Source organism: Psammomys obesus, unplaced genomic scaffold (genome assembly GCF_907164565.1).
Source record: "Psammomys obesus unplaced genomic scaffold, mPsaObe1.curated_primary_1811, whole genome shotgun sequence".
Taxonomy (NCBI): domain Eukaryota; kingdom Metazoa; phylum Chordata; class Mammalia; order Rodentia; family Muridae; genus Psammomys; species Psammomys obesus.
In genome coordinates, this window is record NW_026595981.1 from 13,445,337 (window position 1) to 13,510,558 (window position 65,222).

A 65,222-nucleotide genomic window follows, 5' to 3' on the forward strand; every position below is an offset into this window, starting at 1 on the left:
GCAAGCATTTTGCCCACCTCCAACGCTCTCAGCTCCCACTTTTTGAGACAAGATCTGGCTGTCCTGAAACTTGCTATATACACCACAGAAATCCACCTGCCTCTGCCTCTGGAATACTGGGATTACTCACTCGGTGCTTGCACCATGCCTGGCCCCTATTTTTATTTTTATTTTTATTTACTTTTTTTTGTTTGTTTTGTTTTGAGACATGGTTTCTCAGTGTACCTTGGCTGTTCTAAACTCACTTTGTAGATCAGGCTGGCCTTGAACTGACAGAGATCCACCTGCCTCTACCTCCCCGAGTGCTGGGATTACAGGCGTGCATGCCTCCCCACACCCTGTCCCTGTTTTTATTTTTAACTGGCCTATTGTAATTGTAAATGTCTCTGGGTTCAGTGTGATATTTCCATGCGTGTGCCCCATGTAGTGATCAAATCAGAGTCACTGACATACTTACAATTTGGGCATTTATCATTTTCTTTGTGCCAAAGACATTCAAATTTGTCCCAGCTATTTTGAAATGCTTAATTGTTGTCAATCTGCTGCGCTACCCCACCGTGCCATAGAAGATTAGACCCTGAGCACTAACATTATTCCTCTCACTCAACGTCAGCCTTGCAGAACCATCCTTTCTCCACCTTCCCCTCCCCGACACTTCTCCCAGGTTTTTGGAACACAATGAAATTATAAATGCTAATAAAAACATTATTATGATGGGATTGAAATTTCCCCAAATCTTAAAAGTTTCAGCTTTGCTTAAATACTTTTGAAAATGGGCATCACTCATTCAACATCACTCAAGAAAGAGAAAACAGAATAAGAAGGCTGAGAGAAGAAAAAGCCTGAGTGACAAGAAGCCAAAAAAAAAGAAAAAACAAACCCAAACTGCTAACATTTCTAGAACCTGGAAACAGTGAGAGTCGCTAACAGGGTCTTCTAAATTCTTTAATAAAGTTCTAATTACCGGTCCTATGAAAACTAACAACAGCAAAATCTTCAAACCTGTACTTCGAAAAGGTCAGATGAAATCTAGACAGAATCCTACACTCTTCACTAAATGGGAACTTAAACACTGAACAAAACAATGAGAACAATAAAAAGAGAAATATTTATAAGAAATTTGTAACACAGAAAGGCAAGGGCAGCCCTGACCTGTCCATTAGCATATGAACAAAATCGCATTAATAAAAGCTGCAGTTAAATGTGAAAATCGAGTTAACGATTCGTGTTAGATAGTGAGCCTGAAAAATGGTTATACAGACTTCCGACAGAATAAATGCATTTCTCAAAAAATGCAATTCAATTCAGATTAACGATTGCAATTTTCCATCGCATCAACATGGCAGAAAATTTAGCATTTAATTTTACACTGACATTATTTTGGAAAGAGAAAGAAATTATTTCTTAAAAATAGCGTTTATGCTTGCATATCTTAAGAGTAAAATATGCATCCGTTTTGTTCTCCCAAATGAGAATTTTACAACCAGGCTTCAAGACTTGGCCTTGACCAAGTGATAGGTGTGAGTCTGGAAAGGCTGATGTTTTTTATTTTAAAACTTTTTTAATATAATTAATTATTATTGGGTGGGGGGGGGTGTGCCACACCACAAGTGTGTAAGTCTGAGGATAACCACGGAAGTTGGTTCTCACCTTCTGCCATGGTGTCTTGTGATTCCTCTCAGCTTGTCAGATTTGCAAGGCAATACATGGATCTTTCCTCCTGGCCTGACCTATATATGTTTTGGGGTTTTTTTTTTTTTTTTTTTTTTAAAGATTTATTTATTTATTACTTATCCAGCATTCAGCCTGCATGCGTGCCAGAAGAGGGCACCAGATCTCACTATAGATGGTGACTAGCCGCCATGTGGTTGCTGGGAATTGAACTCAGGACCTTTGGAAGAGCAGACAGCGCTCTTAACCTCTGAGCCGTCTCTCCAGCCCCCTATATATGTTTTGTAAGCAAAACATCATTTGCATACAAACAACACTTGTGCAACTTTTATAATTGATATGGTTCTGTTTGTGTGTCCGTTGAGCCGGTGTGTGGGTGTACACACCTGCGCTCTCCTGTGGAAGGCAGAGGACATTAGATGTTCTGTTCTGTGCTCATCAGCCTCATCCCTGTGAGGTAGGGTCTCTCGCTCAACCGGGATCTAGGCTGGCAGCCAGCGAACCCAGGTGATCCTCCAGTCTCCGCCTCCAGCCCAGAGCTCATGTTATAGGCACCTGGCTGGCCACACCCAGCTTTTTACCTAAGTATTGGTTTGACTTCAGGTCCTACGCTTAGAAGCAAGCCACTGAACTGTGTCCTCAGCACCTGATTTTTTTTTTTTTTTCTTTTTTTAAGACTGAGTATTTGTGGCTTTTTAGTGTAGCAGGCAGAAGGTCAGACTCATAAAAGATGGAATAAACAACAAAATAGAATAGTACTATATTGGGCTTCAGACCTGCATTAAGCAGCTGAGGTGCCTTTTTGACCAAGGTGGACCTAGCCTCCAGGTTCTCCCAGCATCCTTCAGTCCCTGATTGTTACAGGGCATGGCTGGCACACTCCGCCCTCCACCGTGAACTTTTCATCCCAGAGACTGGGCTTCCCGATATAACCCAGACTTTTGGATTCTCTCTCTCTTCCCTCTCTCCCCGTCTTTCCTCTCCATCCTCCTCCCCTCTCTCCTCTAGCTCTTTCACTCTCTCCCTGTGTGTGTACTTGCTCTCCCCTCCAAACCCTCCCCTCTCATGCTTTTCTGTCTCCCAATAAACCTGCATTTATATACTTACCTTGAATTGGCTCATTTCACTGCCAGAAGAATGCTTATCATACTGAACAAAGACAATGGCATTCTTTTTTTGTTTGTTTGTTTGTTTTTTTTTTTTTTTTTTTTCAAGAAAGTATTTCCATGTGTAACAACCCTGGCTGTCCTAGAACTCAGTCTTAGCTCAGGCTGGCCTGGATTCTGCCTGCCTCTGCCTCCAGAGTGCTGGGCTCAAAGATGTGTACCCACCACTGCCTGGCAAACAATGACATTCTTATTATGATGTTTTCATAAAAGAATTACTAGCAACCAGTATTAAAGACCATGACGACGCTTTTGTTGACAATGACAACTCAATATTTATAGAAAACAAAGAAAAAGGTCTATTTTTTTTTTCATAGAAATTATATGATGCAAGAATGTTCAACTCAAGCCAGGCATGATGGCACAAGCCTTTAGTCCCAGTACTCAGGGATGCAGGGACAGGTGGATCTCTGAGTTCGAGGCCAGCCAGGTCTACAAATCGAGTCCAGAGCTACACAGAGAAACCCTGTCTCCAAAAACCAAAACCAAACCAACCAACCAAACAAACAAACAAACAAACAAAACCCTTCAACTCATAATACAGGATTTTGTTTTGTTGGCTTCATAGTTTTTGAGACAGGGCCTGACTAGGTAATGCTGGCTGGCCTGGAACTTGCTATGGCGACTATGTTGGCCTCAAACTCACGGAGATCTGACTGAGTGCTATGAGTGGTTGTGAACAATCAGGCAGTTGCTCAAAAACCAAGCGGTAGGCTGGAAAGGTAGCTCAGCTTGTCCAGGGCTTGCCTGGCATGTGCCAAGCTTGTCCTGGCTTCCCTCTCCAGCACTGGAGAAAACCCAGCTCACCGGTACTTCCAGCCACAGAAGCTCAAGGTCATCTTTGTCCCAGGTTACACATGGTTCACGCCAGCCTGCACTACAGAAAAAGAGGGGCGGGTAGGACTGGGGTGGATCAATGATTAAAAGCACTTACTAATCTTGCAGGGGACCCTTGTCTGTTTTGCTGCACCCACATGGTAGCTCACAACCATCTGTAACTCCAGTTCTGAGGGGATCTGATCCTCTCTTCTTAACTTCTCACACACCAACACACAGTGCACATACAATATACAGGCAGAATACTCATCAAATAAGTAAGTCTTTATTTAAAAAAAAAAAAAAGTGCTGGCTGGGGATATAAGCTTACCTCCCACCGTAGCTTAAATAAACAAAACAAAAAGATCTTGATATTGGGGCGACAGAGAGTCCACTCTCTTGTGGAGGCTAAAAAAGTAATCCCGGAAGCAGGAAGTGAAAGGCTGGTTTCTGGGGTCCGGCTGGTCAAATGGGCCAATTCTGGGGTGGGCTTCAGTATGATGACTGCACTAAAGAATACAGTATTCTTTTCTTGGATTTTGTATTGTTTTCTTGAGACAAAGTTTCCCTACGTGTTCCCCACTGGTCTCTAACTCAAGATCCTGGAGCCTCAGCTTCCCAAGAGCTGGGATTATACAGACATGCCACCACACCCCGAGACAAGAGATTTAAAGGTATTCTCCACCCACATACATACACCCACAGAAAGGTACCGATGTATGGATGATGATGTGTTTATTATTGAATTGACTGACAGATGTGCTTGTAAATTTGATGGTGTTATTTTTGATACAACGTATGTGTGGAGGTAAAACAAACAAACAAAAAACCAGTTGTAAGTAGGCAGTGATTCACCTCTGTAATCCAGCACTTGGGAGACAGAAGTAGGAGAATCAGGAGTTCAAGGTAAACCAGCCAGGACTGTATGGCTCAACCCTCCTCCCCCCAATTGTATATGCATTGAATACATGCTGGCTTTGAGTGTCAATCCAGTCTTTTGTTACATTTTATTCACTGTATTGTTTGTGTACTTTTGTGGACGTGAGAGGGCAATTTGTGCGAGTTGGTTCTCTCTTTCCACTACGTGGGTCCCAGGGATCAAATTTAGGTCGTCAGGCTTGGCAATGTGACTTTGTCTGCTGAGCCTGTAAGTCAGTTATCACCTCATCCCCCTTTTTTTCCACCTTTCTCTCCTACAAAAATCGACTGCTTCAAACTCAAGAAACTAAAATGGAAAGAGGTAATTTGGAGTAATGGACTTTTCTTGGCTCCAGGTTCTCACCACTTAACTCACACCCTGCCTCTCCCCTAGGGTCCTTTGGTGGTCCATAGGCTCTAGAGAGTGACGAGCTGTTTGTCCTTCGATTCAGACAAAAACTTTCACTACCGAGTCTGGAGGGCCAAGAACTGGGTGTGTCTTCCTAGACACCTGACAGGAAGCAGGTTCCTAGGGATTAAGCACAATCCCCTCGAGGGGGTTGGTGAGGTTTCCTGCAGCTCAGATTCCAGCCCCATACAGGCAATTCCCAGACCTTGGATCAGTTTTCATTCTCCTCTCGCGCTCATTCCTGTCTCCCGACAGCCTCTCTGCACTCCGGTTTAGACCTGAGTCTTCTGTAGAGCCATAAAGCACAGGCAGCAGATACAGGAATACGGAAACTCTTAACTTGCAAACGCTGAAATAGCTAGATTGAAAGTTGCTTCGGCGGAGGGAAGTAAGTGCTAGATTTTTTGGTTTGGGTTTTGTTTTGTTTGCTGTTTTATTTCTGTTTTTATTTTATCTTGAAACAGGGTCATGCTATGTAACCCTAGCTGGTTTAGAACTCATTATGCAGACCAGGTTGGCCTAAAACTCACGAAAATTAAAGGCTGATGGATACCACGACACCTAGCCACCTTAACCACTTTTAGTACAGTGGCGTTAAATACACTCATGAGGTTTTGCTACCATCACAGGTATCCATCAGAACTCTTTTCATCTTATAAAACTGAAGCTTTATAGCCGTTCAGTAGTAAAATCCATTTCCCCTTTTCCAAGACCCTGACAGCCATCATTCTGTTTTCTTTTTGAAGATCTATTTATTTATTTTTTTATTTATTCATTTATGTATATGTGTCTGTTTGAGTGTATGTGCTCGTGTAGAGGCCAGCAGAGAATACTGGGATCTTCCTCTGCCCCTCACCACCTATTCCTTTGAGGCAAGGTCTCTCTCTCCCTGGACCTCGGGTTTGAGTTTTCCTAATGAGGCTAAGAAGCCAGACAAACCCCAGTGGTTTGTCACATCCTCACCTGGCTTGGAGCTGGGATTACAGGAATGTGCTGGACATCTGGTTTATTTTGTAGGTGCTCAGATCCAGACTCAAGTCTTCTAAACCGTGTAACAAGTGCTCTCAACCACCGAGCCATCTCTCCCGGCCCCTTCATTCTTCTTTCTGCCTTTATACCTTTGATTACTCTAAATAGTTCATGTAAGTAGAAGCACGTTTTGTTTATCCAGACTCTGGATGGGCACTTGGGTTATAGAGAATTGTACTGCAGCGAACACTGGTGGACACAGCTCTACCCTGCTCTAAGATAGGAGTGTGAACCCAGACGTGAACTTGCCAAATCATGTGGGAACCCTGTTTCGAATGTTTTGGGAAACTGACACTCTTTTTTACAGCCCCTACGACAACCCCATTTCTCCCGTCCTTAGGGACAGCTGCTACTTCCTGTTGGTTTTTCTTTGTCAGCAGTCTTGACTTAATGTCTCACTTCCCTCGGACTGTGCTGAGCATCCTTCTGTACTTCTTGACCGCTTAGGTGTGTATTTTGTTTTGTCTGGGGATTTAAAAATTACACTTATTTCTTTTGTGTGGGTGTGCATGTGTGCATACTTGCATAAGCCGAGTTTTTATGGAGGTCAGAGAGTAACTTGTAGGAGTTGGTTTTTCCTTCCACCATATGGGTTTTGGGACTCAAACTCAGGTCCATCCGGCTTGGTTGCAAACACCTTAATCCACTGAGAAATCTCACCAGCTCTATTTAGATGTCTTGTTTGGAGAAGTATCTGTTCAAATTCTTTTTTTTTCCCCACATAGGAATGTGTGTGTGTGTGTGTGTGTGTGTGTGTGTGTGTGTGTGTGTTTCAAATTCTTTGCCTATTTTTTTTAAGATTTAAGTATTTGTGTATATGAGCACTCAACTTGCATGTATGCCTGAATAACAGAAGAGGGCATCAGACAGAAGAGGGCATCAGATTCCATTATAGATGGTTGTGAGCCACTGTGTAGTTGCTAGAAATTTAACTCAGGACCTCTGTATGAGCAGCCAATGCTCTTAACTGCCAAGTACCACTTTGTCTATTTTTTACATTGGTTATTTGTTTTCATTGTCATTTGTGTTTTAGGAGTTCTGAATACCAACCCCTTACTAGATAATTTTTAATGTTTGTGGGTTATCTTTTTACTTTTTGATACTCTCTCTCTCCCTTCTTCTACTTAAGTGCATGGATGCGTCTCTGTGTGTGTGTGTTTTATTGGAAGCTTGGAAGCTTGAACCTTGCTTGGGTTTCATTGACACCAGACAGGAACTCTACAACAAAGGCACACAGAAAACTGATAATCTCTCTCTCTCTCTCTCTCTCTCTCTCTCTCTATATATATATATATATATATATATATATATATATATGTTTTTTTTTTGAGACAGAATTTCTTTGTGTAACCTTGGCTATCCAAGAAGTCACTCAGTAAACCAGGCTGAAACTCAAAAGATCCGCCTGCCTCTGACTCTGGGGTTCAGGGTGCCACCAGGGCCCAGCCTTGATAATATCCCTTGATGCACAGACTGTGTGTGTGTGTGTGTGTGTGTGTGTGTGTGTGTGTGTGTGTGTGTGGCAGCTTTATGATTTTCTATACTCTGCAGTTTCTTCTCATCCACATTAACTGTGTAGATTTTTGAACATGATAGCCAGGGCATAGGGTACCACAGACAGAGCTTGTTTGATCATGCCTCATCCTCATTACATTTTCTGGACAAATGCACGTGGATCCTATAACGAACATTCTTTATTCCTTTGACCCACATGACTTTTCTGAGCTGGCATCAGTGAGTGTATCTGAAGCCCCTATCTGCTCCACGCAAGTCCCCAGATTTCTTCTGAGTGGCCAAGGGCAGGCTTCTTGAAGCTTATAACATGGGTGCACTTGTGAATGTTGGTGTGATCTGGAGTCACCGCCTCACTGATGGCACAAGGGGCTTCTTATCACCCCGCTTTATTTTTGTGGTAGCTGTCCTGCTAGGCCCAGGTTGGAAAGGAAGGACTGGAGGGGTTGTGACAGGGCTCTCGATGCACAGGGTGGAAAACAGCGTGGTGCAAGGACAGCCATGATGAAGAGAAGGCAGACAAACTGGACATCACGAAAATTTACACCCTGTGGCCTCTCACCTCCTTCTTCTGCTCTTCTTCCTCCTAGCTCTCCTCTTCTTCCCCCACCTCAACCTCTTCTGTTTTATCTATCTGTTGCTTATTTCTTTATTTTAGTGTTTTTAGGTTTTTTCTTCTTCTTCGTTTTCTCAACAGAATCTACTTATATGTTGGTCACTGAGGTGGCTCAGTGACTAAAGACACTTGCTGCCAAGCCTAAAATCCTCAGTTTGATGTTGGAAGGAAAGAACTAATTCCTGAAAGTTGTCCTCTGATCTCCATACTACACGCACCTTTTCTTACACACAAATACACATGAAAAAAACAAGTAAGTAAATTCATTCATTCATTCATTCATTCATTCATTCATTCATTCAAATGCAGGGGAAATTTTTAGGATGATCTGACTAAGTAGCCCTGGCTGTCCTGAAACTTGTGGGCCAGGCTGGCCTTGAACTTGAACGATCCTCCTGTTGTAGCCTTCTGAGTGCTGGGGTTTCAGACTTGGGTCATTACACCTGACTAAGAAATTCTTAAAAAAAAAAAAAAAATGGAAGCAGAAGCTAGGAAAAAATGGCTCAGTGGTTAAGAGTACTGGCTGCTCTTGCAGAGGACCTGGCCTCAGTTCCCAGCACCCACACGGTGGATCGCAACCGTCTGTAACTCCATTTCCAGTGCTTCCTGTCGTTCCTGTGAAAACGTTTTTGTTTCAATCCCAGGTGTGCGATCCGAGGCTGAGTCAGAGGGTCCACAGCAGCAAGCTATCTGCTGTCGCTGCAGCTTGATGAGGAGAAGTTGGAGACTTCCTGAGACTGAAGATTGCCCTTGCATCAGGATCTGCGTCCCTAAACAGCAGGAAGCAACCAAAGAGAACTGTGCACTCTCTCCCCACTGACCTCCTTTCTCTCTTTTTACTCTTTTTGATGATCCCGGTATTGTGGTGTTGGAAGGGATTGAGGTGGAGAAGGGAGGAAGAGGCTTAAAGAATGGAAGTAAAACAGAGTTTAAAAATTAGCACCTAAAATGTTTTATTTGTTATTGTTTTGTCTTTTGAGATAGGGTCTTTCTACGTAGAAAGACAATCTTCTGGTTGTCCAGGAGATAGCTGTATAGACCTGGTTGGCCTTCAATTTACAGAGATCTTCCTCTTTCTTGCCTAGATTAAAGGTGTGCACCACCACACCTGGCAGAATTAAAAATTAAATTTTAAAGAAAAAAAATAGGTCTATCTGGGACATACATAGTAAGTGATTATTCGTTGCATTAAATTCAAATTTAGTACAGCTTGAGGTGTAGCTCAGCTGCAGAATGATGCTTAGCATAAGCACAACCCCGAGTTCGATCACCATCGAAAAAGGCAAACCACACGGGAGTTCCCATACTTTGTTAGCCTGCCTGCACCAACTCCATCTTTCCTCACAGCAGACGAATGCTTTCTTGGGCCCTAAAACACCCTTCACCTGCTCAGAGCCTTCACTGGCACCCAAGGAACCACTTGCTAAATGGAGACACAAAACACGGTGGTGTACTCTGTGGTCTGGAGAGGTGACTAGTGGTTAAGAGTGCTTGCCACAAAAGCCCGAGTGAGGACTGAAGTTTGTTCGGGGTCCTGTCCATACCACTCATAACCCCAGCACTGAGGTGGGCAGAGACCAGTAAACAGAAAGCTCTAGAATTAAAGATTGAGCCTGACCACAATTAGGAACAGGTCTTTACAGTTCACAATACTGAGGTTCACAACAGAATCAAATATCCTGCAACATGCCTCTGCCTCCCAAGCGCTGGGACTAAACCCAGCACTTGGGGTCACTGGGGACTGCTGGTGGCCAGCCTAGCCAAAAAGTGTGAGCTGCAGGTCCCTTGAGAGGCCCTGCCTCCAAGGACTAGGCAGGGAATGATAGAGCACATTCAGTGGCCTTGTGCATGTACAGGAACATTGCACCCACACATACAGTGGACATAGACCTCAAACAGGAAGAAAGGGGGTGGAGGGAACTCCCAAGAACATGGCATGGTCAGGAAGATAAATAAGAGGGCTTGAAGCTGGAGTATAATATAAAACAGCCAACTAGATAAGAGGAGAGATATGGCCCTGGGGGGGTGGGGGATGGTTTACAGCAAAACTAGTCTTGGCAGGCTAGCAGGCTCCTTCTGGCTCCTGAGGAGCACCTCGAGGGACTGTTGCCTTTTCCCCTAGTAAAGGTCTCAACTTTATGGATAGTTAAATTTTTATACACACTCTTCCATTTAAATGTAACAGGCTGAATTACGGGTAAGATGGCTTCTAAGAAAGCTTCCATATATTCCAAGAAGGTGACCACAGTCTACCCCAGGGGGTCAAGGGGAGGAGAAACGGTGGACCAGGAGTTAAGTCCAAATACTAAAATCGGCTCTTCTTGCTGCTGCTCACCACTCGGAAGGGTGAACAAGCTTTGAAGGGTGAACACTCTGCTTTTGCTTTCTCTCTTGCTAAAAATAAACCTCTGGCTGCTTGCTATTCCTATGTCCGACTGTGGTGAATCCTTCCCCCCCCACACACATACAAAGTTTAAGAACTAAGACTGCTGCCGCAGTTGGGGTTGGAGGGGATTTGGGGAAGAGCGGTTTCACCCTATATGACATCCGGAGATGGAGGCAGGGGGATTGCTGCAACGTCAATAACCAGTCATAGCCACATAGTGAGCTCCAGGACAGCCGAGATTATACATAATGAGTCTTTTCTCGGAAAAATAAATTAAAAAAAAAAAGCTCCATCTTGACCAGAGTGAGATGGAATAGAGCCAGCTAGGCACTCTAATTAAAAGAGTTAGCATGATGTAAGTAGCTACCTCCTGGCCCTGCTACCCCAACCTACCCTCACACCTCCCTAAGGACACTCTGGCTTCAAACCCTTTCCATTAACTCTGAGATTGGCTTAAATCCCCAAACAGAGCCTACTTTAACTGCCTTAAAAATTATTTCTTGCTGGGTTTAGTCCCAGCGCTTGGGAGGCAGAGGCATGTTGCAGGATATTTGATTCTGTTGTGAACCTCAGTATTGTGAACTGTAAAGACCTGTTCCTAACTGTGGTCAGGCTCAATCTTTAATCCTAGAGCTTTCTGTTTACTGTAAACAAGTACTTGTGTAGCTCAGCCCTAGCACACACCTTTACTCCAAGAGCTTTCCATAAACAGGATTAAATAAAGTTAACCCTAGGTCAAGAGGCAGGGCAAGCAACCAGATTGACAGGAAGTAAACATGGAAAAAAAAAAAAGACACAACATAGTGAGAGGAAGTTCAGAGGACGGTTAGAGAGACTCACAGGAAGTAGAAAGGAGGGATGTTGAGTTGAAAGGTATTTAAGACAGCATGGAGAAGGAGAAAAGGGTTTTTCCTTCTTGGACATGAGCTGAGTAGGAAGGACTTTTTCCTTTTGGGACATTGGCTGAGTAGTAAGATCTGCTGGGTGCTTTCTCTGCCTCTCTGAGCTACTAGGTTTTCATCCCAGCATCTGACTCCTGAGAGTCCTGATAGATAAAATCGAACATTTAAAACAACAGAGGCAAGCCTGGTCTACAGAGCTAGTTCCGGGATAGCTGAAAGGGCTATCTACACAAAGAAAACACTGTTTTCAACAAAAACCTGTCTCGAATGAATAACAACAACAACAACAAAAGCCAGGCAGTGGCATGGGCCTGTAATCCCAACACTCAGGAAAGCAGAAGCAGGCTGATCTCTGTGAGTTCGAGGCCAGCCTGGTCTACAAAGTGAGTCCGGGACAGCCACAGCTACACAGAGAAACCCTGTCTTGAAAAACCGAAAACAAACAAAATATATATATTTTTAAAGATATATTTTAAAAATAATTTATGTATCTTAATTATGTGGGCGTGTGTGTGGATATGTACACATGAGTACAGGTGCCCACAGAGGCCAGAAAAGGGCACCAGATCCCTGGGAACTGTAGTTACAGGCAGTTGTGAGCCTCCTGACTTGGATGCTGGGACCTGAACTCAGGTCATCTGGAAGAGCAGTATTTGTTCTTAACCACTGAGCTATCTCCTCAGTCTCCTCTCTGCTTGTTTTTCTTTGCCTTTTTTTCTTTTCTTTTCCTTTCTTTTTTTGGAACAGGGTTTCTCAAGGGAATCTGACAGTATAGTTCATCATCACAGTATCCTGGGAAGGAGCGTCTCTCATCTTTCAGTGCAGGCAGGTTCTTGTTCTGTAGCGATCCCCAGAGCAGCTGCTGCTACAGTGAGAATCAGATTTTCATTCTTCAGCAGCTCTTTTAGGGAGAGCCAAGTTCCACCTGCTCATGCTTGCTGTGTCAAACAGCAAAAACAATCAAACTCTGTCCAGCTCAGAGTTTATTTTAGGTCTGATTCATCAAGAACATGATGGTAAGCCAAGCTGGGGATCCACCTGTGTGGGAGATTTGCTGAACCACAAAATGCTTTATAGTCCTGCTTCTTGAAAAAGAGCTGTTGAGCTGGGGAGGAAACTCAGACTGTAGAGTGCTCACTTAGCAGGCATAAAGCCTATGCGGCTTCCCCAGCACCCTAGAAACCAGATGTGGGGACACAGACCTAGTATTTGGGAGGTGGAACCTAGAAGATGAGAAGACCAAGATCATCCTTGGTTACTTGGTGAGCTCCAGGCCACGCTGGGGTGTATAAGAACTAGGGCCCAAGTTTAATCTCCAGGCCCCAGCATCCATAATCCTCATTGTCAGAGGGCTGAAAATAGGAAAATCTCTGTCTTGCTGGGATGAGATGATTTTTTTTTCCTCCTTCTTTGATCCTGTGTGTGATACTGAATGACCAACCTGTTTACTTCCTTTTTATTCTTTGGTTTATTCCTTTTAGTTTGATTGCCTTTTTAAAGAAATATATATTCATTTATTTACTTACTTATTTATTTATTTAATGGCTGTACTTTGTGTGTGCCTGGTGCCCTTGGAGGCCAGAAGAAGGCATTGGGTCTCCTAAGAATGGAGTTACAGACAGTTGTGAGCCACCGTATGGATGCTAGGAATCAAACCTGGGTCCTCTTGAAGAGCAGCCAGTGTTCTTAACCGATGAGCCAGCCCCTCTAGCTTTTTACTCTTTGAACAGGGCCTCAGATGCTTTGGCTGGCCTTGACCTTACCATATAGCCCAGAGAGCCCTTGCAATGCTGAGACCACAGGCCTGGACATCACACCCGACTGAACATATGTTTCTCTTTCCAGCTGTCCTTAGATGAGGCCCTGTGGCCTTCCCCTTTGGTGCCAGTGCTACATTCAGAGCTTTCAGGCTTAGAAAGTATACCATCTTCTTTAAATGATGGGCAAAGTCACATTGATCAACGATGGGCCTCTTAGTTAAGGCATTTACTGTGTGAATACGAATAAATGAATAAATTATGCCCCTGGACACATGTACCCCAAGAACAAGAAGTTGTCTCCTTTGTCCTTCTGCTAGCATCTCACAGAGAATGAGCATGTACACACACATACACACTAATGTAAATAAAAATAAAAACTATGTTGAAGCCCTGGAGGCTTTTCATTAACATTTCCAGCCAGGCTCAGGCTATCATTACCAATGCTTTATTATTGTTGTTTGAGTCAGTTTTGTGTAGCCCAGGCTGTATAGCCGAGGCTAGCCTTGAACTCCTCTGATCCTCCTGCCTCCATGTCTGGGATGACAAGCCTGCATCACCACAGCCAGCTTAACCCAAGCCATCCTTCTTTTAACCTGAGAAAAGGCAGTGTGCTGGCTGCCTCCTGCTGCACAACAATTGGCCCCAAAAGACTCTGGCCTAAAGTGAACAATCATTTGTTACGTAATGGTTTTTCTAAGTCAGGAGTCCTGGTGTGGCTTAGTCTGGATTTTCATGATGTCATGGTCAAGCTGTCAGCTGAGGCTAGAAGCAAGAGAAAGGAAGGATTTATTTTGGCTCACGGTTTGAGGGGACAGTTCATCTTGGCAGGGAAAGAATGGTGGCCAACTTACATCCTCACAGATGAGAAATACAGATATTCCAGCTCAAAACAGAACTGGCCTGTAGCTTTAACATAAGCCCATTCCTATGGTCTCCTCATTTGTCATCAAGGCTACTTCTCCAAAAGGTATCAGGACCTCCCAGAATCTGCTTAAACCCAGTGTCTTTATCCCCTGTTCTCAGGTCTTCCTTTCAGGACCAGGAGCTAGCAGCCATTGGGCTTGAACCCAGCCATGCTAGAACCCAGAGCAGGAAGAAGGACAGATGATTAAGAACTGAGAGGCCTTGGGTCAGTGTGATGCACACCTTTAATCCAAGCCCTCAGGAGGCAGAGGCAGTGGAACTCTGTGAGTCTAAGGCCAGCCTGGTCTACAGAGTGAGTTCCAGGATAGCCAGGGCTTTTATATAGGAAAACTCTGTCTCAGAAAATGAAACAAAACAAACAAGCAAACAAAAAACTGAGGCAAGGCAAGATGGCTCAGTGAGAAAGGCAACCACCATGTATACTCAGGGATCTGAATTTGATCCTGGGAATCCAATCCGAATGGTGGAAGGACAGAATGGTTCCTGGAAGTTGTCCTCTGATCTCCAAGTGCAGTCTGTCACACACACACACACACACACACACACACAACACACATACACATCACGCCTATACTAATGGTAAATTAAGTTAAAAAAAAAAACACACAAAAAAACCTAACACTTGAGTTTTGGAGCCAAGCAGCCCTTCACTCAAACCTCTCCTAAGACCAGTCCTCAAGGGCTGCTCCTCAGCTCATCTTCAAACCTCCACTTTGCGCGCAAACAACTGTGGCTGCTTTCTCCTTGGGCCTGCCGGTTCCACTGGAGCACTCCTCCTCTGCGCTGCGGTACACGGGGCTTCCTCTTGTTTCCCACCCCACCTCAGCACAGAAGCCAGCACAGGGGCCCTGTTTGCTAGAGACAGTGCACTCACCCAAGCCATGGCAATGGAAAACAAGAAAAATGGTGCGAGGCATCCAAAGCTGACTTAGGGAAGGGCCAGGAAACAGCCATTTCAAGCCTGAAATGATACTGCATGCCTGGGTCTCCAGCCCTTGGGAGCTGTCTCAAGAGAAAAAGAAAGAACAGAAAAAGAAAAGAAAAGACAGTGGTGGAGCATGCCTTTAATCCCAGTGCTCAGGAGGCAGAGGCAGGGGTTATCTCTGTGAGTTTGAGGCCAGCCTGGTCTATAAAAAAGAAGAAAGCTCAATGGTAGAACACTTGCCCAATATACACTGGGCCCTGGGTTTGATCCTTAACATAATAAACAAATAAGAGAACACTTCAATATCGTGTTTGTGCCTTTAAAAAAAATATTTAATTTTTTTTTTATTCATGTATTTTATGTAATGAGCCCTCTGTCTTCATGTACATCAGAAGAGGGACTCAGATCCCATTACAGATAATTATGAGCCACCATGTGGTTGCTGGGAGTTGAACTCAGGACCTCTAGAAGAGCAGCCAAGTGTTCTTAACTGTTGAGCCATCTCACCAGGCCTGTACTTCTTTTCTTTATTTTTGAATATTTTCTTTTTTTCTTCCTTCCTTTTTTTTTTTTTTGAGATAGGCCTGTGTAGACCTGGCTATCCTGGAACTCACTCTGTAGACCAGGCTGGCTTTGAACTTACAGAGATCTGCCAGCCTCTGCCTCCCAAGTGCCAGGATAAAAAGCATGCATCACCATGCTTGGCCTCCTGTACTTCTTTTTAACCTGCTCCCCATCTCCATTAAAAATTTAAAATTATATATATTATATATTATAAATTATATATATATATATATATTTGTGTTTGGGTATGTGTGTGTGAATGAAGGTGCCCACAGAGGCCAGAAGAGGAGAAGAGGACATTTGGATTCTCCAGAACTGAGGTTACGACTGGAGTTGTAAACTCACCAGTGTGGGTGGGTGCTAGGAATATCACTCAGGTCCCCCAGAGCAGTGTATGCTCTTAACTGCTGAGCCATCTCCCTAGCACCCTGCCCCATCCCTCTTGGCCCCGTTCCCCCTGTGTGTGCTTGTATGTGTGTGGGTGTTTGTGTGGCTATATGTGTATGTGTAGGCAGATATCGATGAAGCTAAGAAGACATCAAATGTATATGCATATTGCATGTGGGTACATACGGATGCCAGAAGAGGGCATCAGCTCGCCTTGCATAGGTTTCTCATTGGTCTAGAGGGCAGCAAGCAGGGTAGGCTAGCTGGCCAGCAAGCCCCAGGGAGCTGCCTGCTGCTGCTACCTCCCCAGCAATGGGATTATAACTGTGTGCTGCCAGGTCTGATTTTTTTTTTTCTTTTTTAATGGTTCTGGGGTTTAACCAAGGTCCTCATGCTTGAATGGCAAGCATCTTATTGACTAAGCTATCTCCTCAGCAACCTCTAGGCCTCATGTCACTCCACCCCCAACACACACAACTGGGTGGGAGGGAGTGGCTCAGATGTGACTTCTGCCTCCTAGCTCTTATTCCCCCTTGCCCTGCCACCAACGAAAACACACACACCACCTCCCCCAGGAGCCATAACTTGTTAGCCACCAGCTTTCCTCTTCGCATACTCGCCTGGTTTTCCCAGGAAGCCCCAGGGTGGGTTTTTTGGTTTTGTTTGGGTTAGGTTTTTGTTTGTTTGTTTGTTTTTGTTTTTGCTTTTTCAAGGCAGGGTTTCTGTGTGTAGCCCTGGCCAACCTGGAACTCACCCTGTAGACCAGGCTGGCCTCACACTCACAGAAATCCACCTGCCTCTGCCTCTGGAGTGCTGGGATTAAAGGCGTGTGCCACCACCGCCCTGCCATGGTGGGGCTTTTACTCCACGTATTTCCTCCTCAGAAGTGTATTGCTTCAATACTCTTCCTTGGGACAGCTATGCCGATGGAAATAGCACAGCCCAGCGGTGCACAGGGGGGAAATGGTGGTTTAGCTGCCTTTGTCTGTACTGGCCTTTTCCCCATTTCCTCCTCTCCAGAGGTCACCAGTTTCAAAGGTCTCATCTCTGAGCTGTGTTTGCCCATCTGCGGGTTTCTCCCCTTCAGCAGCAAGAAGGATTTGTCCCAGAAGGCTGCAGAAGGCGGCAGTACGAACAAGCTCTGGGAGAGCAATTACCTTGAGGAGCCTTCCCCTGCAAACATTCTTTCTCTCCCAAGTTGGAAAATCCTCACCTTGTGCCAATTAGTCCACAGGGCACTTGAGTCTTAGCCAGCTGAACTGCTCTTACCCTTAAAGGGAAAGTGAGCCGGGGATAAAGGCAGCTCACAGGGGCGGCAGGCCGGTGGCTTCCAAACAAAGAACCCAGGCTGACAAAGAGCCATTAACCTGGTTGAACAAAATAGGATGTAATGTTGCATTGGCTTTAGAAAGAGCCATCTAGCGGGGCTGGGGTGGCACACGCCTTTGATCCCAGCACTTGGAAGGCAGAGGCAGGTGGACCTCTGTGAGTTCAAGGCCAGCCTGCTAAAAAGTGAGTTCCTGGATGGCCAGGGCTGTCACACAGAAAAACCCTGTCTCAAAAAAACCAACCAACCAACCAAACAAACAAACAAAAACAAAGCCCAAACCCAAAACAGAACAAAGCAAAATTCATGACTTCTCCCTCAAAGAGTGTGGATATTCTCTAACCACCAACTCTCTAACCTGAAAACCAATTAGCACATCAGAAACCTCTTTAGCCTACACCCAAGTGAATGTGGTGACCAGCCCAAGGTTCTTTTTTATGACACTAGCAGAGTAGCTGGCAGTGCTGGGCATGGCTTCCTTCCAGCCATGCTGGCTTCCAGAAGAATTGTGCTGCCCCTTCCCCCACGGTGGCCTGTGTTTGTGTGTGTGGGTGTTGTGACGCCTGTACCTGTGTGCATCTGGAGACTACAGTTCGACATTGGGTATCTTCCTTGATTGCTTTCCACCTTGCTTAAGATTTTTTTTTTTTTTCTGGTGTGCTTATCTGAGAGGCAAGTGTGTGCCCCAGCATGTATGTAAGGACATGGGACGGCTGGTGGGGGGAGCCAGTTCTCTGTTTCCACCCTGCAGGTTCTGGGGCTTGAACTTGGGTCTCACCGGTCTTGGTGGCAGATACCTTTACCCTCCGAGTCTTGTCACGGACTCATTTTTGTGGGCAAGGTCTCACACTGGACCTAGGGTTCGAAGATTCAGCTTGAGTGTCTGTTGTATCAAGCCTAAGGGGTCTTCCTGTGTCCGCTACCCTAGTAATGTAATTACAGACACATGCTGACCTGCCTTATTTCCATCATCATCATTTGTGTGTGTGTGTGTGTGTGTGTGTGTGTGCACATGTACCACAGCACACATGTGGAGATTACAGGACAATTCTGGGGTACCGTGTCCTGCACAGCTTGGTCCTGGTAACCTAGCTAGGGCGACAAGGGAATGAGGAAAGGACAGAGACACGGGCATGCACGGAAAGGCTGGAAGCAGTTGGCCTCTGCCTGCTCTGTTGGAGCAGCACCGACTTGGTAACAGCCCAGAACCTCAGTACATTTATCCTGTGCAGCCGGGGAGGGGCGGTAGCTAGTCTCCCTAGACAATCTTTATAGCAGAGCAGTCTCAGATTACCTCATGTGGCAGGAGGAAGCCCCAGTTGCCGGTGTCTGCGCACATCGCAAACATTCAAACTCAGACAAGAAAAAAAAAGCCTTGCCACCCCGCTGAGCCTCACATCCAAAAAGCTTTGCCAACCCCATGGGTCTGAGGCATTGGGGTCCTTGATAGGGCTGTGCCGTGACAGTCCACATTCACTCAGGACATCAGCTGCTCCTCACACCGAAGTCCGTTTTCTCCTTCCACCTCTGTGTGTATTCCAGTAATTGAGCTCAGGTTGTTAGGTTTATGTGGCAAAGGTCTTTACCCACTGAGCCTTCTTGCTGGACCATGTTGCCCAGTTTTGGATTTTGTTTTTTTGTCTTTTTTTTTTTTTTAAATGTTTTTGGGGCTTCCAAGCTCAACTCCTGAAGCTTAAGAGGCCAGCCTGGGATATATGAGACATGGTCTTAAAAATAAAATAAAGTGGGTTGGAGAGATGGCTCAGAGGTTAAGAGCACAGGCTGCTCTTCCAGAGGTCCTGAGTTCAATTCCCACATGGTGGCTCACAACCGTCTATAGTGAGATCTGGTGCCCTCTTCTGGGGAGCAGGTGTACATGCAGGCAGAATACTGCATAAATACATAAATCTTTAAAATGCCTGTTTATAATAAAATGAAATATAAGCCAGCACTCACTGTAAAAACAACAACAACAAAAAAAAAACAAACAAACAAGCAAACTAGAAACACCTGTAATCCCAGCACTTGGGAGGCAAGGGCAAGCAGATCTCTAAGTTCGAGGCCAACCTAGTCTGCAGAGTTCCAGGCCAGCCAGGCCTACATAAAGAATCCCTGTCTCGAAAAAACAAACCAAACCAAATCAAACCAAACAAACACTAGAAATGCAGCTGGGTGGTGGTGGCACACGCCTTTAATCCCAGCACTAAGGACACAGAGGCAGGTGAGCCTCTGTGAGTTCAAGACCAGTCAGGTCTGCAGTTCGAGTTCCAGGACAGCCGGGCATCACAGAGAAAGCCTGTCTTTAAAAACAAACAAACAAACAAACAAACAACAACAACAAAAAAAAACAAGCAAGCAGAAACTCTGAGGTAACCATCTGAGGTTACAGTTTACAAGCTTAGGGAGGTCTGTAGTACAAATTATAAAATTTATTATTTCCAAATTTGTCAGCAACATCAGATGCTAATAAGAAGGGAAACGAGGACTGAAGAATGCAGCTAGAGGTAAGAATGTTTGCCACCTAAGCATGATGCCCCAGACTCTATCCCCAACACCCCAAAACACCCCCAAAAGGGGAGAAAGAAGTCCCTATATCTAATCAAGTTGTTGCTTAAAACATATCAGATATCCAGATTTCAAATGTAAGGGATTTTTCAATACATTAAAATGATTAAGTTTAGGGCTGGAGAGATGGCTCAGAGGTTAAGAGCACTGTCTGAACTTCCAAAGGTCCTGAGTTCAATTCCCAGCAACCACATGGTGGCTCAAAACCATCTATAATGAGATCTAGTGCCCTCTTCTGGCCTGCAGGTGTACATGCAAACAGAGCACTGTATACATAGTAAATAAATTAATTAAAAAAAGATTAAGTTTAAATAAATATATAATCAGGACTGAAACAGAAGTATAACTTCGTGTGTGTGCGCATGTGTGTGTTCACATGACCACTGCAGGACTTGACCTAGCCATTATGGGAGATGGTCAGCCAATCTTGATAAGGCCGCTGTCTCAGACCCAGTCCCGGAGACTGAAGCACAGAGGGGAGGCAGTCAGGAAAGAACAGTGTGATACAAAGAGAGGAAAGCCAGAAAAGTGTATGTCTAAGCATGAAGTAGAATCCATGAGTTCCGTGCATGGAAAGAAGCCACAGACTATACACCAAACCTTACTGGCCTTACTCAGACAACACGGTCCAAAGACTCTTCTACATTCTTCATCCTTACCCGTGTTGTGTTACAGTATCCTAATTTCCCCGTGACCATCAGGACGGTCATGTCAGCCACCTCCACCAGGCACTTCACCTGCCGGTGCAGAGTTCAACGAGGCGACTTCAAGGATCAGTTCAGTGGTGAAAACATTTCTCCCACTGTAACCCAGACCTGCAGGCTTTTACAGCTGCAGCGGCAGAAACGGGATGCGAAAACGCGCACTGCTAAAAAGAGCAGCATGAGGGAAGCCTCTTTTATTTGCTCCTTTGATAGCTAGCCTCATGTATCCTGGCTGTGGGAGAACCAGGGATGCCCACAAGAGCACATACAAGACACTGGAGGACAACACCCCAGCTCTGCCAAGTATCTCCACACAGCCGGTGCTTCAAAGACCGTTCAGCCATCTGCCAACGAAGTCGCTTTAGGATGATGAAGAGACGGTGAGAATGGGTTCCCTGTGAAGAAACCGGTGGCCAATCTTGATTGCCAACTCCACGGGATTAGGAGTGACCATGGAAACACACTTTTGGGTATGTGTATTAGGGTATTGCCAGAGAGGTTTAACTGGGGAGGGAAGACCCACTCTGAATGCGAAAGCCACCTTCTACAGGCTGAGGTCCTGGGACCGAGGACAAAGAAGTGAGCCAGCTGGGCACCAGCATCCATCTCTCCCTCTGCTTCCCAACTGCGGATGCAGTGTGACCAGATGCCTCACGTTTCTCCTATCATACCCTCCCTGCCATGACAGACCGTACCTAACCTCAAGCTGTGAGCCAAAACAGAAAGTCCCTTCCTTAGGTTGCTTTTGTCATAGCAGTAGGAGATAATACTGCTAGAATCGGCTGCTGCAGGCCTTCTGCCTTGGGTGGCGGGGCTGGGCATGAGCACTCACTGGGTTCCCGGACGGTGGCTTTGGCAGAAGTGGTGTGAGCAGGGAAGGCAGGTGTTCATCCAGGCCAAGTGTTAACTCCAGAAAGAATAAAGTATCTCCTCTTCCATAATGGAAGCGGTCCAAGGTGATCAACCTCACCCTAGGGTGCTGGCTGCACCCCAGACGACGGTGCAAAATGAGAAGCTTCTGGCAGCTGAGGTTGCCCAGCAGCGGCTGTCATCAGGTCAGATTTGCTGAGTGGCCAGTCCATACAGGTGAGCCCAAGAACAGCCCTCACTGTCACCACATCAACGTGAACCACCCACGTGCAGGAGAGGCTGGCTGTTGTTCATGGTGTGGGTGTGGTCCGAGCATGGGTCATCCCACACACTTGATTATTACAGTCTTCCTTTCCCCTTGGGTGGGAATTCACAGGGAGCACGGGACATTTACGCTCATGCCAGCCTCCTACCTCTTCTGATTTTGTCTTTTGTTAGTGTTGCAGGTACGTTTCTGCCAGATCCGGTCAAGCAAGGATTTGGTACTGGTCCGTTCTTCTATCGAGGGCCTTTCAAGTGAGGGGAAACTGGCACACAGTTCTAGGTTCTCCCGCCGGGAGAATGGCCGGCCGTTTTTCAGGGCTGCCACAGAGCAAGGTTTATGGCTTACAACTTCAGGCGATGTCTGCACAGGGTCAAGAATGTGTAAACTAAGCTGGAGAGAAGCCTTCTTTGGTTCACGGGTCTTCCCTCTGAAGGCATGCTTTGGAGCAGGGGCCAATGTAATAGAGCAGTGTCTTAACGCTGTAACAGAACCCCACAGGTTGGGACGTTTACAAGCAAGTTTCTTCTTGTATTCACAACAAAGATGCTCCTGTGATACCTAAGCCGTGAGTGATGTTGACACACTCATCGCCTCTTAAAGGCCCCCTCCCGCCAAGACTGTCACAGAGGGATTGCTTTGCGACCTGAGCTCTAAAGGGGGACATTCAGACCACAGCAAGCAGGAATGGGGGTCTTGAACAACCCCAGGAATTCAGTATAGGACCTCTGGGGCAAGAGAATCACTGTCTTAGGCAAGAGTGGAATTACCAGACAGGTTTGAAGTTCATTAGCTCCTACCTGTACGACCTTTCTCAGTAATGTGTCTTCCCATCAATGTACTTTTATTATTGTTTTTTGTTTTTGTTTTTGGTTATGTAGAGGCTTGAGCCCAGGTCTCACCTATATTGAACGCACACTTGTGTGCTAAAGTGCATCCCCAGGAAACACACTAACCTTTAACATAAAAGGTCCCACGCATCCAGTACGTTTGTCTGTGACTCACCAGAGAATAAGACTCAACAGAGGGTTACATGTGTTTCTGTTTGTTTTTCCTTTCCCTCCCTTCTTTCTTTCAGCAGAGCAGAAGTTTAATTTTGTTGTTGTTTTTCGAGACAGGGTTTCTCTGTCCTGGACTCACTCTGTAGGCCAGATTGGCCTCAGACTCACAGCAGTCTGCCTGCCTGTCTCCCTGAGTGCTGGGATTATAGGTGTGTGTCACTGTGCCCAGTTTAAATTAAAAAACAAACAAACAAAACCATGTTTTTTTTAAAAAAAGACTTATTTTAGCCAGGTAGTGGTGGTGCATACCTTTAATCCTGGCACTTGGAAGGCAGACCTCTGTGAGTTCAAGGCCTACCTAGTCTACAGAGCTGGTTCCAGGACAGCCAGAGCTACAGAGAAACCCAAAGGAAAATAGGGGTTTCAAGACAGGGTTTCTTTGTGTAGCCCTTGCTGTCCTGGAACTCACTCTGTAGACAAGGCTGACCTTGAGCTCACAGAGAGCTCACATCTGCCTCTGCCTCCCAAGTGCTGGTATTAAAGACATGCTCCACCACCGATCGGTGACTTATTTTTAATCATGTGTATATGTATGTGTGTGCCACGTGTGTGGGTGTACACAGAGGAGGTGGGTGCCCTGGAGCTAGAGTTACAGGCAGTTGAGGGCAGTCTTGACATAGACTGGGAATTGAACTCTGGTCCTTCTGGGAGAGTAATACACGTTCTTGACTGCTGAGCCATCTCTCCAACCTGATGTTTTGTTTTAAACAAAGATTTAAGCACAGGATAGGCCCTTGGGGAAGAAATATGATACAACAAGGGCCTAAGTGAGGGATTCTCTTTCCTTCAACAACATATACAAAGCCAATTTGGCAGAAGAAAAGGAACACACACAGCACTGGGTTCTTTCTAAGGGCTTCTCCAAGGGGCACGAGAGAACAGTAAGCCCAAGAGAGGCGAGCATCTGGCCGGGAACTTGGATAATGCTGCTGTGTTCTGTGAGGAAGCCCTCACCTTCTGCAGGAAGAGCTGGGGTTTGCTGTCCAGGATTGCCTTGGAATCTACTGGATCACATATTCAGACCTCAAGCTGTGGTTTAAACATTAAGCCTGGAGCTTATCATCTTCATTTTCAAGAAATGTGGAGATCTTTTGACTAAACATTTATCCTTCCACGAGCTTACCAGAGGGAAATGAAGTGTGCATAAAACTATTAGCTGGTAGGATGACTCGACAGAGTGCTGTCTACTATAGGGAGAAAGTAGAAACACTGGAGGGAAACCATTGGGAATTTGATAAATAAACGGTGCAACGATCTTAAAACAGAATTTTCAACAGTCATTAAAAATATCACAGTACATTTATTGACGGGAAAAGAAGTGTGGGTCATGTTGATATGTGATCAAAGTAGAGAGCAAAATAGCATACAGTAATATGGACTCCATTTTTGTAAAAATATATATGTATATGTAGCAAATAAAAGACCCGTAGTTGGCAGTTCAGTGGTGTTTATTATTTTGTGTCTCACTCACTGTTTTTTATCAACTATGAGTCATGTCATTAACGTTTGCCCTTTTTTTGGAGACAGGGACTCCCATTTCGTGCAGGCTGGTTTTGAACTTGCAATGTAGCTGAGAATGCTCTTGAACGTCCAATCCTCTCGCTTCTACCTCTCAAGTGCTGGAATGTGCATGGGTCATCATTTGCTTTGGTAACAAGAGACCAGTCCGTTACAATCCTTTCCTTTGGCTGAAAATGCTCTTTATGAAGCAGGACTGATCTCTAAGTAGATGAGGAAGCCACAGTATTCTGGTGTCCTGAAGATGGCAGGGGCTCCCACAGTCAGGTCCCACGCTGGAGTCTCGGAAGAAGAGTGCCTGCGTCTTGGGCTCTGCTCCAGTGTTTCCGGGTCCAGCCAGATCAGCCCAGATCAGGCATCCTACTCCTGCTGAGTGACCAGCCTCATCATCTTCAGAGCCATGTCCCCTTGGTCAGAAGGAACCTACAATCAAGAAGCATTTCATTAGTGTTCCTGATGGAACCGCTGGGTCAGGGGCAAGGGGGACTGGCACGCTCCATTCAAAGCAAGATCTAGAAAGATCCGTGACAGCTGCCTGTAAAGAAAGGGCTTTTTTGTTGGCCCCGAGTTCTTCTGGGTTCCTGGGTTCCTTTGGGGCCTGAAGACATCGGCATTTAGGGAAGTCTTCTCTTCCACTAGGGAGTGATCTGTTGCTTTCTCCCTCCCCTCTTTCCCTGCGTGCTCCCCCTTTTCTTAACTCCTTCCTCTCTTTTTTAGCAGTGCTGGGAATTAAACCTAGGGCCTCATGCAGGCTAGGCCAAGTGCTTTACCACCAAATCACACAACCCCAGTCCTTCCTTATGAAGGCTGTGTTTATAGTATCGGGACCCAGCCTATTTATTTATTTATTGTTTTTTTATCGAGACAGGGTCTCTCTGTGTAGCCTTGGCTGTCCTGGACTTGCTTTGTAGACCAGGCTGGCCTCAAACTCACAGGGATCCGCCTGCCTCTGCCTCCCTCAGTGCTGGGAACACGGGCGTGCTCCACCATGCCCAGCTATACCCAGCCAGTTTAAAAAAGAAGGAAGCAGAAAGAAGGGCTAAGGATGTGGCTCAGCTGGTAGCGCCTTTGCCTGGCACTCATAAAGTCCTGCATTCCATCCCCAGTACCATTTACAACAGGATGTGAGGGCACATGCCTGTAAGACCAGCAGTGGAAGCAGGAGGACCACAAACTCAAGACCAGCCTTGGCTATGGAAAGTCGGAAACCAGCTTAAAAAAAAAAAAAAAAAAAGAAAAAAAAAAAGGACATCAATTAAAAACTTTGGGGGGGGGTTGCTGGGTATGCTAGTGCACGCCTTTAATCCTAGCACTTGGGAGGCAGAAGCAGGCTGATCTCTGTGAGTTCGAGGCCAGCCTGATCTACAAAGAGAGTTCCACATCAGGCAAGACTACACAGAGAAACCCTGTCTCATAAAACAAAAACCAAAACAAAAAAATTTTGGGGTGGGGGTGGGGTTGGAGAGATGGCTCACTGGGTAAGAACAGTGGATGCTCTTCCAGAGGACTCGGGTTCAATTCCTAGCATCTACAAGGCGGGCTTACAACTGTCTGTAACTCCAGTTCCGGGGCATCTTACACATGCAGGCAAAACACTGATGCACATAAAATAAAAATAAATAACTTAAAAAAAAATCTCCTTTCTAATTAAAAAGCCAGATGTGGAGGTGTGCATGCCGAACCTCAGCACCCCTATGACAAGGTGAACAGCAGAGACAGCAGAGTCGCCCAGAAACTCGTGGGCCTGCACAGCTGGTATAAGACCCTGCCTCTGAAAGTCATTCTCTGACGTCCCCCCATACTCTGTGGCATGTGTGTCCCCACCCACTCACACACGCACATTAGCAAATAAAATAAATAACGGAGAAGGAGGGAAGCTGTTAAACATTTGAAAGTGTTTTTAGGGGGGGGCAGGAATCTCCTTGTCCAGGCTGGGGATGGAGAAGAGAGAAGGGAGAGATGCAGTCTAATTAGAGAGCCTATGACCAACAGGAACGCACCCCCGCTGGGCAGGCAGCCCGAGGCTTCCACTGTTTCTTTTCTCTAAGATTTTTTAGAATTAATCTTTAATCTTTGAAGAAATTTGACCCCTTGGGAAAGGAGCTGCTGAGAGCTGGAAACTGTGCCTTGCCTGTATGTGTATTTCTTCAGCAATAGAACATGAGCTGAGGACTCACTGGGAGAAATATATACACGAAAACTCTTCCTTACACCATTAAAAGAGGTAAGGAGGGGGAGATGTGGAGTAGGGGTCTCTAGGTCTGATATCCCCACCCTCCGATCCTGTCTGATCCCCAGTCATGGACTCGCCTAGCCAAGCCACGGGGTGGGGCTTACTAAAATGACTTCTAGCCAGCGGAAGGGGATGACTTCAGAGGCTTCCAAGGATGACTTTAGCTTGTGTGCACTGTTCTGTTCTGTGTGTGACACACCAACAAGACACGAGCCTGAATTCCACGCTGGAGTGGGCAGTGTGTCACTTTAGGGCTTTCGAAAGGCTTTGCCCAGGTCAGCAGTGAAGTGTCCACATTCACAGATCTATAACTAAAGCCACCTCAACCCTAGCCCCCTCCACTTCATGTGTCTGTTCTTCAAAAGGCAGGTATTTCTCCCCCTTCTTGAGACTCGCCCACACCAGGCTGGCTGAAAATTTACTCTGTAGCTTTGGACCCACTGTGGTGCCTGTAATCACAGCATGGAGGCATGAGAGCCAGGAGGTCAAGATCATCCTCACCGCATAGTACATTTCAGACTAGCCTGAGCTAAGCCAGGCTTTGTGTCAACAAACAAAACAGAAAAAACAATACATTTGAGTTGTTGACTTGAGTTTAGTGAAAAATTGTCAAATGATGCTGGGGAGACAGCCCATCATTAAAATGCTTGCCCTGTTAGTACGAAGATCCAAGTTCGATCCCCAGAACCGTCATAAAAAGGCTAAGGATGCCAGGCACGGTGAGGCACACCTCTAATCCTCACACTCAGGAGGCAGAAGCAGGAGGAGCTTTGGGAGACCAGCCTTGTCTACAGAGTGAGACACCCAGGGCTACACATAGAAACCCTGTTTTGTTTTTTTGAGACAGGGTTTTTCTGTGTAGCCCTGGCTGTCCTGGACTCACTTTGTAGACTAGGCTGGCCTCGAACTTACAGAGATCCACCTGCCTCTGCCCCCCTGAGCACTGGGATCAAAGGTGTGCGTCACCACCACCCCATGAGAAACCCTGTCTTTAAAAAAAAAGAAAATGCTGGGTGTGGTAGCATGTGCCTTGAATCCTGGCACTGGGAAGCAAAGGCAGGAGGACCCCTGAGGCTTGCTGTGCAGCCAGCCTTTTCTAACGGTGAGTTCTAGGGCCAGTGAGAGACCATGTCTCAAAGGAGGTTTACAGCATTCCTAAGGATAATGTTACAGCTTAGCCTCTGGTCTCTGCATTCAGGTACTTGTATATACACACATGTACCCGTCAGAACATGTGCGCTTGTGTAGACACGTGTGTGCACACACACACATTAAAAACTTTCATAATTTCCAATAACTTTTCAAATGACTCTAATTCTTTTTTTTTTATTTTGTTTTGGTTTGGTTTTTCAAGACAGGGTTTCTCTGCATAGCCTCCGCTGTCTGTCCTGGACTCACTTTGTAGACCAGGCTGGCCTCCAACTCGCAGTGATCCCCCTGCCCCTGCCACCACATCCAGCTGACCATTATTCTTCCTACTACTTTCTATTACTTATTTCTATGAGGCGGCATTCTCAGCGGTGACCATTATGAAATCGAAGCGGCAGGCTGACTAGATGCCGCGTCAGGGAAAAGCCACCGCTGCCAGGCCTGACAAGCTGCGTCTGCTCCCCCAGACCCACGAGGCTGAAGGAGACAAGTGAGTTGTCCTTTCACCTCCACACCCCCGATGCTCTGCAAAAATAAATCTAACAATACTTTAAAGTCAAGAGAGCAAGGCTAGAGGTAGCACAGTGGTTAAGAGCCCTTGCTGCCCTTTCAGAGGACCGGAGCTCAGTTTCAGGCTCCTTGTTGGGTGGCTCACCTGTTGGGTGAACCCTTTTTTGGTTTCCATGGGCATCCACACGCATGTGGTTTCTATTCACATAGACAAAAACATTTGAAAATAAGGGGCTCCGGGGTTAAGAGCATTGGCTACTCTTCTAGAGGACCCAGGTTCAATTCCCAGCACCCACAGAGCAGCTCACACTGTTTGTAACTGCAGTTCCAGGGGATCTGACACCCTCAGACAGACATACATGAAGGCAAAACACTAATACATAAATCATTAAAAATAAGAAAAAGTAAACAAATAAAATAAATCATTTTTAAAAAGAAAAATAAAATGAACATTACAAAACTAAAACAGAGTTAATGCTGAAAAATGCTGAAGATCCTCTTTGTCCTGAACTATCAAATATTCAGGCAAAATGTTTTTTGTTTGTTTGTTTTTATGGCTTTTTTTTTTTTTTTTTTTTGAGACAGGATTTCTCTGTGTAGCCCTGGCTGGCCTCGAACTCACAGATCTGCCTGCCTCTGCCTCCCTGAGTCCTGGGATCAAATGTGTGTGGCACCATGTGTATACAGGTATACACATCTCACTATTATAAAATTTTACTTTGGTCTCTAATAAACAGTAAAATTAAATATATACCAAAGAACTGTCTTTCAATAAATTTATGATTCATTATTAGCAAATGTGTGATTTGTGATTCTGTCTATATCCCTGGGCTCCACTGCAGCTCCAAGAAGTCAGGGACCAGCCCCACACTCACCTACCCCGTGCTCCAGGCACCTGTGTGATAGGATTTATGGGTAGTGCTTAGGAGACGTCTGGGTGTTTGGTTAATGAAGTTTTGGGGTCCTTCTGCCTTTTGCCATTCCCATTTCCGACATCAGCATGGGTGTCTGTTGTGGGGATTGGGGACCTCTGTTATCTCTCTCAGCTCAAAGAAAGCTACGTAATCAACACATAACCTAAGAAGAAAATAGTACATTCCCTCCATGGGCACGGAATCGGTCCTTCTTTGTACCCAGTGCTTCTTCTAAACATATCCCTGCCCAGATACATTCTCCACCTTCATGCCATGCATGCTGTGACTTCACAAAGCAGCCAGCATTTCTGCTTTGTTTTGAGATCGGTTCTTATGTAGTCCAGGCTGGCCTGGAATTTACTGTCACCAAAGCCGGACTTGATTCCCCATAGTCCTGGCTGTCTGGCTGTCTCCTGAGTGTACTGGGATTATAGGAGGGTGTTGCTGGGCTCTATTCAGCTCTGATCTTTACACAGTCATGGGAAAGCAATTCTCCCTTCTTCCCCCAGGACAAACCGCTAAGAGCAATGCATCCTATGAATTCATTTAAAACAAAGAATGAAGGCGGGAGAGTCTAGCATACGGCTCCCGGGGGGATTTAAACTTGAAAATGAGTTCATGTCCAGCCTCACAGGAGTACTAACAGAGGCTGAGAGGCCCTTAGCTGAAGCACATGACACTCGAGTGTTTGAGATTTTCCCCCCAGATTTTGAAACACTTGCAAATACACAAGAAATCTTGATTGAGGCGGGGCCCAAGAGGGCTGTCACTCATCCTCATGGGACGAAGGTAATTTTATTCTGTGTTTTTAAGCACACAGTGTCTGGACTATGTCAGATGACAGGAGACCTTGGCAATAATCTTTTTCCTTGCAAAAGTCACGTTGATGTTAAAAAATAGTTTTGGATTTTAGATTTTTGGATCAGCAGTGCTCAACCTGTAGTAGAATTAATTTAATTAAAAAATTCAAAACTGGACTAGGGCCGGGGTTTTCAACCATCCTAATGCTGGGACTCTTTAATACAGTCGGGGTAATCCCAACCATAAAGTTATTTTGTTGTTACTTCTTAACTAGTTTTGCTGTTATGAATCATAATGTAAGTATCTAACATGCAGGATATCTGACATTCATTCCCAAAGGGTTCTCAACCCTCAGGTTGAGAGCTGCTGGGCTAGGGACAAAAGTCAGTTGGTACAGCGCCTGCCTTGAAACCTTGAGGACCTGAGTTCGGATCCCTAGCACCCATGAAGAGCCAGTCACACAGTACACACCTGCAATTTCAGCACTGGGCAAGCAGAGACAGGCAGACCCCAAGCTCACTGTCCAAATTCAGTGAGGCTCTGTCATAAGAAATAGCAATAGGGGCTGGAGAAATGGCTCAGTGGTTAAGAGCAGTGACTGCTCTTCAAGAGGACCTGGGTTCGATTCCCAGTACCCACATGGCAGCTCACAACTGTCTGTCATTACAAGATCTGACACCCTCACACAGATATAGGTGCAGGCAAAATACCAATGCACATAAAAGTGAAAATAAATAAATTATAAAAAATTAAAAAAAAAAAAAAAGAAATAGCAATAATAATAAGGTCGATGGAGATGGTTCAGCAATTAAGAGACCTAGCTGGTCTTCCAGAGGACCCAAGTTCAATTCCCAGCGATTACATGGCAGCTCACAACTGTCTGTAACTCCAGTTCCAGAGGATCTGACATCATCACACAGACATAGATACAGACACATACGATGATGCACATTAAATAAATAAATAAATAAATAAATAAATAAATAAATAAATAAATGTTTAAAATAAAGAAAAATGGAGCTAGGTGTGGTGACATGTGCCTTCCATCCCAGCAGAGGGAGCCAGGAGGATCTTTGTGAGTTCAAGATCGGCCTCGTCTACAGCCTACCTTGTGTAACCATAGGCTGACCCTGCTTTCAAACAAACAAATAGGGTGGAGAAGTCATCAAGAAAGACAACACCCTTATCAACTCTGGCCTCCATGTAAGAATGCAAGACACACACACAAACTACAAATACTACCAAGCCCGAAGTTCTTCTCTGAAGGCCAGTCCAGGCAGTGGACATACCCATGATACATTTCGGATTCCCACAGAACACCATCCTTTAAGTCTACAACAAAAGGAACATCACTCACCATATGACCCGCCTTCAGGATCCAGTAGAAGGCCAGGTTCTCATAGGACTTGACAAACGCAGCTGTCTCCGAAGACTTAGGATTGGTGTACAGGGGCTTCCATTTCAGGTCATTGAATTTGGACAGGTGGGGCCACTTGAGCTTCCGCAGCCAGGCCTCCTGACCTAATAAGGGGGCCAAGAAACAGCATCAGCACTAACAGTTTGTTGGTGTCAGGGACAGAGGGAAAACAATCTAGTTCTTATGACTTACTGCTTCCCAGCTGTAATGTGCATTAAAATCCCTGGAGTCTTGTTTCAGGCACCAACCCCCTTTCTAAAAGCTTACCACAGCTGTGAGGCTGGCTTGTCATCTGTTTGTTTTTAAACTTTTAAATGTCACCATCTTTTTTTTTTTTTTTTTTTTTTAAGAGACTGTCTTGCTAAACTGGAAGTGTTCCAGGTTGGTCTTGAACTTGCTCCCTTGCTCATTTAGGCCTTGTGATCGTAGTCATACTGTCTCAGCTTCAGTAGCCACAATCACAGGTGTGGCCCACTAGGCACAGCGTTACCCGTGTGTTCTAAGAACACACATCTACTGCCATCAGACAGAGCTTTAAGGCAGGGCTATCTCTACTGCCTGAGACTCTACAGAGACCAGTTCTCCTTCAGCCTTGGAGTAGAGTTGTTAGGGGTTAGTGTTTAACATCTGTAACACCACAGAAAATAAAGCTATCCCTCAATAAAGTAGTGTATATGGCCAAGAGCCAGGAAGACTTCGGCAGGAAGAGGGGATGGCGGTTATTTTCTTTAATCATACCCAGGCGCCCCAGAATTGGAAAGACCCAGATTTTTCTCATGTGTCATACTTCAAGAGGCAAAGTCAGGGGTGGATGGGTGTAGCAGGAAATGGTATTCCTCCCAACATTAATGCCGCCAACCCCAAGGCTAATGTATCCAAGGCCATTTTCTTCTAGTTTGACCCATGACCGCTTCCAGAGTTGGGTCCTACCCATGGTGTCCACAATGAGATCCAGCTGTCCGTTATACACAGTCACGTTGACCCCAGCTTCCAGCAGCTCATCCACGATGCTGACTGCAGGTTTCATGAAGTCCCCCTCCATGCTTAAGAAGACGGAAGATGATTGGGCTGCAAAAGGAGGAGAAAGAGCTAGCAGGTTGGAACGTGCCAGACTAAAAAGTATCTCTCAACCCAAGCATCCTAAGCCCCGGTCCCTAAATGTCCCTACATAGCAAAGATGCTCCACAGAGGGACCAACTGGCCAGCAATAGCTGGGAGGAAAGGGTACAAAATTAGTGCACATTGTCCCTCTGCTTAGGAGCTTGAGATGAGGGGACGTGCCACAGGCCACGTCCCAGGAGGAGCTGAAATCCGCAGAAGGAAACAGGCGGATGCCCAGCAAGCCTTTAGCTGGTCCACTTGGGAATACATTGTGCTTTGGGCCGGAGTTAGTTTGGTGCCAAGTAGTTCCATGTTCCTAGTTCTGAACCTGGACAGAGAGCTATCTTACCACAAACCAACCCGACTTTAGCTACTCCAAAACAGGCCTTCAGGAAAGGCAAATGGCTACCAAGTACCAGGCAAGAGAGCAGACAGCACAGATTCCTGCGAATGCCCGACCACCTGCCCCATCATCATGGCAAATGACAACTATGTTTATCCCTTTATCTGACAGGCACTAGGCTGGGAAATATTACAGATGCAATTTCCACCTCTTCATTACTGTAGGAAATAAGGAGCCTGGGCACACTTGAAGTAGGTGAGGCTCAGAGAGGCTGAGGAACACAGCCAGGTGAAGCTAGCTAACGCTGATCTAAGACTTGAATTTGGGACTGAGCAACCAACTGAAACTCAGAGTCAAGGACAGCCTGCCCCTTTTACTTATTCGGATTTTCTTTTGACATAAGGTCTCACTCTAGCCCAGGCCGACCTAGAACTCACTGTGATACTCCTACCTCAGCATCCCAAGTGCTGGGTTCACACACGTAACTGCTACACCTGGCAATTTTATTTAAAGACAGGTAGCCCATGTTATGTAGCTATGCAGCCAGTATAGCCCCTGACCTCTCAATCCTCCTGCCTCAGCCTGTTGAACACTGGAACTACAAGTGTCTGTCACTATTCCCAGCCCCTGCAGTGTCTAACGCCATAGCCTGGCTTTTTATTTGATTCAAAGACATGAGGATACTAAATCACGAATGAGCCCCCAGTGATGCAGACCCCTAACAAAGTCAGGACAAAAGTCAAAACATAGCTCTCAGTGGCAACGAGGGGGTGACCTGAGAAAGGGCCTCCTGACCTTGTAATCTTGGGGTATCTTGGATACAAAGCAAAGAAATGCCACTCTGCTCGTTCAGAGGCCCCCATGGCACTAAGTAGGAATGTTACCTAAGGTTTCTATGTGGACTTGATCTCTAAAGACTCAAGTATTTCCTTCCACACTGTGACCTCCAGAGCGGAACACAGACAAGGCAGACGGTATCTAGCACCAGCATGTTTGAGAGACCAGCACAGGGACTGGCCAAAACCTGCCCACGCGCATGGACTGTCTGATACCCTTCAAGGGAACTTTGGCTAAAAACAAAATCTCACTTGTGGCCATACATGGAGCATTTTATCCTCACTTTAAAAATCCTGTTTATGTGCTGATGGGTGGGTAGGGAGACAGACACATGCCATGGTTGCGCACATAGAGGCCAGAGGGAAACTTCTGGGAGTCCCAGAGACTGACGTCAGGTCATCATGATGAATGGCAAGTGCCTCTAAGCACCGAGCCATCTCCCCAACCATCTATTTTTTTTTTTTTTACGGACAGTGTTTTGCCAAATTGCCTGGGCTGGCCTCAAACTTGTGATGCTCCTTAGGTCAGCCTCCTGAGTACTCGAATTTCCCGTCACGTGTACTACCATACCCCACTGTGTTATTATTATTTTTTCACTGTGTAATAGTCCACACACCCATAACAGGCTTCAACAGTAATAGACTCGTAACCGATCACATGCCGTTTCTCCTCCCGCCCATTTCTCTGCCGGCTCCTTATCCTGAATCACTTTTGCCACGTCACGGACTGATCCTACCTCTGCTGCGGAAGTAAAATTACAAGTAAAATTAAGTTACTTACAACAGACTGTCACCACCAAGGAAACCCATCTACGAATGAAAGGCTCTGACTCTGCACATGCCCCGCCCCCCACAGACTGCATGTGATCAGAGCGCTGAGGTACCTCCCCAGGAGCAATCCTCCGGGATAATTTTGAGCTTCTTTCTGATGGGGCCGTTCATGAGTTGACTTAAGGCGTCTCCTTGTAGGTGTCTCACGTGACGCTGACAAAGACGAACTAAAAGCAAACTGGTATAGAGTGAATCAAAGGGCTGAGATCAGGACCCCAAGAGACATCTTTTCCAAGCTGCAGGGGGAGATGGCACAGCGAAGGGGGCCTCTCTCCTGGAAAAGAAGAAGTGTCACTTTGGTCCACATAGAGGAGAAAGGAGGCCAGAGGCAGGTTGAAAGTGGATCTGTTAGTATTCATAACTGCATTCTGTGCACTTGAGAGCCACTAGGATCACCCTGGACAGACTAGGAAAGTCGATGAGAAGAGGAACTGAGGGGAGTTCAGCAGGCTTTATGTGCTTTTTCCTTACTGAGGGAGGGTTTCAGGCATTTTGCAATCAAGGCCAAGCTAGGCCAATCAAGAGACCACTATGGTCAGCCCTTCAGGGACCTGACAGTTCAGTGAGCAGAACCTGCTTCCTGTGGTGCAGTTCAATGGCAGAGCGGGTGCTCAGCATGCACCTAACCCTCCCTCATCAAAGGGCATTGGTTCCCATTGCTTCCTGGCTCTTTGGCTAAGATCAAGTATTTAAGTATGGTCAGTAACAAAAAACCAGATACAAGGCCAGTGATGGTGGTGGAGGTGGCCTTTAATCCCAGCACTAGGGAGTCAGAGGCAGGCAGATCTCTGTGAGTTTGAGGTCAGCCTGATTTACAGAACAAGTTCCAGGACAGCCAAAGTTACACAGAGAAACCCTATCTTGAAAAACCAAACCAAAAAAAAAAAAAAGATGAAAAAGCTACTGTATGATTCCATTTTTATAGAATGTTGAGAAAAGCCAAACCCCAGAGAGGCAGAAAGTGGCTTAGTGATTGCCTGGGGCTGGGGCTGGGGCTGGGAGTGGGAAGAAGTGACTGCCAAGCAGATGTCTGGGATCTTTTTGGGGCGATGAGAATATTCTAAAACTGGATTGTGGTGATGACTGCGCAACTCTGAGTATACTTAAAGCCACTGCAAGCTGCATTTGAACGAAGCAGATTTTCCGTTACACACACGGCATGTTAGTAACAGGGCGGGTCTTCCTGCATAGAGGCTGGGGTAGGGGTTAACAGCGTCAAGGTGGACTCACCTAAGGGGCTCCGGAGGAATTCAAGGCCTGATTCCATAGAGGTCGTGGGCGTGCCTTTCGTTAAGATGTTGTAGAAGTTTACCCCGTCCGTGTTCTGAAATAAAGAGCGCATTTGGATGGTTCCTCGTGTCCGCCGTCAGAGTTGCAAGGCAGAAAAGTGCTTGGCTTTTCGAGGATGAACTTAAGCTTATAAATGTACTGAACTAGTAGTAAGAAAGCCTCTCTGAAGGCTTAGACAGCAGCTGCGCCCTCCCACGTGCCTGTTCATGGCACCAATGGAACGCAAAGTGCCGATGTGTCAATGTCCAGGGAGCCGGGAGTGACAGAGCTTCCTCTTGGTCATCTTATTCTTTTCTGCCGTTTCAAGGAGGAATGCTACTCGACAAGGATCAAATTAGAAAACATATTGTCTTTGAAATACACGCTCCCCTGAGCAAGGCAGTCTCTCTCCTCTGGTGTTTTGAGGTGTTATCTCATGTGCAGTCAATATGTAGCTAAGGATAACCTGGAACCCTGATCCTCCTGCTTCTTCTAAGTGCTGGATTACAGATGTACGTACGCCACCATGCTAAGCCACTGGACCACGTGTTTTGTTTGTTTGTTGGGTTTTTGGTGTTGTTTTGTTCTTGAATAAGGGTCTCATGTACCCTAAGCTGACCTTAAACTTACTATGTAGCTGAAGTGACCCTGAACTTCTGATGCTCCTGACTCTACCTCCCAAGTGCTGGGATATTACATTCATGCACCACTATGCCAGGCCATCACACAGTCTTTCTGATAGAATCCAAACATTCAATCAGGGACAAGTAGGTCTTTCAAACCTAGGAAGCTTTGTGACCCTATAAAGGGCTGCTATGACATTGCTAAGACCCTGTGGGTTTACCATTCAGTGTGCAAGCAGTTCTAAATTTGTGGGAGGCCCAGGATCAGCCTGGGCTGATCACAACATCAACCATGTCCCATCTCCCAGGGAGAAAGCCACTTTCATGTTAGCCGTGAGCTCGCCCTTTACCTTTTCAATGACCATTTCTGCTTTCCCCCAGAGCTGAGTGGCCTCCTTGTAGAAGCCCTTGTCTATAGCACTGAGGACTTGCTCTGCAATGCTGGACACCTCTGCCAAGCCTTTGTCATCAAGGAGGGACTGGAAGATAAATGGAGGACAAAAAGCCCACTTGATTAGGGAGCATGGATCTGGTACCACTGCAGTAGGTGATGATCTCAAGATCAGAAGAGCACATGACATGCCAACACTTGGGGTTAAGCTCAGTTGGCAGCAACAATATCAACACACGCACGCATGCACGCGTGTGCGCGTGCACGTGCAAGATCTTTCAAAAGAAATCTCTAGGGCGTCAGTAAGGCCTGACTCTGGGCGTGCCTGTGAGAATTTGTCCAGAGAAGATTAACTGAGGTATGAAGGTAGAGAACCATCTACTTGGATCCTAGACTGAATATAAAGGGGAAAGGAATGCCTGATGAGCATTCTTCTTTCTGCTCCCTGATCCACCCAGATACAGGCCAAGTCTTCCCTGCCATGGCGGATCATACCCCCTCAAACTGTAAGCCAAAACAAATCCTGCTGCCCTTCAGTGGCTTAATAATGATAACCAAGCCTCTCTCCCTGGAGTCCAAAGGAGGTCAGAGCCCAGAGATGCCAGTGGGGCTGTTTTCCAGAGAGAGTACAGAGGGGAGGACCCACGTACTCACCATGCTGTACAGGTAAGGTCCCCAGGACAGCACTGAATCTAAAGAAAACCAAACACGTACAAATTAACAAAAGACCGCCCCAATTGCTTCCTGTTAAAGCACAAAGAGACAGGAGTAGGAAAAAGTGGCTAAATCCCCCAGAGGACCCTAGCATCCAAAGAGGAATGGATGACATCTCGGTAGTTGGAAGGTGGGATGAGGGCAGGTCCTTCCTGCCAACTCTAAGGTCCAGTGGCATGTTGACCTGATCTGACTGCCCGACAGTGTCCTGGGCGGAGATGCATCTGACACACCACACAGGCAGGGGGTGGGTGTGCGCTGCTGGAGGCTTGCCTCTGCGGCTGGCTAGCTTCCTGACAGCGACAAAGATCCCCCCACCCTCACACCGCCATTCTGCAAATCTGCCATTCTGCTCCTCCAAGTGTGAAGATGTTTGCTTCTGCCAACGTACTTTAGGAAGAAAGCTAACGTGGCTCTAACTCCTGTGGCTGTGGCTACCCTGTCAACGTGCTCATTTGTACTCTGCAAACACTGAAAAGCTAAGGGCACCAACGGGAGCAATCAGCTCCAAGAGACTTTAAAATGAGTACTACAGAGCTGGGCATGGTGGCACACACCTTTAATCCTGCACTTGGGAGGCAGAGGCAAGTGGATCAGCAGAGTGAGTTCTAGGACAGCCAAGGCTACACAGAGCAACCCTGTCTTGAAAAAAACAGAGAGCAAGAGAGAAAGAAAGAAATAATTACCTTCACGGAACACAGTGAGTAGCTGGGGCTGGTCTCCAGCTACTCCCCCCCCCCCCCAGGTAAGACACAAGCTATTGAAGCTTGCCAACAAAATATCAAGGACTTCCATGGACCAAGCACATTTGAGAACATCACTCTGCTGCTTAGAACCCTCCAACCAGGAGCCAGTTAGTCCCCAAAGCATATCAGGAGACATTTCTGGTTGTCACACTAACTGATCTTACTGGCATCCTGACCGAGGATGGGAATGCTCTGTCCCAAAACGGGGGTTAGGGAGATGGTTCGGCAGGTAAGAGTGCTTGTTGCACAAGCATGAGGATCTGAGTTCACATCCCCAAACCCACATGCAAGGCCAGGCTTGGTTGTGTCTATTTATGATCCCAGCACCGTGTGGGGCACAGACAGGAAGATTTCTGGGGCTTACTGGCTACCAGCCTACTTCCATGTTTAAGAAATAAGGGGGGTGGGGCTGGAGAGATGGCTCAGAGGCTGCTCTTCCAGAGGTCCTGAGTTCAATTCCCAGCAACCACATGGTGGCGCATAACCATCTATAATGAGATCTGGTGTCCTCTTCTGGCCTGCAACAGAACACTGTATATATAATAAAATAAATAAATCTAATAAAGAAAGGAAGGAAGGAAGAGAGAGAGAGAGAGAGAGAGAGAGAGAGAGAGAGAAATAAGGTGCGGGGCTCAGCAGTTAAGAGAACTTGCTGCTTTTCCAGAGGACTGAGTTTGATTGCCAGTACCCACATCAGGGGGTTCATAACGACCTGTAACTCCAGTCCAAGAGGATCTGATTCCTTCTTCTGGCCCGAGGGCACTGTATACACACGGTACACAGACATACATTTGGCAAACACCCATATACGTGAAATGAGAATAAATAAACTCTCAAAAGAATTTTTTTAAAGACACAAGGTAGAAAGCGATAGAGAAACATGTTTGGTCCTCTCCTGGCTTATGCATGCATGCATGCATGGGCACATGCACTGGTACACATGCATTAATACACTACATGCACACATCTGGCACATATCACCCCCCCAACCACACACACATACACACAGGACAAAAAAAAAAAAATTAAGTCTTTAATACACAGAACAGTTCCCAACAACAACAAACTACACTACTCCAAATGGCTGTGGCGTGGAGGTTGTGGAAACCTAGGAGCGTTAACCTGGCCAAGATGATCACTTCAGATGCTTGAGACCACACCCTGATTCTGTCCGAGATAGGCCATTCCCGTCTGTGCTCCAAAGGATTACAAAAGTACAGACCTCGGAGTTGCAAGGCCCAATGCCAACCTTGCCTCACCACTACCACCACAACGAGCCACGGAAGGAAAGTTCACTGCAGATGCTAGAGGGGACAAGCTGGTGACACAGAATCATCCTGTGCTGAGCCACCCAGAACTGGGTCTCCTCCATAGGAGGCCACTCATGCTGCCTGGGGACATATTTCATCATCCCTCTATCTTTGGATGCTCTCGGGGTGAGTGAATACTTTCTGTAATGGCTTCTCCAAGAACCCCAGAAACTTCTGCTGTCCTTCATCTGGATAGCACACCCCTGTGGAATGGCTGTTTCTCCCAAGCTTGGCATGGTCACCACCAAGGAGCAGAGTGGCTGTGTAGTAACCTATCAGAGACCTGGACCTGTAGCCAGGGCAACAAAATAAACAGAACTATGCAGCAGATAGCCAGGTCCATATTAGAGCACACAAGGGAGGAAAGGAGACCACAAGACCCTCACAAGACCCTTCCTTTAGATTCCAAGCCCACTACCTCCTGCCCTAACACAAACACACAGTCCTAGAAATACTAAAATATCTGAAGTTACTTTTGTCTACAAAAAAAAAAGGAAGGAAGGAAGGAAGGAAGGAAGGAAGGAAGGAAGGAAGGAAGGAAGGAAGGAAGGAAGGAAAGAAAGAAAGGAAAAAGAGAGAGATTTTTAAAAATCCCATACTTACCTATAGGTGAGATCCAGGAGTCACCCAAAGCAACTCCAGAAAAGTTGCACCTGATGGTCCCTTGTTGAATAGCCTGAAAGAAGAGGCAAGAAATGCTCTGACCAAAGGTGCCAAGGCCTCTATCCCTCCTCAGCAACAGAAGACCACATACATGACAGCAATGACTGCCCACCACCACTGGGAAATGGAGGAGGGGCTGCTGAGTTTCTCTCTCTTTCTGCTTTGTTTATGTGTCCTCAGGACGAGTATGAGATCTGTCCCCAGTTGTCTTTGAGGGGCTAGGGAAATCCATGTCCTGAAGCCTGGGAGCCTCGCCAGGCACTCAGGGGCTCCTTGGGATCAGGTACCACTGCCAAGCAATGGTCCCTGAGGCTGGGGCTCCCCAGGACATCCTTGAGGGTGGAGCCCATACACAGGACAGGAAGTTCATCCTTCTCTGCACCTGTCCTGAAACAGAAAGCTGGATGTAACCTAAATATCCACCAGGAAGGTGGGCCACATGAACTATCATACATGATAAAACTCAAGAGACGCAGCAGAAAGTTCATTATGAACCAAAGTGAATATATCCCTACAGCTTATTATTCAACACTCAAAAACCAAAATATACGGTGGGGTATCATATACGTATCATATACGTATAAATGTGGGGGGAAAAGAATACAGATGAATTAGGTTAACACAGTTATGTGTAGCTGGGAAAATAAAGAGACTAGGAGGCTGCCAAGGGGAGTAGGGCAAAGGCTAAAAAAGTAAGTATGTAAGTGAATGACACCCAAAACAAGGCAAGAAGCCTGGATCTGGGCTTGATGGTACAGGCTTATAACCCCAGCTAGTCAGGGGGCTGAGGCAGGGGGACTGGATGTTCAAAGCTTGCTTGGGCTACAGAGTGAACTCAAGGCTAGCCAGGACAACTCAGTGGGATACTGTGTCCAAACAGAAGAGAAAGGCAGGGTGGTATAATTGAGCAGTGGAGTGTGTGCCTAGCACACACTGGGGTGCTTAATCCTTAGTACTGGGAAGGGGAACAGGAGAACAGGGGGAAACTGAAGAGAAAGGAAGAGCAAAAGAGAAGTGAGGGGAGAAAGGAGAAAGAGAGGAACAAAGCCAGGGTTGGGGCTCAGGTGTAGCTCAGTAATAAAGCACCTGCTTAGCATACATGAGGCCATGAACTCGCTGACAGAAAGAAGGAAGGGGGAGGGGAGGATAGAGGAAGGGAGGGAGGGAAGGAGAGGGAAGGAATCAGAAAGCTGAAGCAGGCAGACAGCAAAAAGTTCAAGGCCAGGCCAGACTACATAGTATGTAGCAGGTAAGTAACAGGACAGCTAGGGCTACACAGCAGGACATTAGTTCTAAATAAATAAATGTCCTAGAAAAATGAAGAGCCCTTAGGGACATCAGAACCAGGTACCATTCTTCTGGGCTGGTTATTAGCTTGGACAAACCAGCTTAAAAGGCATGTTGGGACCATTTTAAAGAGTCTGAACACAGGGGTGAAACGTGCTGCAGGAAAGCGGGGGCCCACTGCCGGAGACAGGCCACATTGTGGCTGCATTTCAAGCCAGCATTTTATGTATGTGAGCAGAAAATACCACAAAGAACTCAGCTGTGGCAAGGGCTGCTACCTGGTGGACGAGGTTTTTTTCTGTCTTTGAGACAGGGTGCAGCCCGGGCTGGCTTCAAACTCACAACCTCCCTCCTCAGCCTCCTAGTGTTTGGACTATAGTTCACAGTTGTTATATACTATATATATTATGCTAATAAACTATATATAGTGGAGTATATATAGTATAGAACTGTCATATATACTATACTATACTATAGAATAGTCACATACTATACTATTCTATATGGTTATATACTATATATAGTAGTATATTATATATAGTATAGTATATAACTATACTAGCTAGTTTATAGTCTGACATTTTAAAAAAGATTTAGGGGCTGGAGAGGTGGCTCGGAGGTTAAGAACACTAGCTGCTCTTTCAGAGGACTCTCGTTCCATTCCCAGCACCCACATGGTAGCTTGTAACTGGCTACATCTCCAGTTCCAGGGGATCCAGTGCCCTCTTCTGGCCTCTGTAGGTACCAGTCATGCACATACATACATACACAAATACATGTCTATGGTACACAGATGTACATGCAGGCAAAACACTAATGCACATAAAAAATTAAAAATAAGGAATCTTTTAAAAACGTATTTATTTTTATTTTGCATGTATATGTGTTTGCCTGCCGGTATGTGTGTGCACGAGATGTCATGCCTGATGGCCTAATTTGATGCCCCGAACTCATAGTGAAAGGAGAGCATAAACCCCCTGAAAGCTGACCTCTGATCTCCACCCGTCACACACACCATGGCATGTGCATGCACACACACACTAATTTTTTTTTTTAAATAAATAAGGTCTGTTCCATATCAGACCTTCTGTATGAAAGTGACAACCCCTAACAGAGTAGCCCTCCTGTGTACCTTGTGAAGTTCTAGACTGATGCCAGCAGCCATCTTCCCTCCGTAGGATTCTGAGAAAATGTAGAATGGAACCGTCTAGCAAGAAAAGGAATTTACAAAGAATTAAAAGAAACCCCAATTGCTTTTCAGGTCACTCAAATTATCTTCAGATTTCTAAAGTGTACAGCGCCAGATAAAGCCACCCTGCTTTTGTCTTTGTCTCCATATCTGATTACTGATGTCTAGTCAGATGACGGAGTCAAAACCCACAACCTAGGGAGGCAAGAGGAAGTCTCTGAAAACCGGCTGCCACTGAACTCCTTTTGTTTGCTTGCTTTTTGAGACAGGGTCTCTCCATGTAGTCCCGGCTGTCCTATGGCACTGAACTCTTGAGGGGGCTTAGTATCCTGAAGAATCCCTTGTCCCTCTTGCTTGTCTTTCCCGCCTAAGCTGCAGAATTACCTGGAATTCTTTATGGCAATCAAAGAAGGATTTCAGGAGAACCATCATGTCAGAAGCCACCCTGTCCAGATCCTTTGCGTAGGCATCAGTCGTGTTCACGTAACTGAAGCCAGTGCCCACAGGATTGTCCACAAACAGGAGACTGGCCCACTTCAGCTGAGGCCGCCCAAAAGAAGCACACAATGCAATCAGTGGTGAGTCACCCATTATCTTCCTAGCAACTCGGCAAAACCACATCTATGATAACGTCAGGGTGGTGATTTTATCTTATGGCTTAAAAATGATTTTGGAGGGGGAGGGGGACTGGGAAAATGGCCCAGTTAGTAATATGCTTGCTAATGAGCAGGGGTCCTGAGTTCCATCCCCGGAACCCATGTAAGAAAAGTTGGATAAGCCTGGTGGTAGTGGTGCACACCTTTAATCCCAGGCAGAGGAAGGTAGATCTTGCATTCGAGGCCAGCCTGGTCTACAGAGTAAGATCCAGGATAGCCAGAGCTACACAGAGAAACCCTGTCCCCCCACCAAAAAAAAAGTTGGGCAGGGTATTGCACATTTGTAACCCCAGTGCTGAAGAGGTGGAAATATATACTCTGTAGCAGTGTGTATAGTGTAAATAAAAAGTGAGTTTTAGGCCAATTACAGAGTAAGAGACCTTGTCTCAAAACAACAAACCAAGGTGGACATGCGCACAAACACACACACACACACACACACACACACACACACACACACACACACACGCTACACAAAATAAATATAAAAGATTTTTTTTTCAGGGAACAATATAGACTGCAGTGAAGAAACGAGAGACAAGATGAACACATACATAGCAACACGGACTTTAAGCCATTACATCTCACACACAGAAGCACACTACAGTAACAGCGGAGGGAGCACCAGGCTGTATTCCTCTGAGCAGTAATTTGAAAGTATGAGCATACACATGGAATATGGATGGGCTATCACGGGCTAGGGACGTAGCTCAGTTCTTAGGATATTCACTTAGCATGCCCAGAGCCCCAGGTTCCATCCCCAGCACTGCATAAAGTGGCGGTGATGGACATGCCTATGATCCTAGCACCGAGAAAGAAGAGGATCAAAACTTCAAGGACATCCATGGCTATACACCTTTAATTGGGGGCTGGCTCAGGCTTCACGAAATGCTGTCTCAAAAAATTTTCAAAAGATTTATGGATCTTGCACATCACTTTTTTTCCAGATGAATAATTTCTACATTGGCCCATCTTCCCAGTAAAAATACTGCAAGAACAGACTCTCTTCTACTATGCTTTTCAAAGAAGCTGAGAATTCTAAATTGGGCATCTGGAAGGCATCTCAGAGATGAGCATCTGCCATGTTCTTCACTGATCAGCAGCAAGGTTAGAACTATTCCAGGCCAAGAGAAACCACTACAGGAGGATAAGATGGATTAACAGCAGATGAGAGGAAGACTAGAGGAGGCGGAGGACACTGGAGAACATTCTCAGTGCTTGGTGCTTCAGGGAGGGGACACAGGCAAAGTAGCCCAGGCTACAGGGAATTTCAGTTTTGTTTGTTTTGAGACTGGGCTTCACCTAGTCCAGGGTGGCCCTGAACTTGGTATACACGCCAGGTGAACTTCTCACCCTCCGGCCTCTATGTCCCGGAAACTGAGATTACAAGTGTTCACCCTCAAGCCTGGTTTACACAGCGCTGAGGTGTGAACCAGGGCTCTGTGCCTGCTGGGAGAGCACTGAATTCACTGAACTGCACCTAGTCTTGGCTACAAGTTTCTCACGGTAGGTGGAGAAAGATCACCACATTGGAAAAGGCAGAGACAATTCCAGGACACTCATTCTGAGACATGGGAGAAGCTGGGCTGGAGGAAGGTGTGGGAAGGCTGTGGGCAGCCGTCCAAGGTCTCAAGAAAGCCCACCAAGGTGGACTGCTAACTGTGTGACCCCACACTGCCCTGGGTGGAGCTACGGGGCCCAGCCTCTGAGAGGATGAAGGGCTGGTATGGTTGAGGCCTGTTCTCACTGTACCCAGGTGGTGTTTCGTGGCTTGAGTTGGGTGGTAAGAGGCCCAATTTCCTCAAAGTTTCCAAATCCAGTGCTGGAACCACCTGGACCACCCTGTGGAAAAGAGAGAAACAGATATTAACCAGAGAAAACAAGGCCAAGCACTGGTTGTTATAACAGACATACACAAACACACCCAGGAAAGCAGCTTAGGATCTTGCGACGGCTGCATTGTCCTTTACAAAAGGCACATTTTCAGTGCGGTGAGGAGGTACACATCTATAATCCCAGCACTTGAGGGGATGAGGCAGGGGATCAGCAGTTCAAGATCATCCTGAGCTACAAACAAAAATTTTAAAGCAATGACACGTTTGGGTTTTTTTGTTGTTGTTTTGTTTTTTTTAGCTCTATGTTTTCTGGAAGCATCTGCACCTACCGAACTCCTGCAGGAACCATACAAGTCTCTCTTTGAAAGGATGGAAATTACTCAAGGTCTTAGGTGAGCTGGGCAGTGATGGCGCTCTCTAATCCCAGCGTGTAGGGCAGGCAGATCCCTGAGTTCAGGCTAGCCTCATCTAAAAAAGTGAGTTCCAGGACAGCCAGGACTACACAAATAAACCCTGTCTTGAACCCCACACCCCAACACCCTGCCAAAAGGAGAGAGAGAGAGAGAGAGAAAGAAAGAAAGGAAGGAAGGAAGGAAGGAAGGGAGGAAGGAAGGAAGGAAGGAAGGAAAGAAAAGAAAAAAGGAAAAAAGAAAAGAAAAGGAAGGAAGAAGGAAGAGGTCCTAGGTGAACTTTCCTGCCTCTTGGTTCTCTGGACTTAAACATAGGCCTAACCTGGGGCTCACCGGTTTAAGCAGCATAAGAGACCTTCAAAATACATCTCTAAATCTCTTTCATTTCAAAGAGCATAAAGGGACAAAGAGTGATAGAAGAGGCTAGCCCTGGGCCTCTTAGCAAATGCAGGCTCCATTTGAATTAGAACTTGGGCTTTTGATTCTTTCTTATTCTTCAGTCCAAAGCTGGGAGACTCCTTTGGGGGCTCAGTGGATGTCCAGGTACCAAGGCTGGGGGCCACTCTGAATAAGTCTAGTCTCTGTGTACAGCATAGTCAACAGAGAAGTCTCAGGTCAGGGGGACATGTGACATCACGGGGTGTCTGAACTGATGATTGGTAACAGGGCCTCCAAACTGCAGAAGGTAAGCTCTGAATGCTCTGAAGGGCACAGAGGGGGAAGTGTGAGTAGAAGCAAATAGGCAACCTGGGGCAGGTAAGGTGGGCTTGATGGGATAAGGTCCCGTGGGAGATAGGTGATCTGGGAAAAGGAGGGAGCTTTTCTTTTCTAGATGGATCTAGGGGACTTAGATGAGCTGGGGCAGCTCATCATCAGCTGAGTCACCAGCTGAGTCAGGAAAAGGCCCGGGGTATACAGTCTCTCAGCACATGGAAAGACAAGTGCACAGTGAGAGGTTAAAGGGAAGAATAAGATGGCACAGTAGCCGGGCAGAGTGGCGCTCGCCTTTAATTCCGGCACTGGGGAGGCAGAGGCAGGTGGATCTCTGTTGAGTTTGAGGACAGCCTGGTCTACAAAGAGAGTCTAGGACAGCCAGGGAATGTTACACAGAGGAACCATGTCTTGAAAAACAACAAAACAAAATCTGGCACAGTGGAAGCCAGGGAAATCCGCCTAGGGAAATCTAAAGGAAAGAAACTGGGGTGTGGTGACACATGCCTGGCATCCCTACACTGCATGCAAAGGAAGGAGGATTACTGAGCTGAAGGTTAGCCTGGGCAAGACCCTGCCACTCCCAAAAGAGAAGAGACAGAGGAGGGGGAGGCAGGGCTAAGGGCGGGCAGGACAGAGCAACAGGCACTGTCTGCGAACTGTTTTGAACTGACACTAACCTCCTTGATAAAAATCAGAGCGCAACTTCTCTGTGATTATATGCACTGCATGTGTTAAGATTTCTTAATACGGTGGCAAAAAGTTCGCAAACCGGTTGGAGATATGTATCAACGTGCCCCTAATAGCACCAAGAGTCAGGGCACAACTGGAATGACCTACCAGAGGGAGGAAACCACATCTGCAGGATGAATCGTGTGGCCACTGGGAATCACAAACATCAGGAAGTAGGTGGCTCTCAAATAAACATGAAGTACATTAATGAAGAGTGCACCCTCAAAGGAAGATGGGTCCTTCCTTTCAACGAGACTTATGAGTATGGGCAGGATGGAAACCAAAGTTGGGGGACCACATTTGAGAATCTAGAGGCCTGGGCCACTGTGGGAGAATTTCCATTTTCCATTTCTGCTTCCTCTTCCTTCGCCCCCCTCTGACTGGAACTGACTGGAAGATTCCACTTTGTGTGTGTGTATATAGGTATATGTGCAGATGTGGAAGCCAGAGTTCACCGCTGCGTGTCTGTCTCATTTGCTCTCCATCTTTTTTTTAAGGCAGGGTCTCTCTCGGAACCTGGAGCTCATGAGTTCTGTTAGCCTAGCTGGCCAGTGAGCACCAGGAATCACATTGTCATCACCTCCAAAGCACCAGGGTTACAAACTGGTACCACTGCCGCAGCTGTTGTATGTATATGAATAATGGGTACCCAAATTCAAATCCTCATGCTTGCATAGCAAGCACTTTATAGACGGAGCCATATCTTAAGCTCCTGCTACCTGAACTGAATAATAATAATAATAATAATAATAATAATAATAATAATAATAATAACGGACCACAAAAATCTTCATCCAGAAACGCTGTAAACTAGTGGTATATATAAGCTGGCTGCAGTAGCGCACTCCTCTAATCGCAGCACTCAGGAGGCAGAGGCAGGTAAATCTCTGTGAGTTCAAGGCCAGCCTGGTCTACAAAGTCAGTCCAGGACAGCCACGGCTACACAGAGAAACCCTGTGTCGAAAAAACAAAACAAAACAAAAATACCCCAACCAACCAAACAAACAAAAAATACCAAGTGGTATAAACAGCTGAGGCTCAGGGCTTCATGGTTCCTCTGGAATATGATAAATGTGTCAGTGAATGAGCTGAAATGCTTAAATGGCTTGAAAAAATAGCTTACTATTCCACTCATGCTGGGACCTCAATTCTCAAAGAACGCCACCTCGCAAAGAAGTTACTGCACGAGTCCTTTCAAGGCTGCTAACTAGATCTTTTCATTTACATTCCCTATTTCCTCCTCAATCATCGTTTATCCTTCTTCCTTGGGCCTCTGGGGACATAGAGAAGAGCAGATGGGTGTCTGTCTTCAGCTACTAACCTTCAGACAGTGTCTCAGCTTGAGGGTCAGCCTAACCAACAGCCACGCCAGACACCTCCAGTGCCAGACAGATGCTAAGGGCTGACAGATCAAGGAAACTGTGGTCAAACAAAGCTTGCAACTTTGGTTTTTGTTTCATTTTGTGTTTTGCAGTGGCGGGGACTGAACGAAGGGCCTTGTGCAGGCTAGGCAAACCCTCTACCACAGGGCTAAATCCTGAGCAGATGAAATGCAGTGTTTTTCAAACTGGTTCCTGGAAATCCCCAGAGAGGGCAGTTTAGGTAGCAGGGGACAAAGAGGCAGCCACATACAAAGGACTCAGCAGCTGCCCCACCCTAGTCTTAAAACTTCTGCTTTCCTCCTTCCCCTACTCTAAGCCAAAAAGTTCTACAAATTAACCAAGAGTCTCAAAACCACTCAAATTCTCCAACTCATAAAAGTAAGGCCCAGAAAAGGGAAGTGTCCTGCTACGGGTAAGAGTGGGAGGAAGAGTCCCCAGCAGCAGGGCCAGGCTTTTTCACACCCAGGCTCTTCCCAGCAACCATGCCACACATTCATCACCAGTTTCCGGATCCGGGAGAACCACATGGATTCCACTCCTGAATGTTTTCCAGCTATCACCATCGGGCTGAGCCGTATTTCCAGCCCCTCAGTAGAGGCAGCTGTGAAGATCCTGCAGCAGGCTCAGCCTCAAAACTCCTTCTTTTATCACAACACAAAGTCTGCAGTGACAGGCCTCAGGCAAAGCCTCTGCTCTGGCAGGTATATGAGAAGGAAGCCTCACCCCTATCCCACAGAGGTGAGTACCAGGGTGCCCTAATTACTGGCAACCAGAACCTCAAGGTACCTCAGCCCCTCCCTAGAGATCAGTCTTCCAGGTAGGCGAGGCCACCATAGGTGCCATTTGAAGAATGCAGCAGGATCTCTGCCTCTCCCTAAGCAGTTCAACAGTTCACAAGGTCTTTTTGCCTTCAACCCTAGAGGTGGAACACAGAGTTAAAATACACTAGGGAAAAGGGTAGGAACTTACATTCATGCTAAGGTATAAAAGACTGGCATGTTATATTTAACAATACATATATATATATATATTATACACACATACATATTGGAATAACAATAAAAAGAAAAGCCATGAATTTGAAAGAGAGCAAAGAGGGGCGTATGGGAGGTTCTGGAGGGAGGAAAGGGAAAGGAGAGATGTTGTAATTAAATTATAATCTCAAAAATTAAAAGCAAAATCAGAATGGCTTCTCTGGGGAGAAGAAGTTGGGGCTCAGGACTGTGTGGCGAGGGAGAAGAGAGGAGGATCGGAGTACCCCAGCCTTTGGTTCAGAACTTTTCAAACATTTTCTATCGGTCTACCGTATCACTGGCAGCTTTCAGTAAGGGCCCTTAAAACTGTCCAGGCTCAATATAAAAGGACTCTAGAAAGTAAGGGGAGTGCACACCCATAACTTCAGCACTTGGGAGGTGGAGGCAGGAGGATTGCCATGAGTCTGAGGCCACACTGGACTACACAGCAAAATCCTGTCTCCAAAAGGAATGAATGAATGAATGGATGGATGAAAGAAATTAAGACCAGTAAACAGGGCTTCCTTCACTACACCCTTGCTTCAGGCTGTCTCAGAAGCATGTGAAGCCCCCACCCCACCCCCACCCCAGGCCTGGCTGGACCGAAGCGAGCCCATCACTGCTAAGCTGGAAGCGCCTAGGAACCAAGCAAAGAGCTAAGAAGAGACCTGACCTGGAAGCCAGGCAAGGAGTCACTTTACCTGGAGCCACATGACAAGCGGCAGTTCTGAGAAGTTCTTGCAAGGGTTCGTGGCATAATAGAGCCACCAGAACATGCGGGCATCCTTCCGGACAGTCACATAATCCCACACTTCCTTGCCTTCCTGTGCGGGCCGGCGGGTGGTGAATCCTGAAACTGAAGCTCAGTGTCATTTCCTGAAGAGTATCTAGCTAAGTTCCAGGTTTGGTAGACATAGTCATTCAGGCCAAAGATGGCGCTTTATGCCGTAGGCAATTCACCTACCTCAGGATAGTGTGCCGATAAGAAAAGACAAAGACAAAAGAAAAAAAAAATCAGTAGGGCGCATTTGTGTGGCCCTTTAATTCCAGCATTCGAAAAGCAGGGGCAGGTGGATCTCTGTAAGTTCCAGGCCAGTTTGGTCTATGAAGTGAGTGAGTTCCAGGCCAGTCAGGGCTACTCTATCTCAAAAACACACAAATAAAGACCTCCACACCTCAGCTATGGAAAAGAGAAACCAAACACTCCTATCGTGGGCAACACACAGTGGGACCAACAGTAAAAGAAAAAGGCTGAGAGCGAAGCTCAGGTGTGATCTTGTGCTAGGTGAGGGGTTCAATTCTCAGCCGGATTCGGGGGAAGGATGGGCAGGGGTGGAAGACTGTGAAGGGAAGGATCCCTAGGTGGCTTCTGCTTTCCCTGCCTCCTTCTTCCTACTTTCAAGCCTCTTGAGCAATTAAGAGAACAAAAACGAAATGTAAAATGATGTTTTATTGACCACAGAAGTTATAAAAATAAAGTGAATCTATTTCAGCTAAGAAAAAAAAAAAAAAAAAGAGAACAAAAACGAGTCCCAGCAGGGAAGAGATGGAAGCAGAAGAAAAGGTGATGTCCTGTGGCCAGGTCTACAATCTTATCAAAGCGGAGGTGGAAGACAGGAGTACCAGGGTTCTGAGTCCAGCCAACTCAGCACACAGGGAGTCTGTGGACAGCTGACGTAACAAGAAACCCTTTCTTAAAAAAAAAAAAGAAAAATACAAAAATTATAGGGGAGGAAGAAGACTATGAAAACCAAAAAGGGGAGCTGAGAAAATCAGTTAAGTCAGTGAAGAGTTCACCTTGCAAGCACAAAGACCAGAGTTCGAATCTCTGGTTTGTGCTTCTGATTCCAGGACTGGAAACAGGGGAATCCTCGAACTGGCTGACTAGCCAGTGTAGCCTACATGGAGAGTTTCAGTGAGAGTTCTTGTCTTCAGAGAGAAAAAAGGTAGGCAGTGCTCAGAGACAACACCAAATATACATGTGCACAGAAATACACACACGTACACACCCTTCCTACGCTCATTCACAAAACAAGTAAAAAAATGCAAGAAAAAAAATTAAATTAAAAAGGCTGGAAAGATGACTTCGCTAGTAAGAGCACTCTCTCACTATCTGCTCTACCACAGGACCGGGACTCGATTCCCAGCATCCAGATGGCAGCTCACAACCTTCTGTAACTCCAGTTCCCCGGGACCGCCTTCTTCTGACCTCCCAGGGCACCAGGCACACAAGTCGTACAGAGACATACATGCAGGCAAAACAAAATACACTTTTTTAAAAATAAAGTGAGAGTTGCGGGGTGATGGTGGCGCTAGCCTTTAATCGCAGCACTCGGGAGGCAGAGGCAGGCGGATCTCTGAAGTTGAGGCCAGCCTGCTCTACAGAGAGACCTCCAGGATAACCGAAAGAAACCCTGTCTCGAAACACACACACACACACACACACACACACACACACACACACACACACAAAGTGAGAGTCAATTTGCAAGTCATTCCACAAAACAAATCTGCTTTTGCCCCCAAAACAGGCCGGTGGAGTCAGTGATATTTGTCTGTTCTAAACCAGAAGACCAGGCAGTTGTTTCAAAGCGAGGAAGGATTTGCAGGCCTCCAATCTCTGCTCAGCCAAATGACCCTGTAACGTCATTAGGCAGCCAACCACAGCAGAACCGGAAGGTCTGCCTTTAGACCGTGAAGTCTCACTCATCAGCAGTTTCCTCAAACCCTATATTTCTGTACAGCCACCTCTATCTCCGCGTAGAGGGATCACCCAGAACCAGAAATAAAAAGGCACTCTGAACTCAAACATAAATAAAAATGAAGAGGTTCAAAAGCGATATACATTATGCCAATCCTGCAAGGGAAGGACCGGGGGAAAGGTAGGTGTTTAAAAAAAAAAAAAAAGAGAGAACACGAACCCACTTACAAATTCGAGAAGGAGGCACCCACCGCTGGTGCGCCTTCCTCGCGAACCTACCCGCGCTGAGGCCCAGCAGGAGCGACAGGAGCAGCAGCCACAGCCGGACCGGACACAGCCGCCGCGCCAGGTCCATGGTGAACACGGAGGGCTCCGCAACATCAGCAACAGGCAGGAGCAGGAGGGCCAGCGCGTGACGGCGGTGGGCGGGGCCGGGGCGGAGTCGGGGCGGGGCCTAAGACGGCCCCGAGGCTCCCGGTGGTCCGCGCGCCCTCTGCCGGCCGGAGCCACCCAGGGCCGCGTCCCGGGGCTCTAGGATGGTTCTGCCTTTTAGGGAAAGGTTGCGCAAAGGAGGCGATTAATGAATGTATCATTGGACTTTGCTTACAAAGCAGGGGAGGATTGAGAAACCACAGCCGGATAACCACCACCCTCTCTGCCCTGCCCGGTTTTGGCTTAGCGTTTTATTTTGTAAGACTCGTTTTTATTATTTTATGTGTCTGTATATACGTGTGTGTGTGTGTGTGTGTGTGTGTGTGTGTGTGTGTGTGTGTGTGAGTGTGTATGCCGCATGTGTGGGGTTACGCAGAAGAAGTAGGGTCCTCTGGAGCTGGAGTTACAGTTACAGGCGTTCGTGAGTGACCCAGCGTGGATGTGTGGATGCTGGAAACTGAACTGAGCTCTCTGGAAAAGCAACTCTTTAAACATGAGCCATCTGGGTTAGGGTTTCTCTGTGCCGCCCTGGCTGTTCTGGACTCACTTCATAGGCCAGACTAGCCTCGAACTCACAGAGACCCGCCTGCCTCTGCCTGCAAGTGCAGGGATTAAAAGTATGTGCCACCATACCTGACCCCAGGCCTAGAATTTTTAAAACTACATCTGCCTTCAGTCAGATTAAGCACGAACCAGCAGGTTGTTTAAGACTAGATTTCATTTTCAGAAAAACCATTATTCTGAAGCAATAGCTTCAGTTAAGAGAATTTTTAAGGGAATCGTTGCTCTTCCAGAGGACCTGAGTTTGGGTCCCAGCCCCTGCAACCATCCATAACTCTATATCTCATATTCCAGGGTATCTGTCACCTTCTTCTGACTTCCTCAGGAACACATGTGATGCACCTACAAAGTCTGCAGGCAAAACACACATATAGACAAAGCAAAAGGAACCTAAGATATTATTCTTAAATCGTATGTGTCATGAATATATTTGAAATTCATAAAAGTAGATCATACATAATCATTTGTCTGTAAGTTTTTGTTATACCTCCTTAAACACAGCCAAACATTTTTTTTGTATATTTTCTCTCCTGATGATAACAAGTGGTCAATGTCCTAGTGTGTTGATATTCTACCTTCAAAGCAGTCATTTAAAAGAAAATGTGGATAGCAGAGGTATGTGTGTGTGTGTCAAGATAATCTTTTATTTTACAGAATACTTTAGCGGTACTGAATCACCTCACAGAGCTAAGCAACGGCCTCTCTGCCTCCTCTGGATTCTAGAGTCTAGAAAATGTAGCTCCTTTCCCATGCCGTCAGGGAGGGCAGTGCTGCTGAGAAGTGGCGAGCGGGTGTCCGTGTTTCTCCTGCTCTGACATGAGGCCCGAAACGTCGAGCTAGCATTTGAGCATGGCCCCTTGGGAAATAATTTGCAAGATATGGAAGTTACACGGTACTCAGAGTGGAGCATGTAGCTCAGTGAGTAGAACATTTTGCCCCTGGTTTCAATCCCAAGGAGTACCATAAGACAGGACGTGTAATCAGAGGCAGAGAAAGGAGGGCCGGGAATTCAAAGCCAGCCTAGGGTATGGTGAGAGCCTGTCTCAAAAAAAAAAAAAAAAAAAAAGATTAAATAAAAACAACTAACTATACCCCAAACACCGCCCTAAGCTTTTCCGTCCAGGCTGTTCTCTATGAGCAGAGCCTCATAGAGACACTAGCCACCAGATGCAGTACTGTGTTCTCAGAAGGCTGCAGCAAGAGGATTTCCATAAGCTTTTTCTCTCACCTGGGATGCATAGAAAGACCTCCATCTCAAAAGCGTGTGTGTGTGTGTTTGTGTGTGTGTGAGGGGGGGGGGGAGAGGGAGAGGGAGGGAGAAAGAAAATACATAAAGTATTATTGTGTCATATTAGTTGTGGAATACGAATAAAGGAGTGTTTGCAGCAAATGAAGTTCAAATTCCCTATATGTCTGAATTTTTTTTTATAGTAAAATATAGGGGAAATTAGCTTTGATAAAGGGTGAGACTCGGGAGCTGAAGAGAGGACTCGGTGGTTAAGGGCGCTTCCGCTCTTGCAGAAGACCGGGATTTGGTTCCCTGCACTCACATGGTGGCCAACAATCGTCCGTAACTCCAGTTCCTGGGGTTCTAATGCCTTCATCTGGGCTCCTCAGGCACCAGGTACGCACGTGGCACACCGATGTAGAAGCAGAGACAACACTCATACACATAAGAAAAGGGCATTGAGCCTCCATTCGAAACAGAGGCGAACTTTAAACGCGACTGACAAAGGTCACAACAGGAAAATGTCAGAGACGAACTATCCTAGGGATCTTTGTTCGCAAGGAAACCCATATGAACTAGAAGGGCATCTGGGCTCCTCTCCTCCTCTGCTAGCTTAAGGAGCCTTTCAGAATGACGTGCTTTTTATTGGCTGCTTTCTTCCGAGTGGCACTTGAGGCTGTCGTGCTTACGTCACAGGTAACCCAAAAGATGGGTGGTGACTGTCTGGTAGCCACAGAGGTGGTTCGGTGCCCCGTTTTACCTCTATGTGTAGGCGCATCTAGACACAGTTCAGTTGTTGCCTTTCCAAACTCAGGGTGAGAGTAAACCGGGGCCCAGAGCTGAGTGAGTTCGCCGCAGCCTGTTTGCACACAGCAGCCGGAACGAGACCCTGAGCAAGGCATTTCTACCCCCAGCCAGCAGTGACAAGGCGTGTGCCCTCCTCTAGCCTCGTGTGGATGTACACTCAGCTACTCCGTTCAGTTCTGCTGGGGGACATTCGCTTTGCCTTTAGCTTATTTGCTATTAATCAATAAAGTAGCCAGGCTGGGCAATGTTTCTCGGTGGTGGAATGCTTGCCAGGTGTGTACAAGGCCCCGAGATCAGTCTCCAGCATCGCAGAATAAGCGACTGGTGTTGCCAAAATCATTGCACAAAAGTCTATGCCCGTAGCTGAACACCTATGAGTCTAGGGAGGATAGACGCCTCCAAGAATTGCTAGAGCAAAGAACACAGGCACTGATAATTCAGACAGATGCTGCCAAGTACCTCATGCCGGGTATGTACAAGGTCAAAAAAAAAAAAAAAAATGAGATAGAGGGAGGCAGGAAGATGAGGAGTTCGGGTTTGTCCCAGCCTATGTAGCTGGGGCCAAGGCCAGCCCTTGCTTCACAGTCCATGTCTCCAAAAAAAGAAAAAAAGAAAAAGAAAAAAAGTTTTTTTGGGGGGGGTTGGGGGTGGGGAGGAGTAGGGCTGGGAGTGTGTGTGCCAGAGAGATGGGTTGGTAGTTAAGAGCACTTGCTGCTCTTACTGAGGATCAGGTTTTGCCGCAGACCAGCCCCTTCGGGTGCCCCGTGTCCACGGGAGAATCAGAGAATTCGGATATCAGGAAGGCACAGATTGGCGAAATGACAGTCAGACCCACACCAGGTGGTATTGGTTTGGATCTTCTGCGTTTTACTGAAGTCAAGCCAACACTTTTATAGTAATCTTACAAAGAAGCACTTTAAAGTTGACATATCCCCTGGAACATTTACAAAGTTTATATTTTAACTGAAAGAGTAACCTGGTAGAAGCAGTGTCTACAAAAAATCTTGGCCTAACAGCCTCTTAAGCAGAGCAAACATAGAACTAGTGACTTGTTTGCTAATTTAGCGAGTAGAGGGCCAGGGGCTTGTAAAACTTGTGGTCTGTTTACGTAGTTTATTGTTAGTTAATTAGGGGTTGTTAATAATCCTCCAAACTAGGTCGGCTAAAGATTTATAACCCCCCTGGAGGTAAGCACTGAGGGGAATTTTTTCTATTTGGCTTGCTAAGGATTTACAATCTTTCCTTAAGATGCTTGAGCTAGCCTGTCCGTAAAACTTACAGTATAATACAAAACTTTTTGACCTATGCTTGCCTATCTTCTTTCTGCCTCATCATAAATACCTGTGTTAGGTAATGGTTTTGTAGTAGCTTTACTGCAGTGGGAATATCCAGAGCATTTATCCTAACAGATCCTGATTAAACATTTTCTTCAGAAAGCCCTAAAACTCTTGTCCTTTTACTACCTACAATGTTTGGTTTTTCCACAAGCAATTCCTGATGCTGAATCTGATTTATTACCTCTCCTAAAATTTTATTTTCCTTCTACTCTTATTTGCTGAAGCTTTTAGTGATCTATTAGAAATGTTTCCTTGAATAGTTAATTGTACTGTTTCAAGAATCATAGAGAAACAGCAAAAAAGGAGCTCATCAATTCCAGTCTTGTAACCAAATAAGCATGGGACTTAAAATACATCTTTTGGCTTAGATGGCCATGTTACGGTTCTTGCTAGGGACTTTCAGGAAGCTGATTCCCGTAGGAAACGTGTCTTCTTGTCTGTTTGCATAATTTTATGCTTGCATAACACATTTTTATGCTATACAGACGGTTCTGGAGTTAGTGTAGCAAGGTTTGGCTTCCAGCACCCACACAGTGGCTTACAACCATTTTGTATTCCTTACTCCAGTTTCAGGGGATCTGATGCCCTCTTCTGGTGACTCCAGGCAGGCACCAGACATATATATCTGTCTGTCTCTCTGTCTCTCTGTCTCTCTGTCTCTCTCTCTCTCTCTCTCACACACACACACACACACACACACACACACACACACACACGTGCTTGCACACACGCTCACAGATGAACACACATAATATATAAATAAATCTAAAATAACTTCTTTGGTTGTGGGGTAAGGGATGATGGTGTATCCCTTTAATCCCAGTGCTGGAGGGCAGAAGCAAGAATCTTAGGGAGTTCAAGGCCATCCAGGCCTATACCGTGAAACACTGTTTCAAAAAGATAGAAAGGAGACTGAAGACGTGGCTCCGGAGTTAAGAGCCCTGTCTGCTTTTCCAGAGCACCTGGGTTCAATTTCCAGAACCCATAGAGTGGCTTACAGCCACCTGAAACTTATTTCCAGGATCTCTTCTGGCCTCCTCAGGCAGTGCACGTGGCACACAGACATACATGCAGGCAGAACACCTATACACATAAAATATGAACAAATCAATCGCCAAGCAGTGGTGATGCATGCCTTTACTCCCCGCACTTGGGAGGCAGAAGCAGGCGGATCTCTGTGAGTTCTAGGCCAGCCTGTTCTACAGAGAGAGTTCCAGGACACACAAGGCTTCGCAGAGAAACCCTGTCTCAAAAAAACAAAGACAAAAACAAAAACAACTTTTTTTTTTTAATTTTAGAAATTGCATTTATTTATTCTTTTTTTTTTTTTTTTTTTTGTCCAGGGAGATGCAGTCCATGATACGCGTGGCAGTCAGGGGACAGCTTGAAGGAGCTGTTCCTCTCCTACCGAGTGACCTATCTCAGGTTGTCAAGCTTGGCAGCAAATGTCCTTAACCAGGGAGCCATCTCCCTAGTCCCCAGGCTTTTTGCTTTCAACATGAAGGAAGAGGGATCTTCGGTTTTGGAATGCTGGGTTTAGCATGTTGAAAATACTTTAAAAATGTATTCATTTATTTTAATTCTATGTGCATTAGTGGTTTGGCCTGCATGTCTGTCTGTCTGTCTGTGGGAGGGTATTGGATTCCCTGGACCTGGAGTTACAGACAGTTGTGAGCAGTTTATACGGATACTGGGAAGTGCACCTGGGTCTTCTGGAAGACAGCAGGTCCTCCTAACCACGGAGCCATCTTGGTATCCCCTGAAGATACTTTAAGCCTTTAACTAATTTTAGCACTTAAGCTGGAGTATAAAGAAAATTTCCTGATAATCAAAAAAATGTAAATCCTTCCATATTATCTACTCATGAACAATGTCTCAGAACTTTACATCTATTAAAAAAAAAAAAAAAAACACTCAAAGAGTAAGATGGAGCCTTGTCTTATTTAGTGAGATTCAACCGTGTGTGTCTGGATTAAACGTCCCCACGCAAGGGCCCATCGATTTCCTTAATAGATAAATCTCTCTGTCCATTTTGCTTTCTCTGTTTGATGATCGTGTCATTAACATAAGCTGTTTTATACCCATGTTTGTGCTCATGTTGGCTGTGCATCACTAATAATTGTGATGGTAATATAGGGCTGGAGTGTAGTTGAGAGGCAAGGCATTTCCCTAACACGTATGAGACAACTCTTTGACTTTGACCCCAACATCAAAAGAGAGTAATGGTGAGTCAATCCGGAAGACCTACAGAATTAGAACCTTAAGGAAAAAAAAATTTTTTTTCAGTGTTCTTACAGACTGCCAAGTCCCAACCATTGACTCCTCTGGTGACCTTTGGTGGAGGAGTTGCTTAGCTTCTCCGAACATTTAAGTTTTAAAAAAATCTTCCAAATGAGGATAAGAGAACATAACTTAGACCTTTGTGGTGGGGAGTTTCGTGCATGCTAGGAAATCATGCTGTCCACTGTGCTATAATCCCAGCTCAAGGTTTCTGTTTTTTATTGCTTTCACAGAACAGGCCTTGATTTTAATATTTGTTTATTTATTTATATGAATGCTCTGTCTGTGTGTACATCTGAAAGTTAGTAGAGGACATCAGACCCCATTCCGGACCGTTTCGAGCCACCATGTGGTTGCTGGGAATTGAACTTAGCACCTCTGAATGAGCAGACAGTGCTCTTTTTTTTTTTTTTAAGATTTTATTTATTTATTTTATGTGTATGAGTGAAGAAGAGGGCATCAGATCCCAGTACAGATGGCTGTGAGCCACGTGTGGTTGCTGGAATTTGAACTCAGGACCTCTGGAAGAGGTCATCTCTCCAGCCTCAGACAGTGTTATTAACCACTGGGCCATCTCTCCAGCTCCCGATTCTAATTACTTTTTTTAAAGCTTCATATTTATTTAGCTTTCTGATTCTCCACCTGTGCCTTCTACACTTTCACGACATTGTTCTTCCTCAAGATCAGGAAAGCACACTTGATCTGGTCATAGGGACCCCCTGAGATCCTGAGGATGTTTGTTTGTTTTAGAGAGCTCTAGGTCTCGCAGCACGAACCCCTCGGATTCTGCCGGGACACAGACCACGAGTGGAATTTGGTGCTTTCCTGATCCTTTCGGTATAAAGCTAAAAATCCGGTTAGAGGGTTTTGGGTCAGGCATGCTGCTTACTATTTTTACAGGGTTTTTGTTTTTACATGCACGAGTCGATATCTTAGAAGACGCGGTGACAGCCGCGTGCATAAATTCAGACCTTTAGAAAATCAGTTCTGGGCCAGAAAGGAGAAGGCGGAGCTCGCCGCGGGAGCCTGCAAGACATGCTTGCGCCCCTAGGCGGCGCACGCTAGCTGCTGCCGGGGGAGGAAGGGGGCGGGGTCGGGCCGCCCGAGCACGCCTCTCCGAAGCCCCGTGGAACCTCTCGGCTTCCGTTGACCGCGAGCAAGATGGCAGCCTCCGAGATGGTTAGGCTACGGCTTCAATTTGACTATCCGCCGCCGCTCACCCCACACTGCACCGTTTTCTGGCTTCTGGTTGACCTGAACAGGTGCCGAGTGGTCACTGATCTCATCAGCCTCATCCGCCAGCGTTTCGGCTTCAGTTCCGGGGCGCTCCTGGGCCTGTACCTGGACGACGGGCTACTGCCTCCCACGGAGAGCGCGCGCCTCGTCAGAGACAACGACTGCCTCAGGTGGGCGGGGGTGGGTGGGGCGGGGGGCGCGCGCGCGGCCCCGGGGCCCCCACTTGCTGGACCAAGCGACCACGGACCCGAATGGCCGCAGAAAGGCACATGCGGGAGATCCTGAGTGGTCCAGCCAGGGATGATGGAGCATCCTTCCCTGGGACCTTCCAGGAGGACTAGACTTGGAGTAGCCCTGGTGCTAAAGAGCAGGGCCGGAGCTCACTCAGCCAGGTTCTGTGTGTCGTGTGCGTGGCCCACATGGGCCACAGACCAGCCTTCTCTGGGCTGCGCTTAGTGTCACGGGTAGGAGACCAAAGCAGGTAGAAAGGACAGTAATGTTTTCTTAATAATGTGTGGAATGCCCCACACAACGTTTTCTTTTTTCTTTTTCTTTTTTTTTTTTTTTGGCGATGTCCACTTCTGGTGGATGTCATTCTGTGTCTCATTCTTCTCGTTCAGGTGCCTTTGGGTCCCTTCGAATTGGTATTGGAATCCATTTCAGTTGTGAAAAGGGACACAGAGACTGAGGGTGTGTTTGTTTCATTGCTACTCTGTTGCCTAAAGCCCCAGATTTGATTCCCAGCCACCTAAACAGGGAATCCCAGCACTGGGGAGGTGGAGAGAGGAGGATCGGGAGTTCAAAGAATCCTTCACTACATAGGTCAGCCTGGCATACCTGAGACCTTGTTTAAAAAATAATAATAATAAAGTAAAGGCCAGGCGGTGGTGGCACACGCCTTTAATCCCAGCACTCGGAAGGCAGAGGAAGATGGATATCTGTGACTTCGAAGCCAGCCTGGTGTACAGAGTGAGTCCCAGGAGACCCAGTGCTACACAGTCTTGAAAAAAAAAAAAAAAAGCTGGACGTGGTGGCTCACATCCTTAACCCTAACACTCGTGAGGCAGAGGCAGGCAGAAATCTGTGAATTTGAAGCCAGCCTGGTCTATATAGTGAGACCGTGAGGGCCATGTAGAGATAACCCTGTCTCAAAACAACAACAAAGACATTTTAAAAGTTGACACTGAAGTGGGTGTCCAGGAGCAACTGAGGTGTGAACAGTTGGCCTGTGGCTTAGTCATCCCATAGGGTGGTATGATGTGATCGCTCATTCCAGTTCACATTCGCCCTTGGCTGATTTAATCCATGGCCCCCCACCCATCTTTACGTTCCAGCTGCAGCGAATTAATTTCAGAATCATGAACCAGGCCGTTTCTTGCTTGCCTTTGTTAATATTGCTCTCTCTAGAGAGTGCCACATTTACAAGATTTCTTCGGAACATCAGGGAAATTAATTAGAAACAGTGACCATATCTTTGCAGCTCTCTCAAATCAGGAATACTATCCATGATTTTTTAGTAATGTTCTGTTTCAGGTGACAGCTAGAAATAGTCTGTATTTCAAACTTCTCTCCCCTCCTTTCCTCTCCTCTTCCTCCTTCCTGCCTTCCTTTCTCTCTCTCTCTCTCTCTTTTTTTTTGAGGTAAGTTCTCTTCATGTTGACCAGGTTGGCTCTCTGTTGAACTAGAGAGATCTGCCTATTCCTGTCTTCTAGTACCGTGGCTAAAGGCATCCAAGGCTCATTTCCCCTTTTATTGACTGAAATAAGGCCATTCTCATTGCAGTTGAAGGACTGTTTACTCAAAGAGAAAGGGCTGTGCCTCTGCCTATTTACTTTCTGAACTGTTCCCTGCCTAATGACTTAATAACTTGCTGCTGGCTATAGTTAATACTTAAATTAATTAATCATCGAGGAACTACATTCTTTTAATGATGGTAATGATGTCAAAAACAACTGTGAAAGCTATTACAAGCAGTAATTGTAGCAGATGACAGGGAAATTCCTCCTAAATGTCTCAAACGTACAATGGCATCTGGAAAAAAGTTCCCTCTGTGGTCCTGAGAATGCCTGTCAGGAGCTGGGAAAGTGCTTGCTTAGCTGCCATGGCTGAGGCCTGGGATTGCAGCTAGCCCTGGTGGTAAATGGTGTAGACCATAGGAAAAAACTACATGTGAGGGTTGATGAGATGCCTCAGCCATTAAGAGCCGTTAAGCAGCTCTTCCAGAGGACCCTGGTACAGGGTTCAGGTCCCACATGATAGCTCACTGCAGTCCAAAGGGGGATCTGATACCCTCTTCTGGTCTTTATGAATACTGCACAATGTGGAACACAGACATACATGCAGTCAAAACAGCCATACAACAAAAAATAAATAATATCTCCAAAAAATTTTTAATAAAAAAGCAACTAAATGTGAAAGGTTTTTTTTTTGTTTGTTTGTTTCTTGCTCCTTATAATTGTCTTCCCCTGAGATATCCGCTGTATGTATATATGCCTGCATCTTAAATATATGTGCACACATATGCATTGGGTGTGCATGCATGTGTATAAATTTATTCATGGAGGCCAGAGGTTGATACCTAGTGCCTTTCTCAACCTGGGTTTACCTTATTTTTCTGAGACAGGGCCTCCCACCAAAGCTGGAACTAGGTTAGGCGGCCTGGCCAGTGAGCTCCAGGGATCTGCCTCGCTCTGTCTATCTCTGCCTCCCCAGTGCTAGGATTACAGAGACACACCACCACACTGGGCTCCACACCTAAGTTCTCATGCTTGCGATTGAAGCACTGCAGAAAGCAACTTACTTGACTTAGTCCTGTTTATTTTCAGTAGTTCCTCAGGGAGGGGTAGGGCCTCCTAGACTTCCCCTCACATCCAGATGAAATGTTGAGAGGCCCAGCTCCTGCAGTGAGTTTGTGAGTGCAATGACTGCGCCATATCCGGAAGACATCTTTTTGCTATACTTCTCCCCTTGGTCTTGTATTATTTCCTGCCCTCTCCTCTTTGATGTCCCCTGAGCCTTGGAGGGGTGGTCATATAAAAAATACAGAATGATTCACAAGTTTGTGTATCATCCTTGTACAGGGGCCATGTGAATTTTCTCCGTATCATTGTAGTTTTAGTGGATGTGCTACCAAAATGAGCATGCGAGCAGTTTATTGAGTCAGAGCTAAGTTTACCATCTCACTGTTGCAAAAGGTGATGAGTGAGGACCCTGGAGAATGACAAGTGAAATACATTGAGAAGGAGAGGGGCTGGGGAGACAGCAGAGCAGTTCAGAGCTCTGGTTGCTCTGTAGGGAACCTATTTGGTCCTCAGCACCCAGGCACAGTGATTCATAGCCCCCTCTATGTCCAGCTCTAGGGGATCCAACAGTCTCTTCTGTTCCCAGAGGTCATACATGTGTGCAGATGTTATGCCCATTTCACGAGATCCCCAAAAGACCACCAGGAGTCGAATCTGTTGCCAAACACATGAGTATCTTTATCTGTAGCCCAGGCTGGGACCCTCACAGATGCTGAGGCATTGGCATCCAGCTGAGAGCCCTGAGCTCCAGATTGTAGGTGATTTATAGGGTAGCAGCCCCTCCCAACGCACCCAAAGCAGGGGATTCAGCCTGGCAAGCTTCTGTTGGTTAATATAGAAAAAAGGGATGCTACATTTCCAAACTATTTGCTTTGGGAAAGTGCCAGGACCATGAACGGTTCTGGCTTTCTTTGTTCTCTCTTGCCAAGGGGTAAGTGAAAGAAAATGGCCAGCCTTGGGTTTCAGCCCTGTCCTGGACTGATAGACTGCTAGGGGAGAGGGGCAATTAGCTCAGTCTGTGCTATCTCCAGGAACAAGGCCATCCGAGCCGGTTTCCTGCCAACAGTACCTCCAATGAGCAGAAAACATCAAGGTCAGTTCTTCCCTACAGCTGGCTGAATGTCTTAATTTTTTTTTTTTTTTTTTTTTTTAGCTCTGTACCCCAAAAACCTAATTTTTAATTCTTTGGCTTCTTACACACACAAATAACTTTAGAGCTGAGAGAGAAGTAGTCATCAGGCTGTAGTGGCACACACCTTTAATCCCAGCACTTGGGAGGCAGAGGCAGGTAGATCTCTGATCTTGAGGCCAGCCTGGTCTACAGAATGAGTTCTAGGAGAGCCAGGGCTACCCAGAGAAACCCTGTCTTGACAAAACAAACAAACCAACAAACAAACCCCGAGATCAAGAGGTAAAGTAATAGCCGTCTGCAGCAGAGGTTCTCGAATACAAGGTGCCCTTTAGTCAGTCTGTTGTTATAAAGAAAGAAAATCCCAACCGTCCAGTTTTACCCTAAGAGCCAAAAGCTTGCTAGCTTAGCTGACAGCCCAGGAGGAAAAGGCCTGCTACCTCACCCAACAGCCCAGGAGGAAAAAGCCAGAGAGCTCCTCCTTCTTCATGTCGTTTTAAATATTCTTCTCTCAAAGTCCCTCCTTTTTGTTTAATCCCTGTCATCTGGTGACTTGCGCCACCTCTTGACCTATGGTTAACTTTATTAAGTCCTATATACAGAAAGCTCTAGGGTTAAAGGCGTGTGCTAGCACTGAGCCACACCACAATCACCTGTTTACAGTAAACAGAAAGTTCTTGGATTAAAGGTGTGTTTTAGGGCTGAACCATACCAAACAAGAAACAAGTTTTTACAGTTCACAATCTCAGGGTTCACAATGGGATCAAATATCGTACAACCTCAGTCTTGCAATCTCAGTTTGAGTCTTATCCAGAAACTCTTGTAGACAAGCCATAGATGTACTGTCTGAACTGAGCACCCTACAGCCTTGCCAGGTTGACATAAAATTAAACATCACAAACTATCATGGATTTTAAAATTAATTTTTAAAGATTTGTTTGTTTATGCATTTTATGTATATGAGTGCTCAGTCTCCATGTACAGCTGCATGCCAGGAGAGGGAATAAGGTCTCATTATAGATGGTTGTGAGCCACCATGTGGTTGCTGAGAATTGAACTCAGAACTTCTAGAGGAGCAGCCAGTGTTCCTAACGGCTGAGCCATCTCTCCACCCCCTGTCATGGATCTGATGGGTAGTTTTAACTATTCAAAGCCTAAACAAGAACAGGAAAAACATTTTATTTTATTATTATTTTTAAATGTTTTATTAACATCGTTATTGTACATGTTTGTGGAGCACAGTGTCATCTCAAGGTGTGTGTGTGTATGCACATATATACATATATACAACATGTAATGATCAGATCATAATTGATTGGCATATCTGTCTCTTCCTATGTTTTTTTTTTTTT

The 65,222-nt window shown here is 46.1% G+C and overlaps 1 protein-coding gene and 1 non-coding gene across 4 annotated transcripts; both read right to left on the reverse strand.

The window, feature by feature from the left end:
• Positions 1-24,054: 24,054 nt before the first annotated feature.
• On the reverse strand, positions 24,055-52,468 carry Scpep1 (serine carboxypeptidase 1). 3 transcript variants are annotated; one of them, XM_055620019.1, is made up of 13 exons: positions 52,339-52,468; positions 50,060-50,208; positions 45,028-45,117; positions 43,004-43,159; positions 42,563-42,637; positions 40,084-40,156; positions 37,365-37,402; positions 36,670-36,798; positions 35,658-35,751; positions 34,481-34,594; positions 32,247-32,384; positions 31,257-31,420; positions 24,055-24,715 (listed from the first exon to the last, which is right to left on the reverse strand). In XM_055620019.1, the coding sequence occupies exons 1-13, from the start codon at positions 52,412-52,414 to the stop codon at positions 24,653-24,655; spliced, it is 1,359 nt and encodes a 452-aa protein (XP_055475994.1). In that variant the 5' UTR covers positions 52,415-52,468; the 3' UTR covers positions 24,055-24,652. The 3 variants fall into 3 exon arrangements, with proteins under 3 accessions (XP_055475994.1, XP_055475993.1, XP_055475992.1); XM_055620018.1 differs by having other exon boundaries at positions 50,060-50,214; XM_055620017.1 differs by having other exon boundaries at positions 50,060-50,214; positions 52,288-52,468.
• Positions 52,469-62,975: 10,507 nt separating this feature from the next.
• LOC129686604 (U6 spliceosomal RNA) lies at positions 62,976-63,082 on the reverse strand. The gene has a single exon (XR_008721658.1). It is a non-coding gene; the product is annotated as a U6 spliceosomal RNA (small nuclear RNA).
• Positions 63,083-65,222: the final 2,140 nt, after the last annotated feature.

Bases quoted from the DNA above. Each gene is read 5' to 3' on its own strand.
- Scpep1 (XM_055620017.1), bottom strand. From the start codon at position 52,414: ATGGACCTGGCGCGGCGGCTGTGTCCGGTCCGGCTGTGGCTGCTGCTC. The intron at 50,215-52,287 runs GTAAGTGGGTTC...ACTGAGCTTCAG, and splicing joins GGTGCCTCCTTCTCGAATTT to TTTCAGGATTCACCACCCGC. The intron at 32,385-34,480 runs GTACCTCAGCGC...CTCCTTTTGCAG, and splicing joins GGAGGATTGCTCCTGGGGAG to CCCAATCATCTTCCGTCTTC.